The sequence below is a fragment of the Equus przewalskii genome, chromosome 14, assembly GCF_037783145.1.
Source record: "Equus przewalskii isolate Varuska chromosome 14, EquPr2, whole genome shotgun sequence".
In the NCBI taxonomy this organism is placed as follows: Eukaryota; Metazoa; Chordata; class Mammalia; order Perissodactyla; family Equidae; genus Equus; species Equus przewalskii.
Window position 1 is genome coordinate 80,377,697 of NC_091844.1, and position 72,089 is coordinate 80,449,785.

Here is a 72,089-nt window from a genome sequence, read left to right on the forward strand (position 1 = left end):
AGAAAATAGAAATACACAGAAAAGGTTAAGAAGGTCACTCAAGGTCATAAAATTAGTAAGTGTTAGAGCTGGGATATGGAACAGCAACTGCGGATTCACTGAAGAGTCTAAACAGAAACGGAATTTTGTCTGACCAGAGTGGAACACAAACTATTATTTTAAGAAAAGCTGACCAAGTGTTTTCAACACTTCTCCTCTGAGGAAAAATTATGGGTGACTATCAGAGTCCTGTTAAATCTGTGCTGTGTGGTATATGAGCATGTTGAGTATATCTTTATGGAGTAAAAAAGAAAAAACCTAGTGTGACTACTATTCTTAGTTGAACAGTGTCTCTCAAAAATTCATATGTTTACCAGAACCTCAGAAGGTGATCTTATTTAGAAACAGTCATTGCAGATGCAATTTGTTAAGTTAGGATGAGGTCATACTGGAGTAGAGTAGGTCCTTAATCCTTCGTGTTTCCTATCCTTATAGGAGGAGAACAGAGGGGCTGGCCCTGTGGCATAGTGGTTAAAATTCAGCATGCTCCACTTCGGCAGCCCGGGTTCATGGGTTCAGATCCCAGGGACAGACCTACACCACTCATCAGCCATGCTATGGTAGCATCCTACATACAAAGTAGAGGAAGATTGGCACAGATGGTAGCTCAGGGCAAATCTCCCTCAAGCCAAAAGAGGAAGATTGGTGACACATGTTAGTTCAGGGTGAATCTTCTTCACAAGAAAAAAAAGAAAGAAAAGAAGAGAAGAGAGACATGGGAGAAGATCACATCAAGACAGAGGCAAAGATTAGAGTGATGTGTCTACAAACCAAGGGACACCACAAATTGACAGCAACCACCAGAAGCTAGGAAAGAAGCATAGAACTGATTCTCCCTCAGGGCCTCCAGTAGGAGCCAAACTTGCTGACATCTTAATTTTAGACTCTTAGCTTCCGGAACTGTGAGAGAATAAGTTTATATATTTTTTAAGCCACTCAATTTGTGGTACTCTATTATGGCAACCTTAGGAAACCAGTACAACTACCCAACTAATTTGAAAATTCCATCCACACAGAAACCTGCACACAATAATAAGAAATGAGCTATCAAACCTTGGAAAGATATGGATTAATCTTAAATGCATATTGCCAAGTGAAGGAAGCCAGTCTGTATGAAAGAAGCTACTACTGTATGATTCCAATTATATGACATACTGGAAAAGGCAAAACTCTGGAAATTAACACGTTTAGCTTAATATAGACACAGATAGTTACATATAAAAATATTTATATATATAGGTGAATATACATAAGTTAATATACACATCTATTTCCTTGCTCTGTCTGTTGAGAGGGCCTGAAGGCAATGACATCTCAGTTGCAATGAGCATACCTGGGGCCCAGATCTTGGTTTCTAACACCATTCTCCAATAAAAGGAACCAGGGCTCTTTGGAGAAATGACTGATTCTAAGACTGGGACAGGAAATATACAAGGCGAGCCTGGAGAATTCGGTGGTGCCAAAAGTAAGAAAGCACTCAAAACAACCCACAAAACTCCACGATGATGGGGATAATGTCAAGGGGACACAGGAGCCAACTGAAGGAGTTCCCAAAAGCTGACGTGGAAGAATTTGAACAACAAAGTAAATAAAATAGTGTTGGATTATAACCCAAAGTATAAAATAAATATCCTTGAGTCCATTCTAGTATAAATACACAATAAATGAATGGGGAGAAAAGATAAATCTCTTCTGCTGAAGAATTCCTAACAACTCCCAAGTTGTAGGTCAACATGTAGAGCTGTGGTTAGATTGCCACCTGGTTATTTTATGCATAAGCCTAGTTCACACAGTGACTTCGTAAACAATGTTGCTTGGTCAAAGATTTGTTAAGGTCTTTTGCAAATAACTTTGTACCAGGCTTCCATATGCACTTAATAAATATTTGGTGAAAGGATGAATGAATGATTGAATCAATGAATCAGTGAGTGAATAAAGCCTCAAAGTACACATAATATAAATTATGTTGTTAAATTTATAAGCAAGAAACAATATTTCTGTTCTGGAGGAAAACAAATTAAAACACACAACTTTCCTAAAGTGGTAGAAATAAAAGTGATTAGTAAAGTAGAGGTTTAGAAACTATATATTTTAGAATAAACAGACCTGGATGTAGCCAGAAGATCTAAGTTTGAGATATAGCATAAACACATCATAGCTGTTTAACCTTGAAGAAATACCTTACATCACTGAACTTCAGTTTCTCCTTCCATGAAAGGAGAAAATAATTTTTACCCTGCCAAACTCACAGGGCTGCTGTGAAGATCAAATGTACTCATAGATGTGAATGTCCTTTGTAAAGTGAATGTACAATGGAAAGCAATTATTATTTGAGTGTGCTGAAGAAGGAAAAATGCTTGACTATGCATATGAAGCAGTATAGAGATTAAACAGGCCAATAAATATATTAAGAACTATATTAAATAAATATCACATAAATTAACACCCACACCTGTGAAATCCATTGAGTCCGTAGTAGCTTTCAGCAGGATTCCCATTGGTGATGCTGAGGTTGGCAGGGTTGTTACACTTGAGCTGTTGTGCGTCACACCCCTACCAAATTAGGGCACTGTGTGGGGACACGGAAAGAGCAGAAGGGTTCCAGAATATCCCAGTGGAGTCTGGACAAGTGACACTATTGGGTCTAATGTCCACCTCCATGTCACTGGGATTTTCCTTTAAGGAGAAAGAAGACGTCATTTCCCACTGTAGATGCAAATCATGAGAAAACGTTTAAGCATTTTTGACATGAACCAGTAATGAAAAGGTTAGGGTTTGAATGGCATAGGATTTGGGGACGGAATGTCGTCTGCAAAAAGATGGATGGGTGTGTCTTGAGTATAAGAAACAGGGAACCCTTGAGTGATGATATAAATCTTTTTTTATAACTCAGGTTTAACATACTTCATGGTTCAGTGTTTTTTGTAAGTTACTTTATCTTTACAAACATTCTAGGACACAGAAAATACTGTCTTTCAGAATGTTTTCTGTCAAAGAGAATATCTTCAGTTTTGATGGGGAAAAAATAGTAAACACAATAATCATAACAGTTAAAAATGCTGCTACTGTTTACTAAATGCACTAAGCTCCAGATCCTCTACAAGGCGCCTTCCTTACTCTGTTCTAATCCTCCTGGCAGGTCAGGTTAATGTCCAAATCACCATTTAAGGAGGAAGAAATTAAGATTGAGAGACTATATAAAAACACGCCCAAGGTCACTCACTTAGCTAGAATCAAACATTCTTTCCATTACACTGCATTGCCTCAAACACATTTTGAGAAGGCTGGTCAGCCAATTTGTGTCTACAGATCAATCTTGCATGCTAAGATTTTGGAATGGTGATATGGAGAGAATAAATGTTTAGAGAGCACTTACTACGTCCTAATACATTTAATACCCGTTTTTCATTTACTCCACGGAGCAGCACTTCCAGATACGTGTTACTATGTGCAGATGACACATGAAGGAGCCGAGGGCAGGATGCCTTTTAGGAACATACTTTGTCCTTTAGAACATGCACTTCTTTGTGGGAAACATTTTATTTTTAACTTTGCCAAGAGCTGGCATATCATGTGGACGTTCTACTCTACTGATGCTCACTACAGAATGGAATTACTAAATATCTTCATTGGCTCAACCATACTGACATATCTTCAACTGTCTCTCTGGGCAGTCATATGCCATTCTACGGTGCATTGTCTTTCTTTTCTGCACATGAATAATTCCACCCAAGCAAGTGGCTGCTTTTCACAACCTTTCAATATCTTCATTTATTCACAAATGTGTGTGTGTTTTAGCCAACTTTTTGCATAATTATATGATAAGTGTCTCCTGCTTCTTTATATGTGCTACTCTGTAGTGAGCAGAATATTCCTATTTTTCTTTGGCAAATACTTTTGTTTGGCATTATTAGGTTTTATTTTCTAAGTCTCACATAGCTAAATATATGCAATGTACAAATAATGATTTTAAAAAGTTATCTGGCTGAAAAAAATGTGCACTAATTTCCTTAACTGAAGGCGTATATATACATACGAATAGAATAAAAGAAGAAAATAAAGTAAACACATGTAGTTGTATGCATTGTTTTGGGAAATACTACTAAAATTTCTTAGAAGGAGACAAATATGAGGTGAATATAAGAAGTCTTCCAGGTATCCACTCCCTCTGGCCTCTTTCCTGTGCCTCAGGCACATCAACCCAAGTCTACTTGAGAGATACATAAAAGTTGCAGCTGACTTCTCGACACCATCTTAGAAACAGCTGCAGTTTGATCTCCTGTCCAACTCTTCCGCGTGGACTACATTTGGGATGCCAGCAACATGGGGCTAACAGGAAGGAGAAGGCAGCCAGAATTAGTCAGGCAGCACCAGAAGAACTGCACCCATTGCAAATGTGAGCTCCAGAGGCAAGCTCTTGTCCAATGAAAGTCTCTTCCCAGTTCCGTGAGTGTTGATACAAAATGACCTGTCAACAAACAGGAGTTAGAACCAGCTAGGTGGTGATTATAGAAATGATGGTTGAGTGATTTGAGTGATCAACCTAATGATTTGTAACAGGTGAAAAAGAGGATGACTGTGCAGATGAGGGAAGAACATCTAGATCCCACTAATGCCTCGCTGTCCAACAGCGGGGAGACAAAGGGAACGACTACAGCAATGGGAACCTTAAGTAAAGTAACTTCAGACCTCACAGTGATTGCCGTAATCACAGGATCTGACATGCATTCCAAGAAATCTGTTCTACTAGACTACATCCTGTCATAGAAAAATTATACAATGTATTCTATTTTAGGGTTCTGGAAAAGGACCTGGGACTGTGGAGAAACTAAGGCGTTGGGCCTTGGGACTCTCCGTCATCCAAACATCAGTGGCCCCCTGCATAGCTTGAGACACCAAATCCTCAGTTTTATACTCAGTTCTACTCTTGGCCATGGCCCTCAGTGCTTCTTTGGTCCCTAGATAGGAACATCCTTGGAGCTACAACTCAGGTGCTGAGTGTTACGATTTCCTGCCACTTAGAGAGCCTCCAACGGCATCATGAATAATAATATCCAGCCAGTACTCCCAGTTACCTTGTCTATAAACCTGACTATTTCTTGTCCTCACACAGAATTATCAGGTTCAAGTTCACATGGCTGGCAAGCATATGAAGTCTCTCTTGTGTTCTAGTCACTAAAAGCGTGATGCTGTTTTCACTACCACAAGTCAAATACCTTTCAAAGGTCTTCTCCTCTCAAGTGTATTGTAAGCAAAATGATAAGCCCAGTGAAAGTCCAATCATTTCTCTGAAGCAGCTTTCTTACAATTTAGGGAGATAAAACCTGTCTCTACAGCACCTACTCTGAGATTCTGACCACATGTCATGTATTCTGACTGCCTGGAGCTCACCACCCCTCACAAGTTTACCATGCTCCTCCACACCTCTCAAACTGCGTTTGTTTCTTCCCTCTTCCACGGAAACACTTTTTCTTTCAATTTGGTGAAATCCATTCAAGACACAAAAAAATAATGTCACTTGTACATGAAATAATTTTCTTTAGAATCCCTCCAAGTTAATTTCTTATTTCTCTGGACTTCTATCACACTACGTTAATTCTATAACTGTTTACTTACATGTCCGCTTTCCCTACTAAACTCTGAGCTTCTTAAGACAGGAGAGATATTACTATTCATACACATTTGTGTGCTTGTCCCCAGCAAACTGTCCATGATAGGACACAGCATAAAACAGATTGCTGTGCTGAAGCCTGGCACTGACACTGTTTTCTGTGTATCTGTGTTCTCTGTATTTAGTATTTATGATACCTTAGTTTCCTCATCTATGACATAAAAATAATAATAGTGGAAACCCCACTGCATTTTGAAGATTAAATGAAATAATCTACCTAAAGTGTTGGAGCACATCTGGGACACAGGAATATTCAATTATTGTTACTAAGTAGCAACGTCTGACACAAGGAAAATGTGTCACCTGTTATTATTAAGTAAACATAGTAGTTGATAAATGAATTCATGATCTATATAAAAAACTAAAGGAGAGTTACCTGAGAAATAATAGTGATGCTGCATAAAGTAGAAAGCAGGCAGATCCACTCAACAGCTATTTACAAAGGAATTTCAGTGTGAAAGTTGCTGGAGGCAGAGAAATGAAGACAATGGATACAGATTCTGCTCTTTGTGTTCAATGCTGTCTAGAATGAAAAACGGACATTAAATTACTAATTCAATTCCACTTGTGACAACAGATCCAAAGGAGAAGTGCAGGGGTTAGGATAGCAAGTAACCCGCAATGCTAACTTAGTGTGGGATTGGGGCAGCTTGCAGGAGGTGCAAGATGGGGGGAAGTAGTGAAGGCTTCTTTTTGGACCTGCATTTGAAGCTGAAATCTAAAAAAGGAGAAAAAATTCTCCAAGAAAGGAAATAGGTATAGAGACCGCAAAGCAACTGCACAGCATGAATAAAGGCCCAGAGGGATGAATGTCCTCCCTTTACGAGAAGAACTAAAAGAAGGCAAATATAGCCAGAGCTTAATGCAGAGAGCGAGCGAAGGAGGGATCTGAGCAGGCAGCAAGGATCTGAGCATGGAGCCCACTTGGGTTCCATCCTCACCACAGTGGGAAGCCACTGGATGGTTTTAAAAAGGGAGCAACGTGAATAGGTTTGCTCTTTTCTGGTCCCTCTTTTAGCTCTATAGAGAATGGATTTGCGGAGACTCTTAAGGAAACTCCTACAGTATGAGAAGTGAGAGTTCATAGTAACTTGAAACAATAGACAAAAAGAAGTGATCAGATTCAGGAAATATTTGGGAGACAGACTGAGCAGGACTTGGTAAATGTGAAAACTGTGAAGAGTAAGGAAGAGAGAAATCCCAAATGGCTGTCAAGATTCTGGGAAGAAGAGGCAAGTAGATATTCATGGCCTTTACAAAGATGGGAAGAACTGGATGTGGAATGTATTTCAGAGAATAATACGTTCAGTGTGAAGCAATTATGAGAGCCACAAGAAGAGAAGTTAACTTGCAATTGATTCTGTGAGTCTGGAATAGAGGAGACAAGTTGTTTCTATAATAATACAAATAGGAACAGTCAGTATTTCTATAGCAGTAGATGATATAAATTAAGGAAAGCATGCATATTGAGAACAGGGTTTGGGTCTCAGTTCAAAGGAATTTCAACTCATTAAAGAAAGAGAAGAGGAATTGTTTCCAAAGGAGACTTTGAAGAAAGAGTAGGAGAAAAATTAAGAAAGAATTGTGTGAGTGGACGCAAGACATAGGTTAAACAGGAGCAAGTGTCCAACTGTGTTGACTGCTGCTGAGACATCCAGTGACCTAAGAAGTGAAAAGTGTCCATTGGTTTTAGAAATAAGGAGGACATGGGGACCTTAGTCTAAGGACTTTGCTTGCGTAGTTGAGGCAAAAGTCAGATTGGGAATGGCTTCAGGTATAAACGAGAAATCAACAATTGGAGCTGTGTATATAGAGAACACTTTGCTGAAGGTTGGCTGTGAAAGAGGAGAGAGCTGGATGGCACCAGATGAAGCAATGGGATATGGCAGAACAATGATGCTGAGAGTCAGGACCTGTCAGAGAAGGGCATTTTAATAATTATAGCAGAAAGAAGGGAAAACTTATAGAGTAAGATTCACAAGCAAGCTGGAGGGATGGGATCTGGTCTGTGTGCAAAGGGACTAACATTGGCAGATAAATAAAATAGAAGCTGGAGGATGTGAAACTGGCAGTGCTGGAACACACAGACTGATCTCAGGAGGCTTTCTGAGAGGGGTGAGTTTGGAAAGAATGGAAGAGGGAGACAGAGTGACTTCCAGGCTTGGGGATGTCATTCCGACACCGGGGATAGCATATGTGAAAGCAGGATTATAGGATATTCTAGCAGTGCAAGAAACATGTGCAGAGTAGCAGAGAAGTTTGAGCATAAAACAAATGAGACATTTTCTTCATTGTTAAGATAATATGATTAAATTCTCTGTTAGAATGAGCTGGAGAATATTCTTCATTGGAGAAGTTGCTATTTCTTGGTATGACAGTCCTAAGAAGACCTCTAATAGCTTTAAATTATAATTTTATATACTGTTCAAGTAGTTCCTTGCCATGATCTGAATGAATTTTTTCTTTTTTTGGGGTGAGGAAGACTGGTCCTGAGCTAACAACCATTGCCAATCTTCTTCTTTATTTGCTTGAGGATGATTGTCATCGAGCTAACATCTGTGCCCATTTTCATTTATTTTGTATGTGGGATGCTGCCACAGCATGGCTTGATGAGCAGTACGTAGGTCTGCACCCAGGATCCAAACCCGCAAACCCCAACGTCTGAAGCAGAGCACACAAACTTAACCGGTATGCCACCAAGCCAGCCCCTAAATTTTCTTTTTTGTGAAAAAAAGGAATCTTTACTATCAGGAATCTGAGTTTGCACTTAAGTCACAAGCCGTCCCAGATTGCAATAGGATTTGTTAAACAGCATGGTGGATACCAAGAAAAAGAATTATTCTATTGTGTCATTCACATACGAGTTTTTATTCCTGATTTCCTGCCCAAATGTTTCTAAAACCTGGAGGCATCTACCATAAAAATTACAGTTGACACTCAATGTATTCAACTAAACATATTTATTCAATTATTGTAAGTGACTGGAGAGAGAGAATGTGTGCGTGAGTATACGTATGTATATCTGACATATTTGCAGACATTAACCAGTCATTTAAGTACACAAACACACGAAAACTCACACACAAACACACACACATCAGTGGATTACCATTTCTGCAAGCAACGGGTCAAGGTAACTGAATTCAGGTAACCTTTCTGGAGTACCTCCTGAGTGCTGTCTGTGGCTTCTATCATCTAACTTGCCTGTCTCAGTCTTGGAGCCACACATGGCGACTCCCTTCCCCACTGGAATTCATCCCAACACCGGATACCTAAGTCATCAAGAGGTGCTGGATACCTCCCTCCACCTAACCTATATGGTATTGGGGTGAGGGTAAAAGAAAAGAGTGGACATGAAAGGCCTTTATTACTTTACAATCTGCTACACACATGTGCAGAAGATGATGCAGGAATAGAAGAGAACATGTAGAATTCCATGTTGTGGACTTCACTACGTGCCCATCAGGAGCTTAGGGGTATGGATGAGACAGTGACCACATCAGATCCTATAGAATCTCCAGGTATGCTACTGAGCAAAGCATGTTACTCCTATGCTATAATAATCCTTTAAACCAGACAGCACTTTAAAGGCCCCTCTGACTACACCTGCTTTCTTTGGCCTCTTTAACTGGCTCTTGTGACCCCAAAATTCCCATAGCATTTTATTTGATTCCCACACAGCCAACATTTCATTAAAGACTTAAACAATATAGCTTTATTTTTGTCTTAACTCTCCCGTAGTCTCCTTAGCAGCATAAAGATTATGTCTTTTTTTCTTGCAAAGTGTCCTAACTCAGCACAGGGCATAATGTAGCACTACCTTAATGATAATATTTAACCGACCCACAGTTTTTGACCCATCTCTCCATCCACCATCTTGAATTTCTTCCTCAATCTGATGCTTGAGTTAAATCCATGGAATGCAGATGCAACGTTCTTTTGCTCTGAATTTCTCTCTTCGTAATTATACATCTGTTTCTTTAGCTCTGAGCATTTCTTATAATTTATTTTCTAGTTTATTATCAATAAATGGATACTTGCTTCCTCTGTTTTGACTCTGAGTGAAAAATTTTAAGCTCAGATTGAAATCGTAAAAACTTCGCAGAGAAGAGGTTTTTAATCCTCAGAGAAGCTATCATTATTTTAATTCATAATTATGATTACTGCAGTGTTCATTGACATAATTCTCCAATACCCCCAAACAATATTTTTCTATAAGCACATTTTGTTCTTAATGTACCATAGACTCCTGGGAAGAAATAAGCTATTAATTTGATACGTTTGAGTTCATCACCAGCTTGAAGAATTAGCTTCTGATACATTTAGACTATATGTAATACCTCATTGATGCTTAGCTGAATTTTAAACTGAAATTGTTGTAAAATTATGAGGCCAGAGCAGATTGGAAAAAAATTGAAAGTCTGAATTTTCTGAATGAAGGTCTCAAACTCTGGCTTCCTTTAAATATTATTATTTCAGATCTGAATATATTTAGAATGAGAGAAATAAGATTAAGGTATAAGGAGATGTGAGTTCTATCTTGCATACAGTAGCTATGGAATAGGATGGAGAACATGGAATGAATGTAGAATACAGAATATACCATAGATATATTCTGAATCTTTGGGCAAGTCAATCTTCTGGTCTTCAATTTGAATCCATGTGTGATAAGGAAAAAGGAAAATTTACCTATGTGCTTTCCTTCCCTCCTTCCTCAGTTCTCCGCATTTTCCCTTCCCTCCTATACTTCCTTCCTTCTGTAACAAACATAACTCATAAGATACAACAAAACACAAGTTTATTTCATCCCCCACCATTACCTTAATGTGAGTGACGTGGAAATAACCTTCTCGCCGTTCCAGGATGGAAAATTTGAGCAGATCCCCTGATGTTTTTCAAGTTCGTTCGTTCGTAATTACGTAATACTATAGTCATTTCTCAGACCAAAAGGACACGCAATTTTTGTCATTCTCATCCAGTATTGGAATAAAATGAATGCTTCATTCAAATATTCATTCCAGAATGAGACTCCACCCCTTCTGTTACCTACAGCTCGTGGTTCCCTACAGCGTGCCTTTGCAGGAGGTGGTCTGCTCCCTCCACTCTCTCTCTGCTCAACTCCTCTCCTACCCTCTGGTTGTTGTTTGAGATTGCCATATAGAATGGATTTTGCAGAAAAATCTGAATCGAACTCACGTGCTTCTGAGTTCCTTTCCCTCTTCTTCTAACCGGATTTGATCTTAAAGTTACCATCTCAGTCTTCAGTTACTTGGTTTGCATCTACTGAAATATAAAGGAGATGTCATGTCCACCGATTCAGTTACACTGTCTGCCTTGCTTTTGATATCCTGCCTTGATTATCTGGTATTTTTTTTTTTTTTTTTGAGGAAGATTAGCCCTGAGCTAACTGCTGCCAATCTTCCTCCTTTTGCTGAGGAGGACTGGCCCTGAGCTAGCATCCGTGCTCATCTTCCTCTACTTTATATTTGGGATGCCTACCACAGCATGGCGTGCCAAGCGGTGCCATGTCTGCACCCGGGATCTGAACTGGCGAACCCCAGGCCACAGAAGCGCAACATGCGAACTTAACTGCTGCACCACTGAGCCGGCCCCAGTTGTCTGGTATTTGATGTCACCGTGTCCCACAGGCCTATCATTCCGAATTTAAAACTCTGTTCCATTGTATTTACTTTCTCAGAGCTATAAAGAGGATGATAACTCCTGGTTCAAAGATTGGCTGTGGTAGGGGCTGGCCTGGTGGCACAGCCGTTGAGCTCACACGTTCCGCTTCAGTGGCCTGGGGTTGGTCGGTTCGGATCATGGGTGGGGACATGGCACCGCTTGGCAAGCCATGCTGTAGCAGGCGTCCCACACATAAAGTAGAGGAAGATGGGCACGGATGTTAGCTCAAGGTCAGTCTTCCTCAGCAAAAAGAGGAGGATTGACAGTAGATGTTAGCTTAGGGCTAATGTTCCTCAAAAAAAATATATATATATATATTGGCTATGGTAATCATGCCTACCTGCTGGTCACATAGTTACATTGGGAGATCCAACTCAGCTTAGCAAATTCCAAGGGGCACTGCCTCATGCTACTGTCCAGGGTGACAGGGTCCGAGAGGGCCTATCTCATCTCACGTAAACTTGGTTCTTGGTAAGTCATAACCTGGGCAATGGGTTTTCCTCCCACGAATCCTGTGTACACACTTTCCTCGAGAAGACGTGTTTCTCCACAGACCAGGGAATGCCTGGCTCTTTAATAGGTAAGGAAGGGTCCTGAATCAGCTTTTAACTATGGAATACTCTGTCTCTCTAGAAGCTTCCCTTGTTTTGAATTAGATGATTAATCATGCCCACATGTAATTAATGGCAATTAATTAACCAGACGATATCACTTGTTGCAGACCTTTTTAATGACAGAGGAGTTTGTGGGGAATGCCATTGACTGACAGAAAAAGGCTTCCTAGGCTCCTAATCTCCTCTCATCCTCAAATTCTGGTCTCCATGACACCATGTGTCCCTACTCTACAGGCTCCTTTATCCAGGCTCTTTCCTGTCACAAGCACAATTTGGGCCTCTCTCTGACTTCCTACCGGGAGGCCAGATTTCTCTAAGTCCTCTCAAATGGATCTGGGTAGTAGATAGTCCTTTTCCTCTGAAGATGAAAAGTATTTTCTTTCAGAAGAAAATCTATTCTCATTTACATGTACTTTAGTTTAATAATGGTGGTTAATCAACTTTAAACGATGGTCCTTGAAATTAAAAAGAAAATAGGAAGAGGAAGAACATTTATTTCAATGAAATGTAACTTAGAAAATGAAGATAAAATCATGTTTTTCCAACTACTTAAATCATCTTTATCAGGCTCGCTACAGGAGGATTTAATTTGAAAAGATAAAATGCATCAACTGAGCAGTGGATCTGTGGGTATTTGACAGAGGAATAAGGCCACTAATGAGAAGCTTATCTTTCATAGAGGTTAATTCTCAAGTGGAGAGATTTGTAGACTGAAGCTCAGTCTTTGTGTCATTATAGATGATTTTATTTCCCTTTCAAAAGACGTTGTTCAATTTAAGTAATGTAAAAATATTAGTTAAAATCGTTGATGATAGGCATAACTTCTTGACGAATTCATTGAAATTTAAAGTACTTTAAAAAAGCTTTATTTTTTGACTTTGCATAACTTTTTCTCTAAACAAATTTACTGTTAAAATTAGCGGAAAAATAAGGGTAATTTTTATTTTCTTCTTTATAGATTTTGACCATTTTTCAAATTGTCCTGGGAACAAAGACTCATAGCTTTTTTAAAAAGAAAAAGTGAACTGTTCTTTAAGTGGTTACAACTGTGAGAGTGTGTGTGTGTGTGTGTGTGTGTGTGTGTGCAGGTGCACAGGGCAGAGAGTGTTCAACCACATCCTCTCCCTACCAGCAAGGAGCCCTGGAAGTGTGCTACCCCAAAGCATCCTTTTCCGCTGAGAAACAATAAGAAGATTTAAAACAGTGGCAATAAACTTCACACGTAAAAACAGTTTGACGGTGAAACTGAGAAAAATGGGGCTCATTCTGCTCACTGCAATCTGGAATCATTTGCAAACGAGCCGGTGGTTGAGAAAGGAAAGTTTATACCATTAGCCTGCAGAATCGGAAGATGGTGGACTGGTGTCCTGAGGAGCCATTTTAAAATCATGCAGAATCTTGAGGCAGTTGTAGAGGGGAAATGGGCAGGGGAGGGGGGTTTAGGGATGTCAACAATCTGGTGTGACAGACTTCAGGATGCCACATTATCTCTTCTGTCATTCCTGATGGATACCAGTGCAGAATTTTTCTTTCTGGAAGTCGTCATGTTCCTGAGGAAGTCAGAGATCAAAGTTATCATCTTATCGCAGCTGGGAGATACAGGTAAGCAAGAGTCATAGAACTAGCAGATTATGTATATTGCAAAAGTGAGAGGTGCTTAATCATCTAGGCCACATGCAGGCTAGAACGCATGCGCAGAGACTAGTGAATCAGGGCCATCCATAGTTGCAATATTGCTTCCTTTCTCTAAGATGGATTCCCTCATTCTAATTTAAGATCTAGCTGTTACAACAGTTCAAATTATGTCGCTTCTCTAGTCCTCATGTTGCCTGGCTAAAAAATGAGATTATCAGTCTAAAGTAGACTGTGCTTCCGCTAGGTTCTGACTGCTCCCGTGAGACATTAATGATGTACAGTGATCTATACACTAAACCTTTATCACAGAAGCTTTCTGGTTATTTCTTTAGTAGATTTCTATTTGTGTTAGGGTGGGGTACTAGATGGGATGCAGAAAATTATTAGCAAATAAGCATACTAAGTATCTGGCTCATATTCTTGAAACCTATATAGTCAGTTGTCAACTCTGCATCATATATAGTAAAGATCACACCACAAATAACAAATGGTCATTAACAGAAGAACTATGAGGTCAGTTCTATGGTTCCGTTACGTAACTTAAATTTATGCTTGGGGCTTAGATTGTATATTTGTGTATTGGGAAAAATATAAATTCAATGTTTCTAAGAGGTTGAAATTTAAAGTAAGATATTAACTTGGTGCTATATCTTAGTCCTTATTATGTGGAACTTTTTAGTGTGGAATTAATGACTTTAATTGTTTATGGTGCCCAGAAACAAATATTGAACTGTCTACTGCAAATTTGAAAGTCTCGGGGCTAGACGATTTCAAACAACCCATGCAGCTGCCAGCACGGTCCAGAATTTTGAGCTCCTCTCTTTTACTGATCTTCCTCACATTTCATGGGAGGCTGGTAATGGCATTTAGAAAACAGGCACACAGGAGAGGAAACAACAAGCAATATCTATTTAATATTAAAACTTGGAAGAGGAGGAGCATTATATATCATGTATGCTATAGACATCCAAGAAATATTTATTGGAATGAAACTATTGTGAAGCGTTACATGCACAAATATTGAATGCAGACAATTGTGAGGTAAGATTTTACTACCATGAGGCCGGGTGATGCAAAGGAAAGAGTAATTCAAAGGGACTTTGACCTTTGCTGGTGAGGTTCTCCGGGGCAAGCCACTGAGCATCTCCAAGCCTCCGCGTTCTGGTCTTTACAGTAAGGATGCTAATACTCCTCTGTCAAATGGCTGTGAGGATTACATGAGACAGCATCTGCAAAGCGCCTGCTCACACTTAGTGCTCAGAAAAATTGGTCCTTTGTTGTTGTTGCTGTCTAGTGTCCAGACCTGTTTATACAAGCTTGGAAGCAGGCTACATTTAACCTCTTCTGCTATTATTTTCTTCACTAAATGAGTATAGCACATTTACCTATACAGCCAGAATATTCATAGACAATTTGGGAAAGGTGATGTCACCTGAGAATAATCTCAGCAGAATTATCTCCCCTCACATTCTGGGTTGTTGCTCATCCTTTCTTCCTCCTATAAAGTGACTTTGAACTTTCTACTCCGGGTTACTGGGGAAAAAGCACTCCATGTAAGTGTCAAAGCCAATTGAATCCTTGCTCAATTCTCACAAGCCTCTTTGTGCAAACAACAATCCCACAGGACTTCTCATTACTCACTGGGATAATTCTTTCAAATAGCAAAAGCTCTGTAATAAGAAAATCCTTATTTTTAGAGAGCCCACTCTGGCTGTCCCACAAAGGACAGAAGGAGGCGGGGAAAGTGTGGAGGCAGAGACCTGTTAGTGGGCTGCTGGAAGACTCCACGTGAGACGTAGTGAAGTCCTGGACCGAGGCGGAAGACACCAGAGAAATGTGAAGAAAATTTTATCAAACTTGCTGGAACGGAACTTAGTAGGTGGAGAGGTCAACCCTGGGTAACAATCCTAAGAATTAAGTAAAACCGTGTTCTTCTGTATGTGGTGTGTGCTAGTAAATGAGAGTAGAAAGAATCAGTAAATGACTCTGCCAAAATAGGAATAAAGGATTTTGTGGATTAGGAAAGACTTGCACAGAGATTTCAGAGAAGCTGGCCTTTCCTTGTTAGTAATCCCCTAATGCCCAGAGCCCGGTGAGGGCCAAACGCCGCTGCTCTGGGAATCAAACGCTCTGCCTTCTCAGCACAAACACCAAATGGTAGCTCTATGAATGCCCAAAACATGTTGCTCTAGCCTCCCAAAACCAGCAGTCATGATTTATTGAGCATCTACTAAGTACCAAATGCTTGTGTACCTCTATGACAAATTCCCAAGCTGTGGTTAGTGCCACTTTCTGTATAAAACAATTCAATTCCAAATGCTGGGGTGACATACTCAGGATCCCACAATCAGTAAATGGCTGAACTGGAATGTGAGACCAAGCTGTGTTTAACTTCAAAGCTGCTTCTCATTTCACTGCCTCATTCTTCTTCTATAAATAAAATGTATTTTATGTATATATTTAATTTTGTATATAATTTCTATAAGTTCAATTTATAAATATATAATTTATAGAAATAAATATAATTATATAAATTCAATTTAGTTATTTCCATAAAGAAATCTACATATATTCAATTTCAAACAGGTACTGAAATTGCATAATACAGGTAAATATATTGAATTGCAGCAATGTTGCCAATAATTATTAATTGAAAAAACTTAGGGTCACACAAATGTTCATAATAGCTTTATTATAATTGGAGGTGATCCAATTGTCCTTCAATGAGTGAATGGATAAATAAACTATGGTACATCCATACAATGGAATACTATTCAGCAATAAAAAGGAATAAACTGTTAATACATACAATAAATGTTATGAGTCTCTAGGGAATCACACTGAGTGATAAAAGCCAATTTGAAAGATCACATGCTGTGTGATTCCATTTATGTAACATTATTGAAATGACAAAATGATAGAAATAGAGAATAAATTAGTAGTGGCCAGGTGTTAAGAACTGGGCTAGAGGATGTCTTCCTTGTGGAAATAGATGCATGAATTGACTCACAGGATAAAATTGCATAGAACTAAACACTCACACACGCACACATATACAAAGGAGTAGAAGTAAAACAAAAAATCTGAATAAAATCCATGGGTTGTATCAAAGCCATTATCCTGGCTGAGATATTATGCTATAGTTTTGCAAGATGTTACCATTAGAGGAAACTGTGAAAAGGGCACCCAAAATCTCCCAGCGGTATTTCTTACAACTGTATGTGACTATACATTTATCTCAAAATAAAAAATTCAGTTTAAAGAAGGCAACAGACATTTATGAGGTATTGAATATTAATAATAATTAAACATAATAGGAAAGATTTTTAAATGCACATACATCAAAATTGGTTTTTGAAATATATAAAATGTATTGTTTTGCATTACGCAAGTAATATAGGATAATTCAGAGCAATTAGAAATTTTGAATAACAAAGAAAAAAATAAACTACCATTTGACTGCCCAATAACAACTTTATATTTTTGTAAACGTCTTCTCAATTTTGTATGCATTTGTACACTTTTTTGTTTTGCTTTATAAAAATTTTATTTATAAGCTTTATAATCAAGTTTTTTCAACTAATAATTATTGGAAATATCACTGCAACTCAGTGCACTTACCTCTATTGTGTAATTTCAGTAGCTGTTTGACATTTCTGTGAGATAAATGCCCGAGAGGGCAGTTGCTAGGTTATATGGTAGTTGCATGTTTAATTTTATAAGAAGCTGCCAATTGTTTTCCAGATTGACTGTACCACTTTACATTCCCACCAGCAATGTACGAACATTCCATTTCTCCACATCCTCACCAGCATTTGGTGTTGTCACATTTTTATCTCAACCATTCTGATAGGTGTGTAGTGATATATCATTGTGGTTTTCAAAACAATTTTAAGATAAACAAATTACAGATTACAGCACTCAATGCTAGCAGAGGAAAGATAGACTGGTCCTTCCACATAGTGCTTCTAGTCAGCTTCATTCCGTTTGACACAGTAAATCCACTTCTTGGAGTCCACCCCACAAGTAAGAAAAGACATTTCCCTTATTCTCATTTCAAATTCACCAAGTCACCTTCTGATTAGTTAGTGTTCCAGAACAATTTGTCAAAAGTTAAGGACGGCTCAGTTCGTGGAGATGTCAGCCTCCCAGTGTTCTAGACAGTTCTCTTTTTTTAGTGCAAATGAAGAAATTAGCATTCTGGTGCACAGGTCAGCAGCCTGGAATCAGTCCATGTGAAGTTGTGATACAGATAGATCTGAGCCGGGTGTACTGACCAGTCAGGTTTCTACAAGCCCACAAGCATGAAGGGCAGACCCAGGGCCTTAGACAGTTTTCCAAAATAATAATGGCCAGTGCAGAGTCTCGACAATGAGCCCCTACCATGGGAAATACTCGACAGCTAGGCAGGCATTCAGTTGGCAACTTCTGCGAAAATTATGCAGGTTTACAGCTGAATCTTTCATATGGAGAATCTTGATATCCATAGATATGATGACAGTACTTACTTCAAAAAAAAAAAAAAAAAAAACAGAAAAACAAGCAAATAACAAAAAACTTCAGAGATAAAAGAATCTGGATTTTTTTTAATGGAAACTCTTCTTTCTAATATCATCTCAGATTTACTTCCCGAAAATGTTTATGATCTTGTTACGTATAAATCTAATAAGCTAAGCACAGAGATTATCAGCAGGGTTAAAGTTCCTTCTCTCTGAGAAGGAAGCTAGAAGCCTCTCTCATTTAGTTTACATTGCATTAAAAGAAAAATTGAATAAGACCTTCAAAATTCTCTTTCTTCCTTTCTCTCTCTTCCTTTCTCTCTCCCTGTCTGTCTGACTCTCTCTCTCTCTGTCACACACACATACACACACCCAAATGGAGGCAAGTGAAATATGAGATTATTCCTCTAAGAATTAAAGTACAAACCCATGGACAATTTCCTACCTTGAGCATCAAATACATTCAACCCTGACCTGCCAAATTAGATGTAAGATGTATAATTGTGTGTTTATGAATGAAGAAAGAATCATTAGTAGGGACAAACAACATTGTCTTGTTGGTTTTCTCTCTGTGTTATTAGTAAAATCAGTTACTAATTCTCAGAGATTACGCAATAATTGTTTCCAAAACTTTTAAAGTAGGATTCATGAGATAAGTTCTTTATGATCAGTGTCCAAGTATCTTTTTTGCTTCTATCCTTCATTCATTAAAACATAATACTTAATTCTAACACTTTGTGTGTGCCGAACACTTTGTTTTTTCAACAATCCTCACATGCATTAATCCTTTTAATTCATATAATCCTATATTTTAGCTACTAAAATCAGCCTTTCTGAGAAGGAATAGTAACTTTTCATATAGGTTGTCTAAAGTTTTATAGCTAGAAGGGATGGGACCAGTCAGAATCCAAACCTAGCTATGCTCCACTAATAACCACTGGGTTTCACTGCCTCTTTGTGCATAGTACCTTCTAGATACTGGACACTTGCTAGATAACCATGTGTTCAATGATTGCTGATAAATATAAGCAACTGCTATTTCTTCAACTTGTAAAATGTCTTTCCTCTGTCAGGGAAATTAGCATCACAGCAAATGAGGACCAGTAATCAAAGCTAAAGAAAATGAAGGGGGAAAGAAGAAAGTCTGTCCTAGAAGTCAGGCCTAGGAGTGCCCCCTATGGGTGTGTGAGTTATAGCGACAAAGCTGCCCAGCTGAGGGGGTGGGTGAGAGATGAATTCCAGCTCTGCTCAGCTGTGTTGGCAAGAGGAAGGGGCACCTCGTGCTTCTGTCCCAGGAGGCACCTTTTGAATTGGCAAGCTGAGAAGTTTATAAAATTCACCCAGAGCTCCAGCTACCCGTGTGCTGGTAAGAAGCTATCCCACTGTCAGTTATGCCCCAAACTGAGGGATCATGGACAAGCCTATTTTTCTTTTTTAACCTCCTCGTATCTCTTCCCATTTGGGAAACGAAGTACATAATTCTGGAAACTGCATTTGAACTTGTAGAATGAGCTTTACTTTTTTTTTTCAGCTTTATTGAGGTATAATTAAATAAAAATTGTATATTTTAAGGTGTACGACTTGATGTTTTGATGTATGTATACATTGTAAAATGATCGCTACAATCAAGATAATTAACATATACATCATCTTACATAGTTACCATTTTCTTTCTTCCTTTTTCTTTCTGGATGCAAAGCTTGAATTCTGTCTACTGTAGTCTTTCAAGACAGATTTACAAAGAAAATCACACGCTGATGAACTTTCAGCCCTCATTATAGAACCATTTCTAGTCCCTGAGGCAAAAAAAAAGAAAAAAGAAAGAAAGAAAAGAAAGAATCTATGGAATAGAGACCAGACTCACTCAAAATTGCTACTCAATTGGAGTCTGACCCATAAAGGGGAAAAGCCTAAAATTTCAGAGCATTTGTTTTACTTGCATTTTACAGAAGCAAATTGTTCCTCAATTAAAATTCTCCAAGGACTGAATAAACTGCAAAGAGTATAGATTGTGTCTTAAGAAGTTTGACTTGTGACTTGAGGGCTTAGAAACAAATCTATCATAAAAAGATCTTATGTTGTCATTATTTAGAGTCCCGCACATTAAATTTGTCATCTCTAATAGCAAGACAGGTAAATATGAAATTGATTTTGAATTGAAGAAAATTGGAAGGAAATTTAGTGGAATCGTTAAGTTGTCAAGAATTCTTCACATTCTCAATAATTCAGAGGCTAATTATTATTATTATTCTGTTCTAAGATTGTTCAGACTTTGCATTTTGCATCTTCCTATGGCCTTTCCCTTTTGACCACCTCATTAGTGTCTTCCCTGAAGGATGAGGAGAATGAAAAGGACACTCTCCTCTGGCTTGGTGGGCAATGAAGATGAGGCTACTGACCTCCGTGAGATTTGGGGAAAGTCCAGGATTATAGCTGCCTGTGATCAGCTCAGAATCCAGCTATCTCTGGATTGACTGTGTTTTATAAACATTTAAATGGAAAGATGATTCGTTATAAATGTATAAACATGTTATTATTATTAAATTATGGTTATCGTTAAACCATGTTCTATTTTTTTCTTAATACATATAATGTGCATAACCATTAAAAATTTGTATATTGTATTAACAAATAAAGTCTCACTTCTGCCTTCTTCCTTCATATCTCTTTTTCCCTTTGGCTACTAAGTCTTGTACTGAGTTGAATAGTGTTCTTCGGAAATTCATTTCCACTTGGAAACTGTGAATGTGACCTTATTTAGAAATAGGATATGTGCTGATATAATCAATTTAAGATGAGGTCCTACAGGATGAAGGTGGGCTCTGAATTCAATGACTGGTGTCCTTGTAAAGAGAGAGAGGAACGTGAAGCCACCAGGATTTGAGACACAGGAGAAGGCCGCATGAAGATGGAGGCAGAGATTGCAGCTATGTTGCAATAGCCAAGGAACTCCAAGGATTGTCAGCAACCACAGGCAACAAGATGAGGCCAGGAAGAACCCTTCCCTAGGGCCTTTGGAGGGGGTGTGGCCTCGTCAGTACCTTTGTTTTGAACTTCTATCCTCCACGGCCATGAGAGAATAAATTTCTGTTGCTTTAAGCCACCCAGTTTGTGGCATTTTGTTACAGAATCCTAGGAAACTAGTACAGATGGTATCTAGAGATGTTCCCTTTAGCACAAGAGTCTTTGAGAATGTGAAAGTGCCATCTTCGAAGTTGGAAAAGGTAAAATGCAAAGAAATAAACTGATATATACAGAGCAGGGCTCTGCTTTTGAGTTGGATGGATGTGGCCCTGTGTGTTGGTCCATATTTCCACCTTCTTAGCACATATGTTTCTATGTTCTAATTGTTTGTTGACTTGACTGTAAGCTCTAAAAGGTAGTGTCAAAGTTTGACTTATAACTGCTATATCCCCAGTACCAGGTATAGTCCCTAGCACACAGTAATTGTTCAGTCAATATCCATGGGAAGAAGGAAGGAAGGAAGGGAAGGACGTAGGGAGGGAACAAAAACAAACTCTCTACAAACGAGGTTGAATCGTTCTTTCTAATGAACTTATTTCCAAAAATATTGATGACGTCAGGAAAACCTAGAAATTCACTGCTGTGTTCACAGACTTACAAAGGAATAATTCAACCTTTATTCTAAAATATGATTTACCATGTATGGTAATGAGATCATTCAATTTAACATCATTTATTATATTCAACATTAGAAAACTAAAATAATAATTGAATTTTAGTGTTAATAGGGACTCTAGAAATAATCCTTTTTACCCTATTGCTACATAAATGAGAAAACACAGACCCAGAAAGATGAATTGGTAAGATCCATGTGTGCTAACTCCCAGCTTTGTGTCTTTCCTGCTATGTCACCTTGTCTTCCAGGGCACAGGCTATGACGTAGAAGGAATCTTCAGTTACAAAAATATAACTTCTTTTTTTTTTAAAGGTTTTATGTTTCCATTTTCTCCCCAAAGCCCCCCGGTACATAGTTGTATATTTTTAGTTGTGGGTCCTTCTAATTGTGGCATGTGGGATGCTGCCTCAGCGTGGTTTCGTGAGTGGTGCCATGTCTGAGCCCAGGATCTGAACCGATGAAACCCTGGATCGCCGAAGCAGAGCGTGAGAACTTAACTGCTGGGCCACGGGGCCAGCCCCCATTTACAAAAATATAACTTCTAACCCTTACGTCATCCCACTTTGCAAAAAATTGAACCTGAATAGAAACAGACTTCTTAAAGTGAAGATTTGTTTACTTATTTATTTAATTTTATTTTTTTGGTAAGGAAGATTGGCCCTGAGCTAACATCTGTTGCCAATCTTCTTCTTTTTTGCTTGAGGAATATTATTGCTGAGCTAATATCTGTGCCAGTCTTCCTCTCTTTTGTATGAGGGATACCGCCACAGCATTGCTTGATGAGCAGTGTGTATGTCCACACCCGGGATCTGAACCTATGAACCCCAGGTTGCTGAAGCAGAGTGCACAAACTTAACCAATACACCGCCGGACTGGCCCCAAGATTTTTTCTTTTTTATTACTGACGGGTCATTAGAATGAAAAACAACAAAATGGTCTTTGTCCTTGTGTCAAGCCGTCCTCTCAAATGCTGGCTGTGAACTAAGTCAAGATCACTCAGTTTCCTCATCAGAATATGATAATACTTCACTCTCCTTTGTTTTCTAACTTCTTTCTTAACATACTGCTGAGAAACAAGTGAAATATTGACTGTGAATGCTCTTCAAAATACAGAATCTTTTATACATGTTCTCAGACTATCATTATCCCAGGTTTTTGATGATCAGAAAACATTCCCCTGGTCTCCAACCAGCCTCACTTCAGACAGCCCCTTTCTGAATGCAGCATCCACTTCAATTTTCGGACTCGTCTCTCCTTATATTTCTTCATCCTCAGCAATGAAAACATCCCTGATGGTGTTCAGCTAAATGTCATGTCAAGCTGATTCAGTCCTATTGTTTTTCTAATTTAGAACAAAAATAAATGTTAGTTCACTGTGGTAGATAAACATTCTCCTGACATATTAAAGAGACTGGCATCTCAGGCAAAGAGCTGGCAGGATGTTAAAATTTACAAAAGAAGTTGCTGTGAAGACTACTTGATTTCAACACAAGGACTGTCAAAGTTGACTCCTTGAAAAAAAAAAGGATAATGGAATTCATCCCGCAAACAAATCCAAACTTGAACGTTTGCATCAAAAATATCCCCAAACTTTATCAGGGTCAAATCTGTGTTGACCAGCTTGTCACTTAGTACACTCCAATAGCTGGCCCATAAATTTCTTCTGTTTATTGATAAACAGCCATAATCTAAATAACATTGGGATTCATTTTCCAGGCATTTTATTAGCTTCTCTGAATTGATTAATGCTTCATAAAGTCTGCTTGAGGGGGAAAAGAGATAATGATTACATTTTTGTTTTTTTATTTCAATTTCATAACTTTGCTAATTTATATCACAGTGCCATCTATTGGGCTAAGCACACTTTTTTCAACAGGAGTCAAATTCAAAACCATCTACCCTGTTGACCTCCAGAAAACCGCCAAATTAGTTTATTAGTAGGAATGATAATTGTTAAAGAAGAATGTTCAATTTCAGCATAGCTTAAAGCTTCGTAAAGAATGTGGGGGCATAGGTAGCAGTAAAGAAGTCATTACAACCACATAGGCTAAGTTATTATGATATCATATTGAAATACCACTTTGTCAAAGAAAGCATTATAGCGACACTTCCTGATTTTGGATTCTCATACTCTCTTGAGAAATGTGTAGCACAGGTGATCAAAGCAAATAAAGTTTGTGATGTGACAGACTCCCCTGATACCCCAGAAAAATCGGAGAGTTGTTTGGTTTGTGTTTCCTTGGCATCTTGTAATGACATCCATTGTAACACACACATCCACAAAGAGTAACAACTATGTGTAGTTATCATCTGCTTGTATGTCTGTCTGCATGACTATACTGTGGATTTAGGAGGGCAAGGACTATGCCTTTTCAGGTCTGCATTCCAGTATCAGCTATACAACTTGGCAAAGCATAGGTTTCCAGAGTGTGGGGAGAGGCTCACAGAAACATAATTTTTAGATCTCCCTACCTCGCCAGCATATTATCCTTCCTGGCTCACATGAAGAAAAGTGTCCACTAGTCGAGTGACATATTCAAAGATGGCAATCTTACAGATCAAATCTGGACAATGTTTAATGCCATCCTTATCCTGCAGTCTTAGGTCTAATTTTAAAGCTACAGAGTGAATATTTAAGACGTTCAATCCATGGTTTTAATCTCTTTTGTAAGGATTACATTTTTTTCTATACGGTGCTTCTCTTCAATATATGCATATGATTAGAGTGTGCTAAAGGAAGGATCTTCATTTGATCACATAGATCCCGAGAAGATCATTTTCCAGATCTTTAACTTTCATTGGTAAAATCTCTTACAATAGATTTGCCTGTAAATATCTTTGGATTCACAAATACTCCTTTCCCCTCTTTATAAAAGAAATCCATATGCCTTATCTATTATAAGTTTTACTATGGTGATTTGTCCGGGGATGTGAAGGGTCCCACAAACCTCTGTGTTTGGGGTTGGGTTGGAGTGGGGATACAAAGCTTAGTAACAGAAAAGTGACTTCATATCTTCTGAATTGAGATATGGTAGAACGGGGTGTAGAAATAATAATAATGTTCATTTACGTTCTTTTCTCCTGGATCTCTGAGCTTTTTCAAAGAAAATAGTCCTCTTGAAGGAGCGGCTCCTGAGAACAAAACTAAAAGAGATCCTGTAAGAAATATTTAACATTAAAACAGTAATATTTTATTAGCTTGCACCTAAGAAATTTTTTCCAGCTACTCTTAAAACTCATCCTTGGACTAGTCATTATTTAAAAAGATTGCTCCTTTGAGTTGCTAAAGGAGAGAGATTTTAATCATGAGAATATTTTAATCATGAGAATTAACCAAATATTTTCTGGAACCTAAATTTTCACATTATATTGGATAATACCTAAGGATAAAGCTTCTATGTTATTATTTTCAGATTCACTGTCTATTATTCATTAAGACAGTCAAAAACAGTTTATCAAATTACCGTAAAGTGATTGGTTCAATTATAACTAATTCTCATCTTATTTCCTCTTGCAGATGATTACTTTCTCTATCTTCAAAAAAGATACTATAGTTGTCAGATGATTAGTTTTTTGTTTTATGCATCATTTTTATTAAGTGGCAATTTTTATTTCATTAAAAGATATATTTCCAACTTTCATAATTATCAAATTTTATAATATATCCATGTCATTTTGATTAGCTGTGTACTAATGATAATAATAATAAGAAGAAGAAGAACTTACGTCAATCCAGAAGAGACTTACAACATACAGGGTCTTGGAAAATAAAACAAACATAAAAATTCCAATTAATGTATAAATTTTAATTTTGATAGATATGATGGGGTGATCAGTAAAAGATTTTCAAACTTAAAAATATATTACATAAGAATGGAAATTATGGAGGAAATGGAAATGAAATATGAGTGGAAGAATAAAAGAGAAAATAAAGTATTTTATGCTAAAGAAAATTGTTGATTTATTTTAAATGATGATGGTGGGTATCAAATCATTGTGGAATTTATATTCTATTAAACACAATTAAAATGTTGATATAATTTTATTATTAAATGCTAATATTTACAATATTCCAGATATTGTATCCTTCTAATATAACAAAAACTGTAAATGTAACCTGAAAGATTTTTAAATGGAATATCTGGCTTTCATTTTTTTACAGATATGCAAGTACACACTGCTGTGAAGCAAAAGACACAGTGCTGGGCATGCAGTAGATGTTTAAAAGAATAATTTAAAAAAATCTCTGTGAAATAGGCGGCCTGCCCGGCAGTATAGTGTTTAACTTCACACACTCTACTTCGGTAGTCTGCAGTTTGTGGGTTCGCATCCCAGTCACAGAGCTACACACTGCTCATCAAGCCATGCTGTGGCAGCATGGCACATATAAAATAGAGGCAGATTGGCACAGATGTTAGCTCAGGGACAATCTTCTTCACCAAAAAAAAAAAAAAGAAGAAGAAGAAGAAGAAGAAAAGAAAAGAAAAAATCTCCACAAAATAGGAAGCAAGTTATTAGAGATTTTAAAGCCTGTAATGCTCGGCCATATTTGGCTAGAAACATCTACCTCCAATAAGCATTTCCGTGGGCAAATAAATTCATTCCAAGCATGGATTTAACAGCCAGACCAAGGTTCCCAAGCTAGTATTTGCTTCCATTTCTCACCAGAGAAATTAGAATGACCCTACAAGACAAAAAAGTAAAAGAAAGGCAAAACATGTGAATTCATGTGGCCCAGACACGAACAAGGTATATCGGTAGCATGGCACGATCTTCGGGTGTCTCATGGCCAGAGTACAGGAGCTGGGTGCAACCCATTCAGCTTCTACTTCAGGTTCCTGGACTGGAACTCCCATGATCCATCATGGTTATAGCCAGGCAGCATTCCGTGGTTTTCGCCAAGACTCTAAGGTTCTTCAGAAAAAGGAATTCTGCAAATAGTTGATTTGAATCTCATACATTCTAGCTCTCTTTTAAAATTAATAGATAGCACGCACATTTAAGTTGTTATATAATAAATATTAACATTAGAGTACATCAGTGATTTAAATTATGTTGATGAGTTTATTTATTGATGGATCAGAACTTAGAATAAGGCTACTGTTGACATAGCTGCATATATTTAAATTTCCTGGAAGAGTGTCCTTGAGTATAAAGGTTGTGGCTCTTCTATAGCTTCTTTTTGTTTCAAGCCCAAACATGTCTGGTGCCCGTATTTAATCGCTTCATGAGATAAACGTACTGTCAAAGTGTACACTAGTCCACAAACTACCAGACAAGGTTCCGGTAAATGTGTTGGCCATTGCACCACAGCTTAATGTTCAGTTGTAGAAAACCCATGCAAATACGAAAAGAGCATGTTACAAAGAATTTTTCCCATCGTGATCAGGTTGTGTTTTACTGGATGCGTCTTTAATTATCACGGCATTTATTATACGCTATGGGTGATTCTTTCCTGATATATTTATAAATGTCATATTTTCAGCTCTTGTGTATTGGTTTCATATGATTTCAAATTCACTTGTTTATGACTCAGGTGAAGTTGTTTTAATTTACTTGTTTATGCTTAAAGACAAAAAAAAGTTGTTTTGATATAAGAATGAAGTAAATTGCGTCAGGATCTCGTCATCTCATCTGTTGTCGTTGATAAGAACTCGGTGGCCCAGCTATGGAAGGGCCCCACTGGGGATTTATCAGCAAGAACATACGGACAAGCAACTATGGCAAGGGGACATTTAGACTACGAATACCGTGAGTTTGTGAGACTATTCGAGAGTTTCAGTCTGGGCAAGACAACACTTTGCTGACCTAAATAAACTCTCCAAAGACACTGGGTTATCAGCTCCTTATCAGTAGTGGTGACAAACTGCACAGAGGCCCCATGAAGATCAGCCTGCTGGCCAACACCACACCATTGTTCCCTGGCAACATACTCTAGCAACAGCAAAAGGACTTTTCATTTTCCTTTTGCACTGGCAGCTGGACATCAGCTCTCACTTGGTCAAGCCATCTCTCTTGAGTGTCTCCTCGTATTAAAAGATTCACCTTGAGCTCAATTTGGACCTTATTCTTTTCATCACCCCTTACCTGGAAAAATAGCGTGATTAATCTATCACTGGTTTGGAGTATGCTATGGAATTTCTTCACTGGCTTACTAAGAGACATTATCCTTCATGCTATTGGCTTGTGTAACCACAATAAATCCCACGGTGAACCTGAGCTCTGTAAACTATTGGCAAAGACAGTTTCAGGCTCTGAGCATAAGTTTGCCCCCAAAACAAAACAAGCTCATATGATAAATTCTTAAAATTGTAAATGCACAGCTGGCCAAAAAAGAAAACGTTAAGAGTAATCTAACAATGACTATGACAGAATTCATGCTCAAGCTCTTTGACACAGCTGTTGCTTCTGAAATAGTTAGTCCCATGGCAACAGCATATGCAGCAAAGATATGTGCCAAAAACTCCAAAAAAAGTCACTCAAAGATAGGAAAATACAATAATGGCGCTCATATAATTTACCTTTGGTGTTGGCGAATATTACTCAAGTTGTTGGTATGTGCTTTTCAGGTACATTTTGTTTTGTCAAAATTAATAAAATTATCACTATATAAGAATTGATATATGCTTTAGAATAAATGCAAATATGTAAATGTATATGCATTTGTGTATTCACTATGAATTAAAATAGTTAAAGGAACTCGCCATTTAACTGTGAACCCACCTTTCTAACTTAAGAGCGGGAACAATATCAAGACCTTCCATTCTTTCATCCTCTTTCCTCTTCCCTTCCCAAAGACAGTCAAAATCCTAAACTTCGTTGATAATGCCCTTGCCTTTCTTAGTACAGGTTGACATCACACACACACATACACACACACGAAACATTTATTCAGTTGTGTTTGTGTTTGAGGTTTATAAAACTTTCATCATGCTGTGTTTTACAAAATGTAATCATCAGAAAAGAAAGACATATTCCTGATCATTCTCTTCAGAGGTTTTCTCTACCTCGTGTCTTCTGTACTGAGTAATTCTCTGTCCATTGTAACCATAATCTATTAACTGTTTCTTATCATGTAATGAAAGAAAACCAAATCCAATAGCTGTGTCTCCAAAGGACGGCTTTGGTTAAGGCTGACAGGCAACAAAATGACCATTGCCTTTAGTATTTTACCTTTCAGTTTCACATATCCCCTTTAGCTAAAAGATTCCAGAAATAGGAAAGCTATCTAAGGCAAAATGAGTTATTGTTAATTTTTTTAATATTTTATATTTAAAGAGTAGTATGTGTTCATTATTTTTAAAATATAAAGATAAAAATTTAATTACAATTTAAAGATGAAAAAAATTAATAAATCCATAATCTCTCCCCACCAGTCACTATTATCACCTTTTAAACAGCCTTGAATTTAGCCTTCCACCCATTTCTCCATTTTCAGGTAAATGTACGTAAACCATTTTAGAATTCTTTAAAAAATACTTGGTGATAATGGAGTGAGATGAGCAGCAGGGCATCAGAGAGTCTAAAGGCGTAGGAACTAAGACGTGTTCATCTTCTTCTATGTTGCAGGTACTATTTTAAGAACTTTAATGACAATACCTCATTTAATTTTTTTAAATGCAAAGAAGCTAGAAGCTATCATTTTCGTTTTGCAAAACGGAACAATTTTAAGTTACTTCCCAGCATTAAGCAGTTTGTCTCTGTGGTAGAACCAAGATTGGAATCTGTGTCTGTCTATCTCTAAAATCTTGGTTTCTTCTAAGGAGTAGCAAGAAAGAGTGTCTACAATCACTGCTCTCAGATGGAAGAGGTGGCTGCCTTTGAAAGAAGAGTAAAGACAAAAGAAAGACATAACCATTGCCTTTTGAAGTGCCTGGCAATTTTCTAAAGCAAATAGAATTATTCAATGTGATAATAATTCCGTTAAGTTGGATCATAGTGGCCTCTTCTGGTGAAAACAAGAATATCAAAAATCTTTAAAAATCATAAATATTTAATAAAGAATTTAAATAAATTATACCAAATTAATTTTTACATATTTACAAATGATATTTCCTTATAAATACCAATTCAAAACATGAAAGTACGTATGGTAGATCCTTCTGGTATGGTTTTCCTATATGTCATCAAAATGTACTATGTTATGAGGTAAGTATATTGCACTGGACAAACACATGATGAGTCTTATCAGGTGATCTTAGGTAAATTTCTAATACTTTCTAGGCTTCAGTTTTTCAGTATGAAAAATAAGGAAGGTTGTGACAACAAAAGCAAGAGATATCACAACCACTAGTATATTTGATAGTCATGGTATATAAATAAATGCCATGTGTATTATCATAATGATCTCCATGACAATCCTGTGAAATTCCCAGGATTACAGACCCCAAATTATAAATGAGGACACTAAGGCCCACAGAGATTTCACATTTTGACTAAGTATATTTCTTAGTAGTGGATCCAAGTTATAGACCCAGATGTCTTCATTCAAAGTTAAGTGGACTTTCTGTTACAGAACATTGTTTGTGAGGTGGTGATGGATCCCGTCAATTTCTGCATTTGAAAACCTTTGTCAATTTGAGTTCACTATACCTGCCATCATTATGGACCTGACAATGTCAGGGCAGAAAGATTACTTGGTCCAGTGATTTTCAAACTGTATCTCTCCTTTGATAGCATATTCTTCCCACAGGTAAACAGGAGTAGTGAATAGACAAACCTCCAGCCCCTTGTCCCATGGCAGTTTTGTATTAGACAGGATCCAGTCAGAGAATAGATTACAACACAGTAATCTGAACAAGGAATGTTTAACATCAAGAATTATTATCTAGTAACAAGGGATTAACTTTAAAGGGTAAAGAGAATTCTAAATAACCTAGATTGAAGAAGAGTACCCAAGGAAAGAATAAACTTGGAAGTGGGGATCCCTCACCAAGGCTGGGATTTAAACTTTGTTGGAGAAGTTTTAGTTGAAATTCAAAATATGACGGAGAAATTTACTTGGTTGTCCTGGGTCAGAGCTAGTCCATTCATGCTGGACCAAAGCTGGAGGACAAGGAATCATGGCTTGGACGGGCATGTGGAAACACCCTTCCATGTTGCAGGTGGGCTGGAAGCAAGGGAATTGCAGCTGGGCCTGGCAAGCAGAAAATACTCCGCTAGGATGCAGGCAGGCCCAGTGTGGGAAGCCAACAGCTGGAGTGCTTGCGAGACTCACTGACAACGTACCCATAAGATTGTGAAATTCAGTGGGAAGTTCGTGAAGGTGAGGCTATAACTTGATTGGGGTAAGAATCAGTGGATCTCCCTCAGACGTGCCACTGACTTCCATGCAGAAAGAGTAGAAGAATAAATTAGAGGTAGACCAGACCGGGAAAAGAAACCCCTTCCTCCTGCGGTGTGTCTTCAGCACCCTCTACTGAGAAATCTGAATGTCACGCTAGATGCAAAAGTGAATCGTTTACAGGGTCCGTCTCAGTTCTCACAGAGCAGATAATGAAGGACATCTTTGGAGCTGAAAGACAGTACTTTGATAAATAGTACAGACTTCAACCAGAGCAGTTCCATTCTCATAGGTTTTATATGTTAGGGGACAAAAGAAGTTTTGTTACGGAACCTGAAGTGAGTTCACTCACCCGTTGTGCAGCAAGCCAATCTCTGACACCGGGTGTGGTGGGAGAAAGTAGGAATTTTACTTTTGCACAACGCGGAGCAAGGAGAGAGGGCAGCTAATGCTGAAATCCCAAACTCCCTGAAAAGCTAAAAGGAAGGGTTTTTATTTGGGGCTTTAGGTAGGGGAGGAGGAGCATATGGCCTTGCTGGTCGGAGCTTTCCCACCAGCCTGTCTTTGGCCTTGAGACTACTTGCAGACAGGAGGGCGCTCATGACCTTGCTGGTCAGCAGCTTGCCCACCAGCCCGTATCTCTTTGCGGGAGGAGATAATCCAGGTGCTTGTCCTTGATGGTGTCTGTCTCCATGGAGGATAGTGGATTCTGGAGCCAGGAAGCCAGAGAGTAAGCAGGGAATGAGTGTTTTGGTTTTAACCCCATACATGCTGGGTTTAATGTGAGGAAACTGATATCAGGGTCGGTATCAGTTTTGCTTGATTAAAAAATAAATGAAAAGAGGGAGAGCCATTCTACTAACTCAAAAAATATTTTTGAAAACTACTAATGTTATTAAATATACTCTACTTTGCAGAATAGAAAATTGAGCTCCAGAGAAGGAAAATGGCATGACCTAGGACACGTTGTTTGTTAAAGGTACGTCCAGGACTAGAACCCAAATTTCCAAGTGTATAATCCGTCAAGTCCAGTTAAGGCTTTACTGTATTAAATAGCCTCTCTGATCATACAGAGAAGATGAAGATACACTTTTGTATGTGTGTGTCTGGACAGCGTTAGGCCCTATGGGTAGACCATCATATTAAATATAAGACCAACTAGTGGAATTAGGTTGCTGATGTTACAATGTGGATGATGCTTGAAAACACTTACCCGATTTGCTACGTAAAAGAAGCTAGTCACAAAGGACCACAGATTGTATAATTCTGCTAATGTGAATTGTTCAGAACAGGCAAATCTATAGAGACAGAAAGTATATAATAGTGGTTCTCTAGGGAGTGAATGCTGCAGTTACATGACGTATTCTAAGATCAGGGTCTTGGCAGCTTAGTTATGGCAGAATTTTTATAGTTTGAGAATCAACAGAACCTGAATAAATAACCAAGTGTTAGAGCATGGCACCGGGTGTAAGTGAATAGCTCAGTAAAGGCTATCTGGCTGCACACTGCCAGGGCATCAGCACAGGGACCCATGGCATTAGCATCCCACCACTCTTGGCCAGGTAGCAGCTGAGTTTGAACTGAGATTAAATGATGGGATTTTCTGGTGTCAGACAGTCTGGTTGCTGAGTCCCTCCTCAAGGGTTATGTCAGAGCTTCTGCATTTTTGACAGGTGGCAACATAGAAGCAGCAAGAATTTCTGATAGATAGACAGGTATAAGGATTTTCAAGAATATTGATGGCAGTTGGCTTTGGAGAAAATACTAGATTTTCTGCTAATTTGGCAAGATTGAGCTATTATAACATGGTTATTAAGGAAAATGTGATGTTGGCACACGTCGGCGGGGTCAGGAACATGGTGGCAGCTCATATATGATTTGTAGTCTTTATAAGAATCCTTCAAGCATATTATGTACCTTTTACATCTTAAGAAATTGAGACTTGCAGAGGTTAATAAATTGTCCAAAGTGGCCAGGCTAATAACTAGAGGTGTCTGCACTCAAATCCAGACCTGTGAAGACCAAGTCTATTCTAAGGAGTCCAGGTTGATTGATGGGACCTTAATGTTTATGGATATTGAGATTCTCAAAAATTACTATAGTCTCTCGCCTTGGGCAGCATTTCAAAAGGTCTTACTGTTACATGGATTAGCAATACCCTAAGCATTCCTTAGAAATATGTGCTTCAGAATGACTATTTTATTAAACTCACTTATTATTGGAAAGTTTTTCTTTAACACTTAGATTTCAGTTGTTTCAACACGAGACCAATTACTCACATCAGTCTCCCTCCGAGTGTGAGAATAAACACCCAGATTCCTTGGTGCTTCATACCGAGGAGGATTGCAAGTGTTCCTCTGAAATAACAAAGGTGGATATTGACTGGATATCTTGTGTCAGGAATGAGATTTTCTTTCTATTCACACCCAACCACACTTCTGTCGTAGACTAGCCATCAAATGTCCGTTGAACAAAAATACGCAAAACAGGGTTAGTAACATTTAATATAAATGTTATTTTTTAAACAAAATGTTTTTAGACCTTTGAGAATTGCAGCTTAATTCTTTGTTTTTCCTCCTAGTTTTTGAACATTTCCAGACTGTCAATATACTTTCCCTGAAGAGAAAGGCCACTTGGAAATGCCCTAAAAGCTGGAGCTGTGGTTTCACTGAGCCTTTTGGCTCTTTGGCATTCTAGAGCCAGACCAGTTGATATTTCAGAAAATACTCTAATTTAACTAAGTTAATTTAATTTAATTTAATTTAACTAAGTTGAGTTGAAATAATTCATTTAAAAAAAAATCCTTTCAGGGTCCAGCTTACTTCAACTCCTATTTACACTGGGTAGAATTTTTATGATCTTGGCCTAAAACAAAGCCAAAGAAGTTAGCAGCCTGTAAGGTTGAGAGAAAACCTGTGAACTCTGGTTTTCTACTCCCAGCTCTAAATAAATGAACCCTCCTGGAAGAAAAGGACTCATTTTTTAAATTGTGGGTGTTCATTCATTCTTTTCCTCCTTTGACCTGGCTTGAGGTGGCTTTACAACTCGCTGGAGGTAACTTTGTCAGGGAATGTTTTCAATTTTGCCAAGTGGAGAATAATGCTTCCCATCAGTACTTCTCGTTAAGTATTTCCAACATTCTGCTCCATTTCTCGGCTGTCAATTTTGATGTCTTCCATCATACAGCTTACGTGAAACCCTTTGAGGAATTCTTACTCAATAGCCAAATTGGACTCATTGCCCTTCAGTGTTTCTGTTGTAACTGGCAATGCCTTTTACCAAAAGTTTGATTAAGATGAATTGCAGTCTCATGTTTACCTGTCATCTCCCTCACTAAGTGGTAGATTGCTGAGTGAAAGGATTTGCCTCCTTCACACAGCATTCACAATGCCTTGTGCACAGAGTAGGATATACATATGTATATATAAACTAGCAATTTGTGCTCTGAAAGAGCACTGCATTTTCAGACACAAAGTGTCCTTACTACAAGCTGATGAATGAAGTAGGCTCTCCCCATCCATGGATCTAGTTTGATAAAAAGCAGGTCCAACAGCCATGGCTATGGTAACCCCTCATATCTATCTGTGGCAGCACAATTATCACCGCCTCATCCCAATTCCGGAGCCATTTCCTCCTGAGCTTTCTCTGAACTCAGCAGGCTGAGCCCCCACAGATCCCAGCTCTCATCTAGGAACGAGGACAGGTTGGGATAAATAACCAAGCCTTGAATTTAGCTGACCTAAAAAACCTTTAATGATTGACTCACTGTGCAAAATAAAAAATTTTCAGTGCAGTTTAGTATAGCTTATTTAATAATCGTCCTTCCAGACCTGTGGGGGCTGTTTTACTCGAATTCTTAGAATGACAATTTCTTCTTTCGGTAATAATCCTTCCTTTCACATAAATTTATCCCTTACATTACCCACTTAAAAGAGTTTGTAATTTCACTTAATAATTTCTTATGTCTCCGCAGGACCTTAATTCTTAATTTTCTTAGATATTAATTGTTTTCTATCTGTTCGAACGATAAATTCAAATAACCTTTTCTTTCTTCATGTATTAACTTTTGGGTGCCAAATCATTTGGTTTACACTCTACTGGCTCAACCCCATATCCTGTATCCCACAGAGTTCAACAGAATGAGGCTTTAGAAATCTAACTAAACACACTCACACACATCCATTCACGTAGTGAGTGAACCCCGCTAAACTATCAGGTAACATGTGAGCCTTCTCTGCCCCAAATCTATAGTCTCACCCATGCCCTCTGCAGTTTTATCCTATTTCCCGCCTCCTGTTTCTCTCCTGTTAAGGCTAATTTGGTCCACCTACCTAACAGATTCCAAGATAGTGTCTCCAGCATGCTCATTAAGTTGGCTGTTTTGACAATCCACAGCATCTGCCATTTTCCTCTTCTTCTGAGCACAAAGAGAAGAAGAAAATGACAGATCCTACTGAAGTTGCTACAATGCTAGTGCCCAACGTAAGTACCACTGTTGGCACAACCAGCAATATCAGTGCAAATGCTTCTGATCCCCAGTGTGAGAGCTCTTGTGTCTGGCCAAGTGTGTTATCACCTAATTGTTGCAGAAACTGCTACGAGGCGCTCACAATTTTCTAGATCTTTTACCTTCTACTTACTCTTTTATCACCACTCTACTTAGAATTTAAGTAGAGTTCCCCAGGGACTGAGAAATGGAAAGTTTTAAGAAACGGACCATGAAGTACCTCCAAATTATACATACTTTCTAAAACTCAATGCATTACCCTTGAACTAAACTTGGGCACTTGCATGCTCTCTTCCTTAATCCGGAGAGGCTTCCTGAGCTTCCTCAACACTCACTAGGCTCCCCCAACCAATCACACCTGCAAACATCCCCCACCATGCCTGAATGCAGTGGTAAACCAGGTGAGATTAAACTTTAGGTCTGTGGTTTTTGAAAATATCTTGATTTCCTCATTTTTATTTGCCAAATGAGTTGTTGTTCCTTGAAGCCACAGCCCTGGTTTGGGTCCTTCATTATCTCACATATAAAATATAGTTCCTAGCCCCTTCATCAACACCACACCAGCATCGTGGTGTGGCTGCACAGAGCGGGCAACTCTCAAGCAGAAACCCAGAGTTAATCAGATGGTGTTGTTGATTCACAGTTGATTATATGAGTGAATTGTTGGAAACTCCATCTTTTTTAATGAGGCCTGATATGGGCCAGGCCATATACATTATTTATAGTAGTGGAGCTATTAAGGAACAGAACATATAGCAATATTTTCTCAATGGCCCCTGAAGGACAACTGGAGACTTTCATTTTCAAGATTATAATTAGCCAACAAAAAGCCTAGTCTTGGAGAGATGCCAAACATTTTTAAAACATTTGAGGCAACAAAAGAAAGGTCTAATTCTGACCAAGAAGAAAGACAAGGCTTAGAGTATGAAAAAGAGCAGTGACTCAGAGGCAGATATTCCTAAATATTTATCCTGTATCTACACCCATAAGTAATTGTAATGATACTGTTAGTGTCAATGAATCAAAGTTTTATCATTTGTAAAATGATCATTATTTGCAGGATTGTTCTAAATAATTCAGATGATAAGTAGAAAGAAATTTGCATAGTCCCTGTACCATGGAAGATAACTAACAGCTAGCAGCTGCTATTTTGAAGACTGTTGACTTTATTATTCTCTAACCACTACTCAATAGCCATTAAAATATCCCTAAGAAAATTTTCATTGCCTTAGAAATGTAGAATATTGAAAAAATGCTACTAGCAATCACATAGTCCAGTGATTTGAGGGAATTTTCACATCTGTCATCCATTGAATATGCCTGAATATCAATTTTACATGGATCTAGCTTTTGGATAAAATTAGGGAGACAAAATTGTATCAATTGTACATACTGCATGACCCCACCTATATGACATTCTGGAAAAGGCAAAACTATGGAGTAAGAATGAGCACATTAACAGCAGGAATAAAAGCACTTTTATTTTTTTAGTTTTTTTCTTCTTTCAAAGAATAATATTTATTGAGTGATTACTATGTGCACAGTTCCCAGAGAAGAGAACTGAAGGAAAGATGAGGATTCCTTAGCAAAATGGGTTTTGACCCACAACTCCTGAAGGCTGGCTCAATGTCCGCTTTTCTTTCATTACACAGTGTCCCCTTTTAACCAATTCTGGGACATGTTCCTTCTCTCCTTACCCTTGCTTTTCAGCGAGATCTTGGTTTTCTCCTTCAGAAACACAAAAAGAATTTCACAAAGTTCAAGGAGTGATGATGAGAGGGCAGAAGTAAGCAAAGAGCGAGTTACGCAGAGTAGCTCCTGTGTAGAGAGGTGTTTATAGGTCTGAAGTAAAGGGACTTGCTAAGGATTATAATAAGAGAGATCAGAAGTCAAGTCTGTTTCTTTGAGTGACATGGTTATAAATGTTAAATCCAACTGAGTGACTTCCTTACTTTTGACAATAATCATCTATCTTTGTATGTCAGAGGTGTTTTGTCTTCATGTTCAGCTGAACTGACTTAATTTTGGTAGGGTATTCTTTCTTTCTTTCTTTTTCTTTTCTTCCCTTTTCTTTCTTTCTTTCCTTCTTTCTTTCCTCCCTCCCTCCTTCCTTCCTTCTAAAGTTATTGCTCACAGTTTATCTTCATTCTTAGTGGATACAAAGACTTTATATCACATCTAGTGTAAGCCAAGAACTTGTGTCACCCTCCAGCGTTTTATTGAGTGGTGAAGCACTGCCTGAAAGGAAAGGGAATTCTTACATTTACAGAGGTGATGTGTAAGAACAGAGCTCTGAGAGAGACACACCTGTGTGAGCATCCCTACATAAGCTAGTTCTGAGGTCCTGTGATACCTTTGCCTTGATTCTGAGTCACAGAGGAAAACTCCATCAGTTGCTGCAGAGTGATACCCTTTGAACTCCTGGATGAGACAGTACTGGGTTTCTACTCAGAATTCATGCTCATTAGTGGACAAGAAATATTTTGTATGTGAGTTACCCTAAACTTCTAATCTAAGACTCTTGTGGACAGATAAGTAAATTGAGGCTTCCTGAGGGGAATTGGCTTGCTCAGAGCCATACAGTGAGCTTATAAAAACGTTAAGACTAGGGCAAAGCCTTCCTAGGAGATCCCAGTGCTCTGTGCTTCATGCAGTTACCAGGAATATAAAGGGGAGAACCCTCTTCATTGCTCCCAAGTTGCATCATTAACCTGACAGTAGTACTTGTCACCTCCCTTCTTGGCTTGCTTCATTCAAAAGAGCAGAATGCTGTGATAGAATCAGATAAAAGTCAAGGGACCCAGGTTTCTAATGTATCCTTGCTACTTTGTTCTCTTAATATCTGAGAAGTTACTTTTTTCTTCTTATGAAGAACCTTTAAATAGGTAATTATCTTATTGTAGTCACTTCCCTTTGAGCTGAATTGTGTTTCCAGGGGGGCTGGCTAGACGATATTCTAGAGTAGGCACTGGGCTGCATTCAAAATTATCCCTTCCCATCCCACCCCTCTCCTTCCACAACTCAAATAATGAGATGAGATCATTCCTAGATGCCTTGACTAGTGTGTCCTTTCAGGAAAGCCCTTTCAGGACAGGCAGCTGGGTTTTCATTGTAAACATATGTGGATGGGCCATCTTCTGGTCCCAACAGCAGCTCACACATACCAAGCATCAAGGGTGGATATAACTGACATCCTCAAGTGGTACTTGCTACATCAGTTAAAGGAGTTTGGACTGTTCTCTATTGATAGCGAAGCTACCCAAGGGTATTCAGCAGATAAGCAAAATGAATTAGCATTTTAAAAGCATTCCTCTTTAACTTGAGACCTGTAAAAAAAATGGGAGTATGATTAGATGCAGGAAAAGTTGTGGAAGTTCGGATTTACAACAATGAGGCCTGGACTATGGCAATGTAGAAGAAAGGACCTATTTCAGAAATGCTAAGAAGAAATTCTTGAATAGATTTGGATATGAAATAGAAGTATGCAGAGAAGGAGAGAAGGTTTAGAAGGGGAGAAACTGTTGAATTATTGATGAATTGCCTTGAAGTAAGACATGTCCCTTTTACGGCATTCAAAGCAGTAAATATAGTAAAGAGATTGATATATTGGAATTAAGTCAGAAATAAACACGTAATGCTATTCATGTATCTACACTCAGGCTTTTAAAAAACAGCAGAAAGTATCTTGGTTATCTCTTAGTTTTGTTATGTTTTCGAAGATTATTTATGTTTTCACAAGTAGACTTCAGGAGAAGAAAAATTCAAAGCCAAAGAAGTAAAAGTTACAGTGAAATGCAGACCTTTCTGAACAGTACATGCAGGCAAAGAAGAACAGTCATCCCAGGACCGTTAACGTAGCCGAAGATGCAGGGAAGAGCGTAGTGTGAGATGAAACGCAGCTCACAGGATAAGTCGAGACCAGACTGGGATGTCCTGAATGTCATACTTAGTGGTTTGGATTTGCTGATGAATGGGACATGATTTACAGTTTTTAAAAGAAAAGTGATGACACAGGGTGATTCAGAAGGAGCCCAGTGATTGTTGCTGCCCATTGGAGGATTGATTTGAAATAGCAAGACCCAAAATAGAGACACTATCAGGAGACTTGTGAGAAATGGGGAGAAATATCAGAGATTTCATTAGGTAGCGACCCTCCACAGTAAAAGAGGTCTTTACCGCTGCTGACCCCTTCAGATAACCTGTATAATTTATGTCATAAAGATAGCTCACAAATCGAGATAGAGCTTATTATGTGCCCTGCACTAGGTTCTCAAACAAATTAATTCATTTTATGGCCACAACAACCATATGAACAAAATTTTCTCATTAACCCTCTAGTACAGATGAGGAGACTGAGTCAGAGAAAGGTTAGGTGGCCCTCCCAGGTCACAGAGCTGGGCAGTGGCAGACCTGGGCTTCATCTCCTGGTTGATCTGACTCCAGAGTCTGTTCTGTGCCAGCTCATCCAAAGAGGTTCATTCTCTCCATTGTACTTGGTAATCCAGATGGAAGTCGCCTTCTTTCCTGTTTCTTCCCAACTCCCACTCTTCTATCTATTCCTTCGGTATCTAATTTACTAACTGTGAAAGGGAAAAGGGTCTCTCTCCCATCCCAACACTGAGTCTATTGACTTTTAGGATTCTTGAACTGACAAAAGTTAGAGTAACTTTGAATTGGGAGGTTCAGATTCTTAAATAATGGCTCCTCTCTGCTCTCTTGGGCTTACACTGTAACTGCCTGATGTTACTCGGTATAAGTGATGCAAGTTGTTTGAATATCAGCCCCAAAGAAGAATATACATTATAGTGAATTGATCAGAATTGATCTTAAATATCTTTTATTTTAGAGAACTATCATCTTCTCTTCACCTAAAACATCTAATCAAGTGATTTTGACCTCTGAGATTTGGTTCCATATTTGCAATATGCTGTTTACATCATGGGTGTGTTCTAGTGCAAATCTGTTGTGCAGGGGAAACCCTACAAGTAGAAAGGAATAAAACTCTGTAAAAAAAAAATAGCAATTCTTGACCACGATTCTTTAAAAGTGTATTCAGAACACGTTCTGAGCTCCTCTCACCTGGGCAGGCAGGAAATGGATTGTCAAAATAACTCTCTGCAATAGGACCAAGTCAAGTCCACAACAGAAAGAACTTGCCTAATGAAAGAACTGCGGGAATCCAAATGCTGCCTCTTATCTCAAGCACACCCACAGTTTGCCTGAACTCTATTCCAAGTAAAGGCCAAATTGAAAATCATAAAACTCATCTGAAAATAGCTTCTCAGATCCTCCTCCCTTTTTCTCTCTCTCTCTTCCATTAAATATTCTCGTTGTAGGGGATTTCAAATCGAAAAGAAAGACCAAGTAGCTTAGAAAGCAAACCCCAGTGTAAAGAGTAGAAAGATTTATATGGCAAGAAAATGAGCTCAGATATTGGATAGAAAATGAAGATTAGTGTGCAGGTAGGAGAATTTGGTTACAAAACCACTGCCCTATCAATCAGGTGTCTAGCGTAGAAATGACTAAGCAATAAAAAAGTGAGAAAAATCATTTTGTGAGAAAGCAAGGATGCTAATCTACCTGTAGTTACTAATAATCATTGAAATATTTAAAAATCTAAAATGAAAGAGAGTCGGTAATAACAACAAAAATAAACTTCTTGTATAAACCTCTGTATCACCTCTTATATAGAAAGATTAATATACTTTATTAAAAAGTTATAAAAATAGAAAAGTTTCTTCTCACATAAAAATCAAATCTGATGTAGGACTATTTTGAATAGCCATCTCTGCTTGGATGTTCAAATGAGCATTCATGTTATAAAAATTCAGGTCCACTTACAGATTATAGAAAGGGTAAAAATCAAAGCTCCCTTGAAAATATTAGGGTGCCAAAGGTACAAAAAAATGTGCAGTATTTTCATGCACCAAAATGTGATTTCAGTCTTGAAAGTTGAACACTAATATTCTTGGGCTCTTTGTTTCCAAGTGGTGTGTTGGTGTGTATCAGGGGGAAGGGGAGGGGTTGTTAATTTAATTATTGTGCAGAATGAATAATAACAAAGATAATAATCACAATTTTCTTAGAACTTACTGTGCTCACCACTTTACATGCTTCGGTTTACCCACAGACCCATGAAAATAGACCTCTGTGCCATGTTTATTTTTTAGCCTAGACATTGGCAAACATTTGCAGTGACAGAACACTAACTGCAGAAATTGAATTTTAGTCTGTACCAAATACATCTCCTTGTTTCTCACACACAAAGCCAGCTTAATACCTAAGGAAGAATAGTAAGAACAAAGAGATTGAGCTTAGAAGACATGATTTCAAATCCTAACTATGTCAGTTCTTATTGGTGCTATTAATAAAGTCATTATTAACCTTCTGGGCCCTCAAATGTCTAACATCTAATGGGGGTCATGATACCTGCCCTGTGACTCTCGCTGGTGCATTTCAAGGCTGAAATAAGACAATGATTATGAAATTTCTTTGAAAATTATAAAATACCAGAAAATATAATTGTTAATATTGTTTTCTGCATATACAAACCTCTCTGAATTGCTAGTGTGGGGCAAATAGATACCATTAGCTCAATATCTAAAGCAAGATGCTGGTGTTTATTAAAATTTGTGGGGCCGGCCCCATGATGGAGTGGTTAAGCTTGTGCACTCCGCTTTGGCGGCCCAGGCTTTCATCAGTTCGGATGCTGGGCGTGGACCTAGCACTGCTCATCAAACCATGCTGAGGTGGCATCCCACACAGCAGAACTAGGACCCACAACTAGAATATACAACTATGTATTGGGAAGCTTTGGGGAGAAGAAGAAAAAAAAAAGATTGGCAACAGATGTTAGCTCAGGGCCAATCTTTAAAAAAAATTTGCATAGACGATAAAGTATGGAGGCAAACATACACCAGCAACTCAACCCTCCACCTTCTTAGTGCCTTGAAATTGCAAATATTCTTTTAATCATGCTTACGTGGAATAAATATATAGAATTAGCCATATCCATTATGTCTGCTACATGACAAATCACCCCAAAACTTTAAACCACAACCGTTTATTTGTTCAAGATTCTGCGATGTGGAATGGGCTCATCTGGGTCATTCTTCTTCCAGTGTCATCTGAGGTCAATCCTACTTTACAATCATCTGAAGGTATGATTAGGGAGGGATGACCCAAGATGGCCTTAGTCATATGGCCCTTCAGCTGGGGTGGCTAGAATAACTGGGAGCCTATTTCTCCACGTGGTCTCTCCAGCAAAGTAGTGGGACTTCCATACATGAAGGCACAGGGCTCCAAGAGGGAGAAAACGCAAGCTGCAAGGTACTTGAGGCTTAGGCTCAGAAGTCACACAGCATCCCTTCTCTGGATTCTATTGGTCAAAGTAAGTCACAGAGCCAGACGAGATTCCAGAGGAGGGGGAGACTCCACCTCTTGATGGGAGAAGCAGCAGGTCACATTGCAAAGGAGCATGCAGGAAGTGGGGCATTGTTGTGTCACCTTTGAAAATGTCTTCCACACTAGCTTAGTCCCTTGAGCAAGCCACTGGCGATCTCTGCCAGAGAGCCCTCCTTTCTGTGGTCATGGCTGTCTGACACAGGCACTGTGCGCTTCTAACAGAGACTAAAGGAGTGAAGTCATCCATACTGATGACACTTGTTCTCACTGATGAAAATTCTATTGCCTGCTTTTCTTGAAGAGGAGAAAAAAGCTTTTTTCTCTGATTGCAAAGACTAGCACAAACAGAATGCCACAAGGAACACTGTCTCTGCTTGGGATAAAAGAAAAAACAACATAGGCACACCTTTAATATTAATCCATGCTTTTTTTTACCCACATATTTGTTCAGTAAATATCTTTATATCTGATGAATGGGGAACCCATAGGAGGAAAAAGTTTGGGAGTGAAAAACATGGTTTACGCATACTGGTTTGAAAACAACTGTGAAACATCCAAATGGATAACTTGATACTGATGTTATCTCTGGCGTTTCCTGTTTTTGTTTAAAATTTGCTGCCATCCTCAACTGTGAACATGACAGAAAATCGTTACTGTATATTATAACCTGCCAGCTCAGACTGCTCCGTCCAAGGAAAAAGATCTGATCACACAATTAACCTTTTGGCTCTTCCTTTTCTAATGGAAGGATGCTATATTTTGTCAACAAAGAGTGTAGTGAGTATTCGAATACTGGATCCAAAAATTATAAGGTCGTCTAGATCATCCTTCAAAGTTTATTTTGTACAATAGACTCAACCCTTCGTACCTGTTTATAATTATGTTTGTACGCATACTTGGCCCTGTCAGGAGGGAGGAGGTTGATTACTGACTCAAACAGAAGCTCTGCCCTAACATGCTGAACAGTGCTGCCTTGACTGTTTTTTCATTGTGTGGACAAACTTTGTATTTTTTCAGCAATTTAGGAACTTTGGCAATAGTTTTCAGAGAACAGAAAATAAATTTTCCAGGATCTTAGAGGCTCAACTCTATAACAGACCATATTGTTGGTCTACCAATTCAGGGGTCACCAAAGTATGACCCCTGTTTTTGTGAATAAAGTTTCATTGGAACACAGCCACGCCCATTCATTTACATAATGCCTGCGGATGCCCTGGACCACAGAGATGGTGTGATCTGCAAAGCCTGAAATTTAACCAGTAAGTATCTTCCCAATCCCATTTTCCAGAATTCTATGATTCTGTGAATCGATCTCGTAGGTTTGGGAACTATTGAAGGTTTGGGGGACAGTGGAGGCATGATGATTTGCACGTCCTAGAAATATCAGCTTGCAGGGTTTTTAGAGGACAGATAGAAGCACAGAGTTTGGTTGCAAGGATAAGAGCTATTATCGCAATCTGAGTGAGAATTAATTTCTATCTAGAAACTCAAAATAAAAATAATTATTCTATGAACAAACATGTGAGACATCAGAAGTAAAATTATCTTATTCACAATTTTGCCTCAAATCGACACTATTTATAAACTTAATTCAAAGAGCATGCCTGCCATCACTGCTGTAATTTATTCCCCAGTGAACCAGCAGAGGTAACATAGAAACCCCATCAAACCCCAGGGAAAATAAATATGAACATTAAAAGGTAAAGAAAGATAAATCCTTAAAAGATACAGCTTATAGGAGATGCTGTTTGTATTTTGCTATTAAGACAATGCTCTTTTCCTATTATTTGTATTTTTTCCTATAGTTTCAGCAATCAGTAAAGATTGCTAGCAATATCTTATCAGTTAATGACAAGAACATCTGGGGCCTATCTCCCTGGATGCATTTTAATCAGGTCATTGAAAGGAAACTCAGCAGCTGAAAGCTATCTATTTTCTTTGGGATGATTGCATAATATAATTAAAAGTATTTTATCAGCAGTCATGGCAGAAGAGAGAAGCTCTATGCATGTGGCCTCATGGATGTGAATTGCCAGCATTTTTAACACTTGAGGAACTTGTCATATAAATCATTACCTCATACTCTAAGATGCCATTAGCTTTTTGATGCTTGCTGGCTAGTCAGTGAAAAGACTTCCAGAAAGTCTCTAGCTTTAAGAATCATAAATCCCAGGCAGTGTCACTTGCATTGAGAACACTCATGCAATGCAAGGATCTGAGAACAGAACCTAGCCCTTTGTGCTCAAAGCCACACTAAGATAAAGACGCATCTAGAAGACATCACATGGTTCGCTTACCACAGGGGGGTCTTTCAGGAGATTTGCAGTCAAAAGAGTAAAATTCCTTCTCCACTGCAACGCTTAAGTAGCTACATAAACTGAGAAGTTATTTACATTTCTGGACCTAGTTTATTCATTTGGCAAACAGGTCTATAAATTAAATTTCTGCTTCACAGCATTATGTCCTATGCAATAAGGCGCCCTTGGAGCAATTGCACATGTGCTGCATAAAGGGGTACCTGTTAGCAAATTTAACATATTAATTATACTAATGTGTGGTATGCTTGGCTTTTTTTCACTGTTTTAAATTTAGGTATAATTTATATATACCGAGCTGTACAGATCTGAAGTATTCAGATGAATGAGCTTTGCAATTTTATATACTCACGGTAACCCCCAAAGGAAAATGATATAGAACTTTTCCACCATGACAAAAATTCCCTTTGGCCCCTCTCCAAACAATTCCACCTGCCTGCTTCCCAAGAGAGGCAACCACTTCTGATTTCTGCATTGCCTGTTTTGGTCTTCAAATAAATGGAATTGCACCATACGTGTTCTTTTGTGTTTGTTTTTTTGGTCTCGTCATATTTTTAAGATCCACCCAAGTAGTTGTGTGATTCTTTTTATTTGTATTCAATCCCATGAACATACCACAATTTGTCTGTTATATTGGTGATGGCTTGCAGTTTGGGCTGTTAGACATTATGTTGCCATGAGCATTCTTGAATACGTCATTTTGGGTACCTGTCTTCATCTCTCTTGGGAAAATGTCTAGGAGGGAAAATGCTGGGTAGGAAGGGAGTTGCATGAATGACTTTACAAGAAACTGCCAAAAGTTCTCCACAGTGCTCAGACCGTGTTATAATCAAACTGGAGATGTGAGATGGACCCTCCCATTCAGAATTTGGTTCAGATGTCAAGACTTATGATGCCACACACACACCAAAAGGTATAAAAGGTTTATTACTGACCTACTGAGCCTCCTTAGAGAGGGCAAAGCAGGCTCCTACGTAGATCCAAAACTGCCTTGGAAAAGTAGGAAGGGATGACTGGCTTGGGATTTTATGGTTTTTAGGAGTGGTACTGGAGCGAGGGTTCTCACATGCAGACCAGGGCTTCCATGCTTTGAACTTCCAGCTGGTCTCAACAAGGGAGCACCCCGGCTTTCTTATCAGTGTGTCCAGGTGTGGACCAGAAAAGTGAAGGCTGGAACTTTAAACCTGTCATCAATCAAACCTCGAAAATGGAGTCAATTTACTACAATTTGTCTTTTTGTAATTTTAAGCTTCCTAGTGGATGTGAAATGGTATTTTATTGTAGTTTTACTCTTATTTGGCCTGATAACTAATGATTTTGAACAAATTTAAATGTGCTTATTGACCATTCATATCTTCTTTTGTGAAGTATAAATTCAAAGGTTTGCCTATTTGGATATAAGTCCTTCATGACATGTATGTATTCATATGCGTTTATATATATTCATATATACTCATCTGATATATGCATGTGTATATATACATGTATGTGTGTATACACCTGAATGAATACAAATGAATAAAATATTTTTCATGTAGTACAGCTTTGCTTAGGATAAATTATTTTAGCATTTTTACTTCTCAAAATTTCATTACTTTATGTTTTAATGGAAGATATTTTCAACAGATATAAAATCCTAGGCTGAAAGTTCTTTTTCTTTTTTTCCCTCCAGTGTTTTAAACATGCCATTCAATTATCTTCAATTCACCATGATTGTTGTTGTTAGGATAATTCCACTGTCACTCTTATTATTTGTCCTTTTATGTAAACTGTCTTTTTTTCTCCTCTGATTGCTTTTAACACTTTTTCACTATCTTGCAATTTTTTTTTCAGTTTGTGCTTTAAGCTTTTTTTTAAGTTTGAGTTTAAGCTTTTCCTAGGTATGATTTTCCTTGTATTTATCTTGCTAGAGTTATCTGTGCTTCTTGGATATTTGGGTTGGTGTCTTTCACGTTGGCAATTTCTCAGGCATTATCTTTTCAGATATTACCAGTGACCTAGTCTCTTTCTACTCTCCCTCTGAGGGTTCCATTACACATGTACTAAACTGTTACATTTTGTTCCACAAATGTCATACACATTTTTAAAAAATTTTTTTCTCATTTTCTGCTTTAGTTTTTTTCATGTGTAATCTTAACATGAGATCTACCGTCTTAACAAGTTTTTAAGAGTACAATACGGTATTGTTAACTATAGGCACCATACTGTACAGTAGATTTCTAGAACTTATTCATCTTGTATAAGTGAAACTTCATACCCATTGAGCAACAAATCCCATTTTTCTCCTTCCTCTAGCCCTGGCAACCACCATTCTACTCTCTGCTTCTATGAGTTTGAATATATTAGTTACCTCATGTAAGTGGAATCATGCAGTATTTGTCCTTCTATGACTGGCTTATTTCACTTAGCTTAATGTCCTCCAGACTCATCCACATTGTCACAAATGGAAGGATTTCCTTCTTTTTTACAGCTAATATTCCATTGTACGTAGATACCACATTTTCTGTATCCATTCACCTGTTGATGATCATTTAGGTTGTATCCATGTGTTGGCTATCATGAATAATACTGTAATGAACGTGGAGTTCAAATATCTCAGATCCTGATCTCGATTTTTTAATTTCAATTGACCTGTCTCCAAATTTACTGGTACTTTCTCCTTTTTGTCTAGTCTGCTTTTTAACTCACTGAATGAGTTCGTCATTTCTGATTGTTTATTCCATTTCAATCATTCTTTAATTAATTTTCATGGATCTCCTGAAATCACCTATCTCTTTACTCATGTTGTCTTCCTTCCACCCTATATCTGTCAACATAATTATCATTGTTGTTTTAAAGTCATTGTCTGATAATTCTTAGATCTGGGCCATCTCTGGTCCTGTTTCTATTGACTACTTATCTTAATCATGGGTTACATTTTTCAGCTCTTTGCTTTCTCCTAGTTTATAATTCTATGCCAGAGATTATATGTAAGAGAACAGTATAGACCTGAGAAAATAATATTTATCCTCCAAAGAAGGACATAACCCTGCTTCTGTCAGGTTGCCAGTATGGAGGCCGAGTGAATCTAATCTGCAGTTAAGCTAGCTCTGGTCTTTGCTGCAGTTTTGTTTAGTTCTCAACGTCCTTCCAATATTTTTAAGGCAAAATGAAAACTTTCCATTTAACATGACTTTGGGAATTGCCACTGACAAGATTCTAAAGATTTGGTTTTCCCACCTTAGCCATCAGCTTTCAAAAGTCGGGAAACACTTACTCCCCTCTACACCCTGCCTGACAGTTGTTGAATTACCATGGCATTTTCTTGCTGTACATCTCCTCTAGCTTTCTGTGCCTTAGGATAGCTCTCTTAATCCTGCTGATCTGCTTCCGGTTTTCAGAGAACCATTGCAGCGAAGAACTGTCGTGTCTCAGAGTGACTTAACTTCACTCACCTGCTTTAATGGCAGTTTTCAGAGGGTCACTTATTGTTGTGTGTCCAGGAAAGGCCCTGGACACTAGGGAACCTCTCTCCACAATACTATTCTGCCTCTAGCCTTTGTCTCACTACCCTGGAACACATAGTAAAAGCCAGAAACTGTGACATTGGGACAGTCTAACAAATATTTGAACTATTTTCTGACTTGGAAATTTCATTTTCCTTAATCTGTATATCCACTTCTGAATTTGTTAGAAGAGGAAATAATGCCAATCCTGTGAAGATCAAATTAAACAAGGAAAAGTGTTTTGAGTAGTGTAAAGCGTTGTAAACAAGCAAGTTCTTATTCCCACTATATGTGATGTGTTCGGTGCCAATATCTGCTTCTCCAGGCAAGACTTCCAACACCAGGGAAACCCCTCAGATTGTGTTTTTTTCAAATACCAGATCATCGACAGCAGCAGCAATGTCAAAGACCAAATCAAACCAATTTTTCACTGTTGGGGAATTATTTTCCAGCCTTCTGTCTCTATGTTCAGAGTAATATATAATTGTGATTTTTTTGAAAGGCTTATTTGAGATTCTGTCTCAGACAATTTACTTATGATATCTTATTCAAATTTGAAAAAAAGTAATTTTTACCATTACAAATGAGGGCATTCAGACTCGAGTATCATGCCCTGGTTACTATAGAAGATCCAGACCTTAACATAAAGTCTCAATAACTCCAAATAATGTGTCCTTTCTACCACAGTACACTGATATTTTAGGATTATACTATAAGATTGTTTCAATCTCTTTTTTCTGTCCTTTCAGATCCCTTCATGACTATAGCATTCCCCTTCAAACCTGGAAGTCTCTGTTTATGCCCATTTTAACATAAATTTTATAATATTGTCTCCCTTAGGTAACTGTAGCTCTGTGAATAGAAAGTCAATTTTCTACAAGTTCAGAGTTTTATTTTTTTTCTCTTTTTCTATTTAGGTATGTCTAAATTTTTTTTATTTTAAATTATCAGCAGCATCTCTGACTTTATTAAAAGACTCTGTTTTTCTGGGATATTCAATAGAGTTAATGTTTACCCCTGTAATCTATAATTATTAGTGAATTTCCTCTACCATCTCCAGGATGCCATCTGGAATTTCTCTTTGTTCTCTGTCCTGAGGCAAGACATCTGCCAGTGACCTGTTTTCTCTATTCTGAAGCTCCTATTTCTCCAGCACTCTGGTTTATAAGGAATTTAATACACACACACCCCCACACGTGATTTTATCAGAAATAGAAAAGTTACATTTGAATAAAATGTGGTTTTCAAATAGTTTATCCTCTGTCTTCTTCTGGTTACTGCTTTTCTTTCTTAAACCATCAATTCCTTCTAAACTCTGATAAAAATATCTAATTTGTATGCTTTGTCAGGGACCATAGGAATTAATAAGGAAACTAACCTAGTTGATTCCCGTACTATTTCATTGTGTGGCAGATATTGAACATTCTTGTAAGACCTTCAGGAATTGGAATACTTGTGGATACTCCTGGCTAATTCATGTTTTGTTTCCTTTACTGTGGATTTCTAGACAATAGACTTGGCTTCAGTGATTGTGACTGAACTGAATGAGTCTGTATATCTACTTGGAGGATATTGAACATCTTTTTTGTTACTGTTTCATTTGCGTTTATAGTTTTCTGTTTACTGATCAAGGAACTGGCAGAGCATTTATTCAACAAATACTGTTGGGTGCATAATATTCTGTTTTATCATGAGGAAGGTGCATTATAATAATCAATGGAGCTTTCAAAATTGTAAATTTCCTGCCTCAAGCCCCAGAATGCAGGATGTGCTATGTGGAGTTGAAGGTCAGGATAAACTGGGTGTGCTCCCATGGATAAGGATGGATAGGGACCCTTACCCAATGAAGCACCAGAGTCTGCTCTTGGCTCAGAGAATGTAGCAGTGAACATGGTCAGGTCCCAGCTCCCAAGGTACTGGCAATTTATGCAAGAAATAGGCACCTAAATGCTCAACTTAAATACAGTGGGTAGCATGCCCTACTGATATGGAGGGTAGAGAATGCTTTCGAGAGAAAGTGATGTCTCACCAAAGTTCTAATGGGAAATAGGAATTTTCCAGGTGAAAAGAGGAGGAAGAACGCTCCAGACAGAGGGAGCAGCCTGAGAAAAAGCTCAGAAGGGAAAGGAAGCCTCAAATATCTGAAGAATTTTAAGTAAAAATTGTTGATGGGAGTGGGCGATGAGAGATAGGATCATGTAGGGGCTTGTAAACTACAGTAAGTATTTCGAATTTGTTCTTATCACACAGAGCAGAGTTATAAAATGTATGAAGGATGAACCTCATAACTACACAAACCTTACATCACTTACAAGTTCTGCACCTTTTGGTAAGTGACTTAAACTCTCTAATCTTCAGTTTTCTAGTCTCTTAAATAGGACTAATAATACCAAACTCTCGTGTAGAGACAAAATGCTATTATGAATAAAAAGTATTTCTTTCAGGAGTTTTCTCACAACAGCAGGACATTCTCAGTCCATCTTCTTCATCTCCTCTTATTCTAACCAGCAGCTCCTAGATGGGAGACAGCCGGGGACCTGGAGCCTGAGCTCAGGATGGGATATGGCAAGGACACACAGCCATCCGTGTGCTGAAGCTGTGAGTCAGAGACGAGACAAACAACAACTGCGTGATAACGCTTATGCTGTGCTTAAAGGGATGTTTAGAGACAGGTGATTCCAGGCTTGTGAACTAGCATTAGGATGTGAAGTATTGGTGGGCGTCTCTCTGACTTTCTTGGTTTTTCTTTCATGCTTATAAAATGGCAGCTGCACAGCAGCAAGAGCCCCTCACAGGAGCTTCAGGAGGGAAAGGAAGGGGAAGCAGAGAAAAACTACATATACACGTATATAAAAATATATGCTTGTGCATGTGTGTGACTCTTTTCCTCACAACTTTTTATTCTGTGAAGAAAGAAAATCTTAGCAAGAACATTTCAAAAGATCTGCCTTTCTATCCCAGTAATCAGCCAGTGCAGGTCATCCTTAGATAAGAGAACTAGAATTATATGAATGGTTTATATAAATACAAATATTAGGACGGTGTAAAGCACCTTCCATCCTTTAACATCCTGCTACTCTTCTGATAGCTGAACAAAATCAGGCTTCTGCTTGCAAGGAAGAAAATGAAAATGGCTGCTAGTACCCACAGAACAATATCCGTCATGGATTGGAGCATCGGGAAAGTCCAGGGAAGCTACCTGTGGGAGGGTCGTCAAGGAGCAGAGAGCTAGGGGCTTAATAAGCAGAAATCCAGACTTAGGAGGGGAGTGGCCAGGACATCTGGGAAGATGGCAGAGAGACTGCAAATGTCTTCAGAAACCCAAGGCAAAGAGACCAGGAAAATTAGGCAGAGCGAGGCCATTATAGAAAATATGTCTAAAAACAGAGTAGAAGAAAAATGAAATAGGGCTATAGAACCGACGCTTAAATGAGCCCCAAATATCCACTGGGGATTACAGGTTGGTTATTATCTTTTTGCTTGAAGCCTACCTGGCAGCTAATATGGGGTATTGGTATGTGCCAGCCCCCTCTGCAACCCAGAGCTGGCATATTGAAAACTGTCGTGTACCTCGCTCAAAATGCTAACACACTACGGCTGTCTTTAAATAGAAAAATTTCAAAACAGAAGCCAAGAAGTTCAACCCTACAATCTCTTCACTGAGAACAAATAATAAAAGTTTTAAGATCTCCCCTGATAAAAGACAGCGGTAAGGCACATAATTTTAAAATGCCCTCCGGCTTAGTAATAGTTCACATACTTTTCATTTTTCCAGATGAGTCACTCTCCTTGACTTCCTTAGTTGTAAGCAAATAGGTGCACCATCCTTGAGTAAGCACTGGTGGTCCGAACTAGTGGACAATGATGACAGCGGCAGTAACAGCAACCAGAGTAGAAAAAAAAAAGAAAAAAGCTTGTCACAGTCCGTTGTTTTCTTGGAACAAGGCTTGGAGCATGTGTGTGTGTGCGCGTGCGTGTGTGTATGAGAGAGAGAGAGAGGGAGAGACTAAGAACCTATTAAGTGCCTATCATGTGTCAGGCACGTGCTAGATGTATTATACCCATTGTCTCTCATCCTCTTCACAATCCTGTGACGTCATTCCCATTATCCCTACTTTACAAATGAAGGAAATGCATTTAAAGAGGTTAAGCACATTACGCCAAGTCTGATAGCCATGGCAAAATAGAGCAGCAGATCCATCCAGGGCTAGAGTCCACACGCTTTCTACCACACCACAATCAGTGCTGGGCAACAGCTTGGGGTTTCTAGAGACAGAACATGTGCCTGACTGACAAACAAAGTCAGTGCCAGCCACAGTCCTGCCAACCAGAGCAGGTGGGCGGAGTGCTCTCATTCTGAAGAGGGACCTTTCTCAGTTCTGCATCACCACTCATCTTCCACAGAAAAAACAAGACTTCACTGTGTATCTGGGTGGTGGCTGCATTAGATGGCTGACAGTTTCCTCAAAGAACCTCAACATTTTCTTTCTTTTCATTCTCCTTGCACCCCAACTACTGTAATTTGGGGACATTAGAGTGAGGCAAATCTAGATTGATGTGAACATAATCTAATGCCTAAGTAATCTAATAAAAGGCTCTCCATGACATCCATCTGACAAAATTAGGATTTATGGAGTTATGGAGCCAAAATATTTTGTTGTACATTACCAGTTAGGTAAATATATTGGTATATGGCGTATTATTTACTATGTATAGTATAGGATACTGTAGTATCCTATAGTATACTATATAGTAATTTTGTATATATAAATATAAATATATATGTATACTTTTTTTAAATTAAAACTATTTCTGACGAACTACCTAATTTGGACACTTATGTTGTCAAATTATAGTAGATAATGAAAAAATTATTCTCTGTTCCTTTGATCTGTCAATATGATTGCTTCAAGAGTTGAGCAGGGTTTTTTGTCAGATTGTTTCCCAAGTCATGTCCTTATTTAAAAATTAATCCATTAACGGGGCCAACCTGGTGGCGCAGCAGTTAAGTTCGCACGTTCCACTTTGGCCACCTAGGGTTCACCAGTTCAGATCCTGGGTGCAGACGTGGCATAGCTTATCAAGCCACGCTGTGGGAGGCATCCCACATATGAAATAGAGGAAGGTGAGCACGGATGTTAGCTTAGGGCCAGTCTTCCTCAGCAAAAAGGGGAGGATTGGCAGCAGTTGTTAGCTCAGGGCTAATCTTCCTCAAAAAAAAAAAAAACTAATCCATTAATGTCACTAGCCTGGTCACCTGCCACCTGCTCAGAATTCAGCTCCTGAACCTCTGAGGATGTCCTCTCCAGAACTATACCAGAAAGGGAAAATCTCTTTCAGTCTATCACATACAGAATAATCCATTTTAGAGACTGTTTTTATCAGATCTTCAGGAAGTGCTAGACTGAATCACTCAGCCCAGGCAACAGAGTGGATATGCACTAGTCTTTTGTTTGCTCTGAGAAAACCCATTCTGTGCTACTAGTTTTATTTATACACATTCTCATTCTAACTTGGTTGTGTTCTAATCTTTAAATGATGTGTTAACTCCTTGAAGGTCTCAGTGGTGATAAAATTTAAACCAAAATTAACTAAATGCATTATTTGAAAGAGTGCGCTATTGTCAAATAGCAAGCATGCAGCTTTAGTGTGTGATTCTTCAGAAGTCAGTTTGCACAGGAATGCTTGCTTGAGAGCATCAGCCTGCTTAGTGAATGCGCCCTGACTCAAGATGGGATAGTGCTGGCCCTTCCTCCGCAGCCCTTTGAAGATCAGTTTTGGGCATCATGGGCAGAGTCAAGGGCCTAAGCAGTTTCCTTTATAACCCACTAGCCATCCAGACAACCCCTATACTTGTCCCTGGGCCTTCCAATGCTGTGTGACCCAGCTCTGTCTGTGAGAGTGTAGCCGGTGACCCACCTCTACGTTGTCTTTGGAACTCTGGAAGGAGTGCTTTACAGACAGCCATTTCCAGACTTCTAATTGTAAAAACATTGTCATAGGAAAGCAGTGAAGAATACTAGGCAGAGTTGGGGCTTTTGAGACACCTAGACACACCTGGGTTAGAATCCCACCTTCTTCGGGGATCTGGGCCCCTCAGCCTCTTGGAGCCATCCTTTACTCACCTGTGGCGATGACTATCTGATCACGATTCTCAGAAGGCAATTCCAAAGGGTTTCCCCAAATTGCCAGACCACAAAATTCACCTGGAAAGTCCACCTTGGACTGGAATCTTCTTCAGAAAACTATATTCTTTAAAAGCAAATTTGGGAAACAGGAAGATAACACACAAACGGGAAACGTTAAACAAATTTGGAAAATATGTACTTTCTTCACAAAACATTTAAAATGATCAACGTTCAAAGACTAATAATGTCTAAAAATGACAAAGATGTTTCGATCCAATCATCCATGTAGGCTTTTTAAAAGCCCTGAACATAACCAGTGTTGTTAATTCTTTTGTTGTCCATTCTGATATCTGACATATCCTCATTCTGTTGGAAACATTTAAGCCATCTAAGCTTTAAGGCAATGAGCAGAGTCCCTGCAATCCTATTTATTACTGGCACTGCATTTTTACTCACCTAAATCATTTCATTGACTCCCCTGAATCCAAACTCACTGGAAATGTCAAAAATATTCATAAATCTGGAAAATGTCATAAATTAATCTGTCTGACTTACTCCTGACAAAGCATACTTATTCCTACTCCTGTGATATCCAATTATCTCTGAAGGAGAACTAATAGCTTTTGAAACGTATTTGCCCATCAAAAAATCATTAAGGTGAAAACATTAGCATGGATGTGATAAATACGCTTCCCAACTGGAGATTCCCAGCTTAACCAGAACTAAATCTAAAGGTCACAAATATTTTGTAAAATGGCAGATTTTCCTTCTAATAAATCCCCGTGGAGTTTCTGCCCCATGAATTCCCAATGTCCCACTACCCCCACCTCATGAGCATTAAGTCCATTCCCTTGATTTAGGGTTAGAGTTGTCATGAGCCCTCTTGAACTTTATAGTCCTGGTTCTTATATCTGGCACACCCAGCCAACCTCACCGAGGGCGGTTGAGCTTACCAGTCTCCACGCTCTTGCACTTTCCACCTTGCATGATCTTTCTTCACTTTCGATCACCAAAATTTTAACCCTTCTTCAAAGACAACTACAAGGCATTTCTTACGTTTCAACTGTGCCCAGCCTCCCTGAGCCCAGAATTGATCACGTTCATCTGTGCACATCTATAACATTCCCTCTCTCTCTCACAGGAGAACTCCCATGCTCTGGTCTATGTTCGACTCAGTGGGTGAAATGCCCATCCAGACGTGAGCTTCCTGTGGCCTGGATGCAGCACTGTGCATCTCCTTGTCTTTCACTGCACCAAACCCTGCATCAGCTGAAGAACACTGAAGAGCAGCACAACAACTTTTGTTGTTGTTAATTAAAATCACCGATAAAAATGTATTTTAAAATTATTGAGCTGTTTCAACCAGGCAGAGAACATCTCAGTCAGTTTGGTTTTACATTGGCTGGAATCAGTCCCAGCCACTGTGGGAATGTTATTTTCAAGTGTAAATACCTGGAAATATCCCGTTCTTCATTTCTTTCTCTTCCTCATAGCAGAATAGTCTCTTTCCTCCCCTCCCATTTACTGAACTACATATTTAAGGCCATTCTTGAATCTTTGCAGTTTCACAGATTCATTGGATGAGCTTCCTTTGAGGGGTGTTTTCCAGAACAAAATCTATTGTTGGTGGCCTTGGAGTTACAGGAAAATTTTGAGAGGGATCACCAGGTGGCGCCAGAGCCACATTACAATGCAGCCAGACGGCTACTCCCAGGATCCCGGTGTTTGGACTCAAGCCCCTGATGGGGTTGTGATTGCTCTCTAGATCTTCTTCCGTCCAGGCTGGTTCTGCAAATCATCTTGATCTTATCTATTCCTCATTACACCATACCTGCTCAATTTCAGAAGGCAGAAAGAGGATTACCTTTCACCCGCTGCAGGAGCTGTTTCCCACTGGGGTGAAACAAGAGTTTCAGGTTTGCTAGCCAAGAAGCATTTATCAAAAGCCAGCTGCATGCTTGGCTCTGTTCTGTCTTTTGATTTAAAATTTCACATTTTGCTGTTGGGAAGGAATGTGGAGTTCTTCTCCCTGTCAGTATCCCCAACCCCTATTTAATAGGCTCAGAGAGGGGAGGTTACCCGACTTAGATCATTGAGGGTTAATAGCAGCCACTATATTAAAGGCAGTTTCCCCACTTCCACTAGTGCCTCCTTACTGTTCAATGTTACTCCAGACCAGCCAGAGTATAAGTGGCTTGCACATACAGATCAGGGCTGGTCCTCCAGGGCTCAGCATAGGCAAAGCCTTTGAAGGTGCACCAAAAAATGTGCCAATGGACTGAGGAGCAAACGGACTCTATTTCCCTTTTATTCTGACATAAAAGGGTAATGATTTTGATCCAAAATTCCAAAATTGTATTTTCCTTGAGGATATCTTGAATTTTAAACTCAAACCTAAATTTTACAGAAAGTCAAAATGAAACTTCCAAAATTTAACTAATTACCTCTTGGAAATCACACTTGAGTGTTTATTTGTGTCTTTAGCAAGTTATGGGTATGGTGAATATCAGAAGTGGCACGAGACATTTAATTTTTACAGGAGTGAAAAATATTTTTAACAGCATAATAAAGCTATTAAATGCGAAGATTCATTCATTTATTCACAAGTTGCATGTCAGGTGCCTTCTATGTGACAAGCATTGCTTTAGTTTCAGGGATGAAGCAGAGAGCAGAAAGAAAGACCCTCTGCCTTCACAAATTCATGTGCCGATGGAAGGAGACAGCCAATCAACAAGTAAAACACTATAGTATGTCAGAATGCTGTAAGTGCTCTGGAGAAGACACAAAGGAGGGAAGGAATTCAGGAAGTACTTGAAAGGGAGGCGGGGTATTCTATTCTAAACAGCTGGACAAGGAAAGATTTCAGAGATACAAAGAGTATATGTATAGGGCATTCCAGGCAAAAGGAACAGCAAGCGCCAACTATCTGAGAGAGGGGCATGCCTGACATATTGGAGAAGAGGAAGGAAGCCAGTGTTTCTGGAAAGGTGTGAGCCAAGGAGGAGAGTGCTGGCAGAGGAAGCCAGAGATTATTGCTTCAGCTCTCTTTTTTTTTAGCAAAACCAAGGAAGGGAGACTTTGTTTTAGTCTCAACCTCAGGTTAAACTTTTATGAAATAATTCATGGTTTTCCTTTTGCTACTGGGGAAAGTACATAAAATGTCTAGGTTATGAATCAAGCTTCAAGACTTGGTAACAGGAAAAAACTGTCATCTGAGAACCGCTAAAGATTGATTAATATCGAAATAATTTCCAACTCAGACTGGAAATTCCACCTATCTACTGGAGCTGACAACCAAAATTGATGACCCAGGCCAAGTTAATCATAACAAATGAAAATGTTGAAGCACCTATAATTAATTACTAGCTAAACGAGATTCTCATCTTTGCTAAAGATAGCCCCTGAATATATCAAGTCATCCATCTTTCAGCTTCTCATACTCAATTCATAATTTCATTTTCCTGCTGATTCTCCTTAGAACCTGCCATGTGTCTCACACAGACAATGATTTTTTTCCCTTTTGGTTTTTAAGAGTATTATATGTCAGATAAATGCAATTACAGGAAATTATGAGTCCTGATAATGAAAGTCATTCTCTCTGGCTAAGAAGAACTGGTATTTATGGATAATTTTGAAATATATGATATCTTTCCCACATTTTACGTTCCAAACTTTCCTCAAAAAACTGTGAATTAGGTATCTTTATCATCATTCTTATGATCCATATTTTACATGTGAGAAATAGTGGTCAAACTGCTTATGAAGCTTTTCAATCCCCTCCTCCCATCAGACTGCCTATTGTTACAATTTGTTTGGGACTTTTGTGACCAGCTTGGTCTCATTAACTATTTTAAATCCAGCAAAGAGTTCTGTCAGCCACATAATAAGGACAAATAAGTGTCTGTTGGATTGAATCGAGTTGCTCTCCGTGGGACGTTCTCCTCTCATTACTTGTTACCCTCCACACTCTTGTTCTTCCCTCAGAACCCAGCTGAAATGCCATTCATTCTGAGAGACTTCCTTGGAAATTCTTCCTTCTTCAACACAATTAGCCCCTCCATCCTCTCTGCTACCTCTGTACTCTGTACATCCACTAGAGCAAAATTCTTTGTAACTAGAACTTCCAATTCTATTTAGCTCAACAAATACTCACCGAGAAAAGGTATTAAGAAGAGTCAGCCACCACAAGCGCACAGCTAACATCATTCTCAACTGGTGAAAAGCTAAATCTTTTCCTCTAAGATAGTGATAAGAGAAGGATGCTCACCCTCGCCACTTGTATTCTACATGGTACTGAAAGCCCTAGCCAGAGGAATTAGGCAAGAAAAAGAAAAAAAGGCATCCAAATTGAAAAGGAAGAAATGAAATTATCTCTATTTGATGATGACATGATATTACATATAGAAAACCCTAAAGACTCCACCAAAAAACTGTTAGAACTAACAAACAAATTCAGAAAAGTTGTATATATGCAATGTTAGATTATTCACCCTTTAAAAAGCAGGAGATCCTGCCATTTGCAACAACATGGATGAAACTGGAGGGTGTTATGCTAAGTGAAATAAGCCAAAAAGAGAAAGACAAATACTGCATGTCATCACTTACATGTGGAATCTAAAAAAAAGAGTCAAACTCATAGAAACAGAGAATAGAATGATGGTTACCAGGGCCTGGGGCTGGGGTGGGAACAATAGGAAGAGACCTGGTAAAAAGGTACAAACTTTCAGTTACCAAATGAATAAATCTAAAGATTTAATGTATAATATGGTGACTATAGTTGATAACACTGTATTGTATAATCGAAAGTTCTTAAGAGTAGAACTTGTGTTGTTCTCACAATAAAAAATGGTAAACATGAGAAGTGATGATTAGTTAATTAATTGAATGCTGGCAATCCTTTCACAATGTATACTTACGCAAATCATCACATTGTGGACTTTAAATATATTACAATTTTGTTTGTCAATTATACCTTAATAAAGCTAAAAGAAAGACTCATAGAAGAAAAAAAAAGTCATCTATCACCGTAGAAGCCTACTAGAAAATATCAAAATATGGCAAAAAAAAAAAAAAAATAGTGTGTGGTAGACCCTGTAAGAATTACAGAGATGGAAGGGGGCGGAAGAGCGCAGAAGTGGCCAATGGAACGACAGAAAAAATAGCCTCTGCTCTCAAGGAGCTTACAGTCTAACATGAGCAACGTGTTAGTTAAAGCAAGTACAAAAATGGAAGAAATAAGTGGTAAGTGCATAAAAGGAGGTAGAGAGATATTCTATCAAAATTCAAAGGAAGGGTAGATTAAATCTGGTTGGTGAACTCAAGGAGCTATTGATGGAGGAAAGAGTATTTTGGATATGTTCTGAAAAAAGAAAAGTCATCAGTATACAAAGATGTATCTGGAGAGCTGGGGGATGGGATGTGGGTAAGGCAAGTCAGGTCCAGGGAACAGGAAGAGCAAAGTATGGTGATGAGATAGGTAACATGGGGCTAGGATGAAAACAGAGTTTGACACCGAGTAAGAGAAAATGTCGAAGGAGTCGTATTGGAAATGTGGTTTGCAACATCATCTGGCCATGTTCCCCCTAATTAAGGAATCATCTGTTTTGAAGTCAAGGAAGGGGATAACCAGGACTGCAAACAAATATTGTGGAAAGACAGAGAAGAAACTGGTGTTGTAGAGATTGACTGAATCAAACTCCTGCAGGAGGCAGCCCACCGCTGGTGGGGAAATGGAGCTGATTGGGCAAGCACTGCAATAGAATCCTAGTCCTTCCACTTACTGTGTGAGCCTGAACAACGTCTCTGAGTCTGTCTCTGCATCTGTGTGATGGAAATATTCACCCTTGCTGTACAGTTATTCATTTTCTCAAGTGCTGATCTTCATAACAGTCTAGCAGAAGGAGAATCATTACAGTCAGTTTTACAAATGAAATAGAGTTGTCTTGGGCACATTGACTAGAGGTCCCACAATTTAATCTCCTCCGTATGCCCTTGTGTTTATTCACACGAAGAGAATCAATTTGAGATTCCAAAAGTCCCTTGAACAAAGTGTCGCACTTTGCTTAGAGGGAACCCACACTTGACTGCCAACTCCCTGAGCTCCAATCTCTTTCTGGATATGTGGTTTTCTTCATTCTACCAAGGACCTGGATTACGCAGGCACTCAACACATAACTGACGATTTGCATGGATATGAAACAGATATCTAACATAAAGCAAATATAAATATAAGGCTGTCTATGTTTACAATTATATAATTATAATGTTCCATGTTTGTAGAGTTTCTAAAAACTTTCACATGTTACAGTTGTCGAATGCATCCAAGTTCTGGAGTTGGCAGCTACTTTCTACATGGGAACTCAATCAAGTTCTTCTGCTACCTCCCTCATAGGTTTCTTATGAGATTTAAATAATGAACGTTTGCAGGGTTCAGAGCACACTGTCTGTTATGGAGTAAGTGCTCGTCAAATGTTATTATAGATATCAGTAGCACCATCACTGTTATCATTATTATTTTCTCTTCCTAGTAGCCTGGTGGGGTAGCCAGGGCAAATGTGATTGTCCCAGTTTTACAGAGGGGCGATCTCTACGGCTCAGGGGAGATAAATGGCTGAGTTTCACAGATCTGCAATAAGAATTTAGGTCTTTTACCTCCTAATACAGTGGTCTTTCTTTGGCCATCATGTCTCAGCATATCCATGTTAGAAAATTCTTCCAGTTGGGAAAAAGTTTGGCAGAAAGAAAAGTTAATGAGCTGAATCATTTAGACGGACAGATTGGAAAAATATTGTTGTTCCTTTTACATGTTCTGTTTTTGCCAGAAATCAAGTAGGTGGAGTTTTTGAAGAGTAACCAGTTAGATAAATATGATGGTTTCAAATAATCAAGTTTAGAGTCATACCAGTTACGTTTAAAGTTTGAAGGAAAAAATCAGAAAATTCAGGCTTGATCCTGAACTCATTGAGCTTGGCTCACTACCAAATTTCTCTCATCAAAAGTAATGACTCTAAAGGGTTATAAATAACATAACCCTATATCATGAAGCATAAATTATTCCAGGAAAAGTCTGACATTTAAGTCACTTTCTCAAAATCTTGAGAGTTAACTAAGACTACAAAGTCCAATTCAGATCCCAGTAGCCTAAGGAAAAAATTAAACTGTTGAAGTAGCAATTGAGGGCTAATCTCCTCACAAGCTGCACAATTTTGTCTGCTCAGAAGTCACTCTCTCTTTTTTTAACCCTTTTCTGCAACTCGCACTAGTCTTCATAAGGGAAATCAGGTCGCACCAGCTATGTTCTAGATTAATGAGATAAAAATCCTGACGATGAGTGCATGAAAGTAAAACTAAGATAAACTAGTATCCGCTACTGATAAATATTTAACAGATGTGGTCCAAATCCCTCTGCCAGCTGGAGGAGAGTAAAACGTTCTATTTCACAGTTCGGATATAATTATTGGCCGCATTTCTCCAAGCAAAGACAGTGACATTGGCTCATTCCCCAGGAGAATTTTCTTCTGATTTTGACCCTGGGATTTGCTTTTCTTTAACAGATTGCAGCAATATACCCTTCACCTGACCCAGTTTATTCATTCAAAAAATACCTGGAGCCAAAACCATGTATGAAAAGCAGAAATGGAAGAGGGTGGCACAAGCTGTGTTTATATACCCACCAAAAGATTACAGCGAAACACGTATATTCCAGTCACCGCGGAATGCACCTGTCTGTGCCTCAACAGCAGACAAGATTTGTCTGGCAAATGATCATTTGATCCAGGTAGTTTACGCAGGAGTTAGAAGAACATTTACCCAGACCCTGATAATCAGCTTTTCGGACAACGTCACAGACAGCTATCATTATTCCAAGTATTATGCACTTTTCACTTCTTCAACAGACTGTGTGCAAAGAACTTTCCTAAACATCACCACTGAGACTCCTTCCAGTAACGACTGACTCATCATTTGGATTCCCAAGCAGCTGTTGTATAATGTGAGCAGGATGTTTTGACCATGTTCCTTGACCTGACCATTTTGACCCCAAGGATGTTTTGGTCCAAGAATGCATTCCAGAGCTTAGGTGGGTAACACACCACAACTATATTCATTTCCTATTTCTGCCCTTTTCCCTTGTAATCATTTTCCTAACATTGTTAGCAGAATATTTTTTTCCCCTAAAACACTAATCTGATCATCTCATTCCTCTGCTTAAAAGCTATCCATCACTGACTTCCTATCACCACCAAAAACGCAACACCACATTCTGATCCCACTTGACCCGCTTTTTCTCCTCTCCAGCTCTTCTCCTTTCACAATCGCCCCCTGGTCACCAAGCACACCCTGCATGAATCATATATTAATTGATGGTTTTCTCCTGCCCAAGCCCCTCCCGCACAAATTGTTTTCAAGTCTCATTCTTTCCCAACAAAAAGCATCCTTCACAATCCACGTCAAGTCTTTCTGCATGTAGGAAGCATTTTCTGACAACTCCAGGCCTCTAATCCCCCTGCCTCTAAACACATGGCACATATATTTTGTCTCAAACATTCTAGGCATTTTCTTACTATTTAATTTATACTTTTATTCATGAGTACATACCCATCTTACCAATAATTGAGAGTCAAGCTTATGCTTTGTTTTGATCATACAGGGCAACATGGTTGGGAACCTGATGCACTATTGATTAGGAGGGCAGGAGGACCCTATCAGACTTCGTCCCTCATCATTGATTGCCTGTGTCAAAGTTGTGTAGCCCACCAAAGAGAATAGAAAAGTTTGTCAGATAGAGAAGGACTTGTCAACCAAGAGTGTGCACATAGGTTTAGTCTCCAGCTAGAAGCTCCAAATTCCATATCATCTGAATCTTCTCAAACAGCCTGCCCTGCGACCTGCCATACAGCTAGAAGATGTTGGTTTGACTTAAGGAATTCTAAGGAAAGAGAAGACCTAGAGAGTAATACACAGCTGATAAAATAGACATTCCTGGTGCAATCTGCCTTTTTAGGGAACAAGTTCAATCAAGTACTGGCTCATAGTGAGAATATGCACATGATGATTTAATAAAAGGTTTTATGAATAATTTTATTGTAATTTGAATGTCAATAAATCTGTGATCTGGATAGTCATTTGTCTGCTTGTTTGTTTATAATATCAACGATTATTTATTGAGTATTGCACTGTGCCTGAAGACACATAGGGAGGGTAATCCTATCCATGCTCTTGAGGAATGCCCTGTAAACATCTTAGAGAGAGAACAGCTGAAGCTCAGCAAGGTCAAGCAACTGGCCACTGGCCAAAAACTGGTTGGCCTGGACTCCAGTCAAGGTCCTCTGATTCCATCACAGGCCTCCTTGCACTCTTCAGGCCGTTCACGGCCCACTTTCAGGAAGTGACTCTGCTCCTTCTGGGTTTCTTAAATCCGGTCTGGAGGGCTGGCAAGCATAGTATAAAGATGCAAGGTGGGCAAATATGCCCTATTTGCTATATGACTTGGAGGAGACAAGGAGAGTAAACATTCTGAGTTGGGAGGAACCCTGTAGCTAAAGCAGCTTTCCAAAGAGAGTTCCTGGTCACAGAGAGTATCAGCATATTTATTCCCCCTAGTTTACATTTCAAAATGCTTCTTTCCGCTGGCACTCAGTACTCAGTAAGACCTCACAGTTTCTCTGGGATGTGGGCCAATTTGATTACCTCTTTTTTCCATGCTTGGAAGCTGCTATGTAATAATCCTTTTAACCTCTGCAAAGCCAGGAAAAATGTGACAGCAAAGGCAATATTAATACTTGAAAACATTTTTCACATTTTAGATTTTAGGCTTTATTATGTATTTACAGAGAAGAACACAGAACTCTGTCACTTACAGTTGGTGTTATCTGATCAGCTCGGAGCTCTGAACAGCTCCTTTCCCACTCCCAACAGAAACCAGGGAATCCTTAGGAAAGTGGCCTTGGACTTGATGGCAACATCTCAGATGCTCTTTCCAGCTCTGCTGTCCCATTCCCAAGATTATGTTTTCATCTTTAATATTCTTAAGAATCTCTCTGACGTTTTTAATTAGCTTTTATCTCTCTTCCCAGCCACTTCTGATTAATGCCTTGATAGAATGATCAATATGGTTTCAATTTCTTTTTGGTCCTTGAAACCAGCCTTAAAATTTGCTTGGTCCCAATGCTTTTAGGCTTTCCATGAGTTTTCCCACCACCATGCTCAGGCCAGGTCCCAAATTCCCCAGCTTAATTCCCATCTTCACAGATGTGTCATCTTCTACAGGGTGTGCTGCTCTGGTGAGAATCCCTCTTTGACTGGAGTCCAGGCCAACCCCAGCTTAACTCAGCTCAGTAAGTTCTAAGAGGAGAGTTTAGACAGGCACAGAGGAGAAAAATGAGCTGCGTAAGACTAATGGATTTACTGCAAAATTCTATTGTTCTCTTTTTTGCTTTGATAGACTAAGCATTTTAGTTGTTTATTTTTTGATAAATGTGGTAGAAGTTGCTAGGTTTTCACAAACATATTTCCTTTTATCCCTGAACTCATTGCTAGACATTCCCCAGCCTTCCTTACCGTTACATATGACCATGTTTGAAACTTATTTCTGACCAAGGAAAATGTGGATGAGAGTGGCATACACCACTTTTAGGCTTGCATCATAAGAACCTCCTGCAAATGGTCCCTCCTCTCTCTCTCTGGTCCACTGGTGCTTATAACTCCATTATCCTAAGGGATAGTGGACAAATTAAGTAGAGATACCTAGATGGGTCCCTGAACAACCATTGGGAAACCACCACTGAAAACTTTATTGGAATTTGTGTGACTGAAAAATAAGCACCTATAACGTGAAGCTACTGATGTGTAGGGTTTATTTGTTTCAAAAGCCTATTTTACCTCAGCTATTATAGAAATCACTGCCTTGGGATTGGCTTACTGGTTGGTTTTCGGGTGGCAATAAAAAAAGAAATTAGGCCAGAAGAGTGAAGAGCTTTATTTTGCTGTGGCAAAATATTTGGGAAACTATTGCCTTCAATTTTAGAAGTCAGCCACTTGATTCTCTAGCTCTGAAGGAAGTAGTTGGAAGAAGTCAGAATAATTGCATGTCAGATTTTATTGATTTGATTTAGCACAGTATTACAAGAAAGAGAGGAGTCCAGGCAAGAATAGACTAATTTTCAAACAGATGTCCACAACAATTGAGAAAATCCAGAGATACCAGTGTCAACGCAAATAATCCATAACCAACCTATAAATCAAAATTGGGGTGAGTTTATTATGAGCCAGAGTGAGGATTACAACCCGGGAAGGCCTTAGAAGGTGTTCCAGAGAAGCATGGGTTTCAGTACAGTCTTAGATCTTTTTAGAACACAGAACATACATTAAACACACCCAAGATACATTTTCATGAACATTTCAAAGACGTATTCAGTTGCAAATTAGCAGGTCAACATGACCCTGAAGTCAGCAAAGGGACTAATCTGGGCGTTACCAATAAGGCCTTACCAATAGGGCGTAGGCGGGGAAGTCTGCATTCTCATCTTAAGAGAGTGCATTCTGTACTTCACTGGGCAAGCAGATGTACAATGTATGTTTGATGGGCCATAAGTCAGGCTTTTTAGGTCAAGGCGAACCTGTTTTGAACCTGAATAGTTACCCCATATACCCCAATATGTGAAAATCTCTTCTCATCGGGTTCTACAAAGTTAGAAAAGCAAGCTGTTGCTGGCTCCCAAATAGCAACACATAAGGTTGAAATGATTTTTAGTGACTAAAGCCCAGTAAGCATTCTCAGTTGAACTGAAGAGCTCAAATCTGAGGCAGCCGTTCATGAATGATGTGACCTTCCCAGTATTGTTTCATAGAGCGTAGAGCTGATCCCCAGTGAGAAGAACAGGAAGAGGCTGAAAAAACAAAAGAATGAGAATTATGTCCAAGAAAGGGCCTTCACTGTCGTTATAAGGACACAGAACCACTTAGAAGAAAATTGATCACAAGTCTACAAAATTTTTGCGAGAAATGAATTTTCAAAGAATTCACAGGTGGTGACTGAAAAAGCCCTTGGCTGTTCAAGCTTTAAATAAACTCTGGGCATGAAAGTTGCAAGGAGAGGAGAGAGGCTAGGAAATCTGATCAACACACAAGAAGAGTGCACTCCCCAATCTCATTTCAGCTGTGACCAGGGAGGATAACAGACAAGGAAGAACCTCCCCCAAGAGCCAGCAGCAACACTAGACTTTTGTTTTTAAAAAAAGGAACTTCCTGGGGCTGGCCTGGTGGCGCAGCAGTTAAGTCTACTTGCTCCGCTTCAGTGGCCCAGGGTTCGGATCCTGGCTGCAGACCTACATACTGCTTATCAAGTCATGCTATGGCAGGCGTCCTACATATAAAATGGAGGAGGAAGGGCACTGATGTTAGCTCAGGGCCAATCTGCCTCAGCAAAAATTAAAAAAAAAAAAAAAAAAGAGGAGTATTGGCAGCGCATGTTACTGCAGAGCTAATCTTCCTCAAAAAAAAAGGAACTTCCTATCCTGCCAGGACAGAGAAACCTCTGTTCAGCAAGAACCACAACTGCTGAGAATCAAGATCTCTCACATTCTTACCTTTTCCGGTAAGAGTATATAATGTTTTTATCCTGCCTCTTCTCTACCATTGTGTGCTGTGTGCGTGTTGAAAGTGGATAGGAGACATTTGGGCTTCTTTAGACGGTAGGTCTCTAGACTACAAGGAGCTACGTCAACATGTGGTGGATAGAGTGGCTAATCACCCAGAAATCCTGGATTTTGAAGTGGATGCAGCAACTGGGTATAACTTCAGGTTATCTTCCTCAGGTAGAAGCTGAATTTGTTCCCTATACGAGAAGAAGAAGAAGAAACTGATAGTTGGTGACAATTTCCTCTTCTTTCTTGGAAGAAGGAAGTTCTCATTAACTGGAGAGTTAATAAAACTCATTTCCCAGTTTTACAGATGTGTCACGTGGTTAAGTTCTAGGCAATGTTACTACTTCTAGGACTGAACCATAAAAACTTAGATACTTCTGAACATAAATTAATCTCTCCATTTCCCATAATCATATGGTAACGTATTTATATCTGTATCTACCTGTTTCTCTCTTCATAGAACTGTGAGTGTAATAAATTCTAAGATAGAAATAACGGTGTATACAGCAGGAGTGACTATCACAGATTTAAGAGGCCAGAGAAAGCATTAAGAATATTTACATCTAAACTAAGAATTGAAAGAAGAGAAGCTAGCTGAGCATCAGGAACACAGACAAGATACTAACCAAGCAAATGGAATAGCATTAGGGAGACCCAGAGGCACAAAAATCCTGTGTAGCAGACAATGTGAATCTCCAATCAATATACCTTCAGTCCTTGTAATTTCGGTGGCCTAAAAAATGCTTCTTCAAGCATCTACCCCTGTGTCTCTTTCCCTGAGGCCATCTCTGGCTGCTGGAACCTGCTCTGCCCATGTGCAGAAGGCTGGAAGCGTCAAGGAACTAACGTCCCTGCTTCTGCAGGATTTGGTGCATGGATACCCCAGTTCTCTTGCCTCTGAGGTCTGTTAACTCTAACGCTCATGTTCTATCCTGGATCCCAGAGCTCCACAGTCAGATGAAGCTTTCATAAACAACAGTGGCAACATGCTTGATAATCCAACCACTACTGGCTGCCTTTCCTTCACTGTCTCACTTCCCAGTTTGCCTACTGCTGTTTCCTGAGGTTGGCGTTCCCAATTAAAACACATGCATGTGAATCCTTGTCTCAGGGTCTGTTTTGGGGGGAACCCAAAGTATGACATCATGCCATAATTGAGGAAATAAAAGAAGTTCAGATTGATTGAAACATGCAATATAAGCAAGAGAAATTATGAGACTGTGTATGGAAAGGTAATGTCCAGTGTATGCAAACATTATATACTTTATCTGAAAGGTATTTAAATATCATTAAATGGTTTATTAAACAAGAGGAATATAGTTAGCTATTAGATTTGTGGTTAGAAAAAGAAACACTAGGAAAGCAAGAGAAAAATGGGTTGGTTTGGGGAGAGAGAGGGCAAAACCAGAAGAAGGGAGATAAATTTGGAGGTTTTTAAAGTAACCAGGGTTAAAATTAATAATAATAATTTGAACTTTGATAATGGAAAAGTGAATGGGGGAGGTAAAGGGGCTTGAGAGAGATTTAGGTTAAGGTAGATTAAAATGAGACTGATTAAATTGACAGATTTGATAGACTATAAAGAGCGAGACAGAGGATTAAAACAAATAAAATTCCTTGTGAGCTGGTTTGAGAAACTGGATGGATGGTGACAGCATTTTCTGAAGTAGGAAACGTAACAGGAGAAGCAGGTTACTCAAAACTAACCAAAAGGAAGTAAAAAACGTTCTGCTTAGGGCATGCTGAATTTGAGGCACCAATCAGATACATAAATAGACACATCCAGTAATCAGGAAAATTTATGGATCATAAATTCAGGAAAATGATGAGAGTTGGAGCTATAGATTTGAGAATCATTTAAATGTGAATGTTAATAGAAGCGGTAAGAATGATGGAATCCAGTGAAAGTTTGCTGTGCAGTAATTCTCACCAGAAGAGCACATCCCCTAGAGGATGACAAAAAAATTGAATGTTTTTTTTTCTTCCTCTTGTCACAATGATGAGAAGAGAACTGTTTTATTTTTTTAGAGGACAAAGGTCAAATATGAAAGCTATCTTGCTAGAGAGTACTATAGGTGAAATATTATTTACAATTATTTAGCTTATGATTTAACACATTTTTTATCTGAATACAAGATTTATTTTGTAAATGTTTTATATGCATTGCATTTTCCAGAAATGAAACTATCTGTATTAGGGAATATTTTATCTAGTTTTCTTTGGATATTTACAAAGAGCTGTACACTATTTTGGAATATCATGTTACTAATGGCAATACTGGCTATGATATTTAAGTGACCAATACAATACACCTATGTCAATTTGAAATTTTAGCTGTTGTAAGCACAAACATGACAGATTTGAAACTACTTTCAATAGATTTGGAAACATTAAAATTTATTTCATATTATCACATATACACACAAAAACACACACATATAATTTGTGTGTAGCAGAATAAGAAATCTATGTTGGGAAATTCCTACATTAATTTTTCTTTATATCTGAGTTTCCGATTGTATTCAGTTTGAATATGTTGCTCTGCATGGGGATTTCACTCATGGCTTCTCTGCAGCCTCCTGCGTTGCCGTTTCTTTTTCCAAGCCATTCCTTATCACGCTCTGTCTATTAAAGGATATTTGTCTCCAAGTCATTTTGAGTAATGCCTTGAACTGAATTTCAAGATAAGCAATATGTTTTCTGTGATATTTTATCACTTCATTCCATGCCATAACTAACGATGGGAATTATTTCAGCATTAAATATCAGATATCCTCATTTTATCTTATTAGATGGTCTGTAATTCATATTGCTATGTTATTTCTACTGAGATTAGGCTATTTCTCTTTTTATTCATATGAGTGACAAATTAGTCTAGTTTGTATTTATTTATCTTAACATTGTTTTTAATCTAATGTCCAGCCATACATCTAAGTTTTCATTTTCTATGCTTCTTAACCATTATGTTTTCTCATCCTCTTAATTCGACTAAATTCAGACATTTCATTATTGCCACACAGACTCTAACATCTTAATCCACTTTTTCACATGTATCAGTTTCCTTTTTTTCAAAATCTTAACTGATCAAACTACATATCTTGTGTTTCAATGAATACATTTATACATACAAATATATTTTTTTAAAAATCTAGGCATTAAGAAATAAAATTCGTTTTCAGTGGTGCAGATATTTTGTAAAATGCAGTTCTCTCGGTAATTTTCAGGAGGCCATACTTGCATATTTAAGTCTTCACTTTTCTGGAAGTCTTGTTGTTATCTGAACAAATGAGTAATGACATCCCTAAAATAGACTGCAAATAAAAATATTATCACGATGAAATTGAGTTTTCTAGGTCACCGTTCAAAGAGATAATTGTATTCCATTGAATCAAATCTCATATTCTAAATGTCATTTCCCCAAAAACCTAATTTCTCTTCTCTCTTTTGAGCACTGGGTCTTTCCACTTTCAAAATCATGGGAATACTGTGAATTTAGGGGTATCCCCAATTTATCCCCTTTGTAGTGATTTCCCAAAGTGCATGGCCTGCTGTTAGGCAAGTAGTAATCAACAGTCAGTCCTAACTCTTTCGTAGTGAAATGGGAGCAAATAAGTATAATTATAAAGCTACTGTACGAATCTCGACAGTTGGCACAAAAAAACAGAGTGGTCTCATCCAAGCTGGAGATTAGGAAGGAAAGGTTTTCACCGTGGAGATGGAGTTAGATTTGAGCCTTGAAAGTCAATACCCCAGTTGAGTGGTTGAGTGTACATGGTTGGTGGTACCACTTAGCAAAGCAAGGAATACACAAAAAGAAGCAGATTTAGATGTAGTATGAAATATTATCTTAATATTACATTAGTCAGTATTTGATTGAAGAAAATAGAATCCACACTATCTAGTTAAATAAAAATGAGGTTTAATAAAGTTTCTTGCAAAGTTCCTAGAAGGGCTGAAGAAGCTGGCTCTAAGCTGAGGCATCGTAGGACAACTACCTACATGAGAAAAAGACTTTTTACACTGCTTCTCTGGAAACGCTACACGTTACTGAATCAAAAATTTCCATTGATCTTACTCTTCCACTCATGCAACCACAGACCAGCTCCACTGGAAGGAAATTGGAATAGTGGGAGCCATTTCTCAGTCTCAGTCACATTTTAATTTTGAATATGTTGCTTGAAGTACTTGTGGGACACCCTTGTGGAGATGCCCAGCAAGCACTGTATATACAGGTCTGAAGTTCACGGACAAATAGCAAGAGATCTGGTGTTAGCTGAAACTCTGAAAATATATGTCATCCAAAAAGAGTGTGAGACCCAACAAGGGCTCCGAATAACTCTCTGTGACACTAATTATAGATAGATAGGTAGATATCTCTTCATTTTAGGAAGAGCCAAGAACATTAGGAACCCTAAGTTGCCACGGACCAATTAGAGCATCTATTTCAACTTTTGTCTAATTGAATTTGTTAGCTTCCTGGCTAAATTAATGAATAATTGCATTGAACTTAATATCTCCTAAAACCACCCATCTCATTGTCAGACAA

At 38.6% G+C, this 72,089-nt stretch overlaps 1 long non-coding RNA gene across 1 annotated transcript; it reads right to left on the reverse strand.

The window, feature by feature from the left end:
• Positions 1-21,954: 21,954 nt before the first annotated feature.
• LOC139075829 (uncharacterized) lies at positions 21,955-53,496 on the reverse strand. Its single transcript, XR_011526710.1, has 3 exons — positions 52,535-53,496; positions 24,851-26,464; positions 21,955-23,122 (listed from the first exon to the last, which is right to left on the reverse strand). It is a non-coding gene; the product is annotated as an uncharacterized lncRNA (long non-coding RNA).
• Between the last annotated feature and the right edge of the window lie 18,593 nt (positions 53,497-72,089).